The sequence below is a fragment of the Fundulus heteroclitus genome, chromosome 10, assembly GCF_011125445.2.
Source record: "Fundulus heteroclitus isolate FHET01 chromosome 10, MU-UCD_Fhet_4.1, whole genome shotgun sequence".
Classification (NCBI taxonomy): domain Eukaryota; kingdom Metazoa; phylum Chordata; class Actinopteri; order Cyprinodontiformes; family Fundulidae; genus Fundulus; species Fundulus heteroclitus.
The window spans coordinates 19299904-19370879 of record NC_046370.1 but is presented as its reverse complement, the minus strand read 5'-3'; the positions used below and the strand labels follow the sequence as shown (position 1 = coordinate 19370879).

At 37.2% G+C, this 70976-nt stretch overlaps 7 protein-coding genes across 10 annotated transcripts in view; all 7 read left to right on the top strand.

Annotated features, from left to right (window-relative positions):
• Positions 1 to 9167, top strand: part of LOC110366368 (gastrula zinc finger protein XlCGF57.1) — a 28013-nt gene extending 18846 nt beyond the window's left edge. Inside the window, exons 2-3 of one of the 2 annotated variants that reach the window (XM_036142200.1) lie at positions 976 to 1145; positions 5585 to 9167. In XM_036142200.1, coding sequence (XP_035998093.1) covers positions 1031 to 1145; positions 5585 to 7473 — 2004 coding nt within the window. In that variant the 5' untranslated portion in view covers positions 976 to 1030 and the 3' untranslated portion in view covers positions 7474 to 9167. The remainder of the gene's footprint in view (positions 1 to 975; positions 1146 to 5584) is intronic. The other variant, XM_036142201.1, reaches the window with a different exon arrangement.
• A 4191-nt stretch (positions 9168 to 13358) lies between these two features.
• LOC110366397 (gastrula zinc finger protein XlCGF57.1) lies at positions 13359 to 20356 on the top strand. Its single transcript, XM_036142198.1, has 2 exons — positions 13359 to 13539; positions 18165 to 20356. The coding sequence occupies exons 1-2, from the start codon at positions 13428 to 13430 to the stop codon at positions 19910 to 19912; spliced, it is 1860 nt and encodes a 619-aa protein (XP_035998091.1). The 5' UTR covers positions 13359 to 13427; the 3' UTR covers positions 19913 to 20356.
• Positions 20357 to 23256: 2900 nt separating this feature from the next.
• On the top strand, positions 23257 to 27712 carry LOC105939485 (oocyte zinc finger protein XlCOF20). Its single transcript, XM_012881685.3, has 3 exons — positions 23257 to 23690; positions 23778 to 23946; positions 26396 to 27712. Exons 2-3 carry the CDS (start codon positions 23835 to 23837, stop codon positions 27229 to 27231), a joined length of 948 nt encoding a protein of 315 aa, XP_012737139.2. The 5' UTR covers positions 23257 to 23690; positions 23778 to 23834; the 3' UTR covers positions 27232 to 27712.
• A 4343-nt stretch (positions 27713 to 32055) lies between these two features.
• On the top strand, positions 32056 to 36820 carry LOC110366371 (gastrula zinc finger protein XlCGF26.1). Its single transcript, XM_021308187.2, has 3 exons — positions 32056 to 32097; positions 32332 to 32543; positions 34769 to 36820. The coding sequence occupies exons 2-3, from the start codon at positions 32429 to 32431 to the stop codon at positions 36115 to 36117; spliced, it is 1464 nt and encodes a 487-aa protein (XP_021163862.2). The 5' UTR covers positions 32056 to 32097; positions 32332 to 32428; the 3' UTR covers positions 36118 to 36820.
• Positions 36821 to 40965: 4145 nt separating this feature from the next.
• On the top strand, positions 40966 to 47013 carry LOC105939493 (oocyte zinc finger protein XlCOF6.1). The gene is made up of 3 exons (XM_012881702.3): positions 40966 to 41445; positions 41531 to 41738; positions 44267 to 47013. Exons 2-3 carry the CDS (start codon positions 41636 to 41638, stop codon positions 45418 to 45420), a joined length of 1257 nt encoding a protein of 418 aa, XP_012737156.2. The 5' UTR covers positions 40966 to 41445; positions 41531 to 41635; the 3' UTR covers positions 45421 to 47013.
• Positions 47014 to 47590: 577 nt separating this feature from the next.
• LOC105939465 (gastrula zinc finger protein XlCGF57.1) lies at positions 47591 to 53537 on the top strand. Of its 2 annotated transcripts, none has more exons than XM_012881632.3 (3): positions 47591 to 48019; positions 48161 to 48321; positions 51507 to 53537. In XM_012881632.3, exons 2-3 carry the CDS (start codon positions 48207 to 48209, stop codon positions 53171 to 53173), a joined length of 1782 nt encoding a protein of 593 aa, XP_012737086.2. In that variant the 5' UTR covers positions 47591 to 48019; positions 48161 to 48206; the 3' UTR covers positions 53174 to 53537. The 2 variants fall into 2 exon arrangements, with proteins under 2 accessions (XP_012737086.2, XP_012737085.2); XM_012881631.3 differs by having other exon boundaries at positions 48093 to 48321.
• Positions 53538 to 57754: 4217 nt separating this feature from the next.
• LOC110366372 (gastrula zinc finger protein XlCGF57.1) lies at positions 57755 to 65529 on the top strand. 2 transcript variants are annotated; one of them, XM_036142197.1, is made up of 3 exons: positions 57755 to 58234; positions 58425 to 58566; positions 63055 to 65529. In XM_036142197.1, the coding sequence occupies exons 2-3, from the start codon at positions 58452 to 58454 to the stop codon at positions 64212 to 64214; spliced, it is 1275 nt and encodes a 424-aa protein (XP_035998090.1). In that variant the 5' UTR covers positions 57755 to 58234; positions 58425 to 58451; the 3' UTR covers positions 64215 to 65529. The 2 variants fall into 2 exon arrangements, with proteins under 2 accessions (XP_035998090.1, XP_035998089.1); XM_036142196.1 differs by having other exon boundaries at positions 58343 to 58566.
• The last annotated feature ends 5447 nt before the right edge of the window (positions 65530 to 70976 follow it).

The following is a 70976-nucleotide window of genomic DNA, read 5'->3' as shown; positions in this document are numbered from 1 at the left end:
AATTTAAAAGGGCATGAATAAAATCATCCAACACAAGAAGTGTGAAAACTACCCTGGTAAAAGCAAAAAAAAAAAAAAAAAAAAAGTTTTGTTTGAAACATAAATCATTAAGTATAAGTAGTATTGAAAGATATCAGCTCATTAACAATCTCTCCAAAATTAAAATAAGATTGAATCCCCATTAATTGTTAGAGTAATTCAATACCTAATAGTTCTCAAGCTCTGATCAATTATTTTCAAAATGATCAGTTTATTTGAAATTATGTTTTTTTTTTGTTTTTTTTTTTTGTTTTTTTGTAAAATGGTCGTTCCAGGCCACACTCCTTAGCAATTGGTGGCGGTAATGCTCAGCTGCAGTTATTTGCTAACTGGCAAAATAAATAAATAAAATCAAGAAGAAGAAGAAGAAGAAGAAGAAGAAGACGTTCGAGCTTTACTTGTCATTCATTGGACGGTAAGGGGGAAGTAGTCGGATGTCACGATGCTAGGCTAACTAGCTAAATCTCAATAGGAAAGTGTTTTTTTTACATGAGATGTATAATGTATGACTGAGACTTAGGTCGGAAGTGTTTGTTATGATACCGTTTACATATATTTGTTCTGAAATCATGTTGTACATCATATAATTTTCCTTCGTTAGCAAAGTAAATGGACAGTAAGCCACTGTGGAGCTAACGCAGCTAACAGCAGGGAGTTTTGTTTTACGTCGAAGCTTTTTAAGGTTAATGGTTTAGTGCTACAACATGAACGTACGCTCAGAGTAAATAAGACTGCAGCAAAGACCACACCGTCTGTGGACACCTCCTCTAACCTTGTTGTCCAGCTGAGGACCTAGAGACTGGGGACACTTTTAGAGAGGAGACAGAGCTGCTGACCAAGGTATCAAACATTACGTTTTCTGTTAATTCACCTTTTTGGATCAGATGATTTGTTTCTGATTCCAGATAAAGCTGAAACCTTGATCTACCAGAACAGGTGAAGGTTTCAGACCAGGATCGTGAAAAAAAGCAGAATCCCAGGTGTGCAGAGGATGCCTGAGATGATGAAGGTTGAAGCAGAGGAGCCTGGAGGACTCAGTTTGGTTCCTCCCATACCTGCAGCATCCTCATCAGAACTGGAGCAGGATCAAGACGACAAAGATCTCAGTAAGTGACACCTTTGTTGTTGTTGTTGTTTTTTGTATGGAGCAATTTAAGAGTCTGGCAGTTGTGTAAAGGACGCTGGACTGTGGAACTTAAAATAAATTTCAGCCAATATTCCAACAGTTACTGCAACAGAAACATAGTAAAGTACAGGTCAGCAGTCCATCACAGACCCTTTCAAATAATACGGCAACCAAAAGGACTTCTAACCAGTCCTGTTCCAAAACAAAAATTTGGCTCCATTTATGTTTACATTTTATGAGAAGGTAGTTGAAATTTAAAACAAATGAAGAAAAGTCAATATCAGCCGAGCACAAGGCCTAAGTAACTTTTCTTTTTTTAGTATGGATTAATTTAACTAGCTCTGGGAGTTGTGAAAGGGATGCTTGGCTATGGAAGTAAAGATTAAACGAGCAAATATTCCTACAGTTATTGCATCAGAATAAAGGACAGATCAGCAGTCAACAGGCCCTCTCACATAATACAACAACTGAAAGGACTTCTAACCAACTAGTCCAGATCCAAAACACTAATTAATTTCCATTTTGGTTAAATTTTATGAGAAGGTGTTTGGAATTTAGAACAGAACAAAGAAAAGTCATTATCAGCCTAGCACAAGTACTAACAGTATTTGCACAGTATAAAAATGTTTATATATTTAGGGACCAATGAGTGTTAACAGCCTGTTAAATGCAGGCGACCTTCTGTTAGAACATTCTTAGGCTCTGAGTTTTAACAGCTCAGAATGTTTTGACAAGGATGGAATCGGATGATTTTCCTTCTTCATATCTGGAACTGTAAATTAAATAATCTATATGTGAAATAGGATTATACAGTCCAAATGACTAGTCCAAGTGGAATATATTTTTGCAAAGACTGAATAACAGGATGTTTCGCAGTATAAAGTGACATACACACAAAGCCAAATTATGATATGCGCATTTTAGAAAAGCGAGTCCAACGACGACACCGCCTGAAGCCAGCCAAAGCCATAATAGGCATTGTAATACGTAGGCTACACCCGTAGGTGGTGCGGTACCAGCTTATTGCGGGGAAGGGCTGTAGGAAATCAATTTGAACCCTGTTCCACAGATTGATAACCCCAATGCGCTGACTACTCCCAGGTTGGTGCTTGCAGGAGAGCCAAACCAGCTGTTGTAAACTGCTAACACTTGATGATATAGTTGTGTCCTAGGCTGTAGGAGAGCTTTTGCCAAGACAAAAAATATTTTGTCTTGGCAAACCGTACCAAGAAGACAGATATCAGAGGCACAGAAGGTGATTAAGTGATTGAAGCTGGGTGTGTTTCAAATTCAGGGAATTATTTTAGAGCAACAGTTTCAGAGACACAAAAAGATTACCTTAAAAGCTGCATTTACTCTACGAGGCAGCAGCAGCTGTGGTGTGCCTGTGAGGTAGCGCTGAGGGAGTGGTGACACCTTGTTTTGGTCCACAGACAGGGCTCAAGCACCACCTAGTGGCAGTAAAGTTGTTCTAACCAATTTATTTTTTCAACAATTATTTGTACAAAATAAGGAAAACCAACAATACAGTCTGGATCCATTTTAGGAGAAGTTGTGAAGTGAGAGAAACTGGGCTTTTATTTTAACAGAGAGACAAGCATTTGAAAATCAAAGGGGGAAAAATAACCCCTGTTGCGTCTCCATTATTAAGGATATTTATTGGGCTTACCAGTTCACTGCATCTTTTTCACAAACCATTACCAATCTAATCAAGTACGTAGTAAAACTCAGTCGCACCAGTCACCATAATATCACACTAAACACGTTCATTCATCGTGTTAAAATACACATCTGCCTGCACAACAACATAACATAATATCTGGATGCTAGAAGGGACCAGAGTAAGCAAGAGTTATGAAAAAAGTAATAAACTGGGTGGGGACACAAGTGCTGTCATTGTTCAGGAAGGGTTTGTTTACAGTTAGCGCGTGGCGTGACTGCTACCAACCAGATAAACATTAGATTGTTTGACAGTCGGATTTCTCTGCTTTGCCTCCAATCATGAATTAATGGGCCGATGGGAGCTGCTGCGGGTTGGGTTTCAAACCGATGTCCTGTCCTGTGAAAGCGCCAGTATGGGGGGCGCGCATCTTAGGGACTAGACCCTTACATAGAAACCGCACATGCGTGGCTGACACGCCAAGACTGTTTTGGACCAGACCAAGTTTAAGGGCAATTACGGTGGGCGAGTGCCCGTTTTTTTGGTACGGTTTGCACATATTGTAATAGATGAGAATGTGTTTTTATTATTATTTATCTTTTTTACTTTAGTAATAATAAAAAAACTCAAAAGAGCTGGGCGATTTGAAAAAAAAAATCATTTTTAGGCTGCTGAGTTTTATATGCTAATAATGTCTGGACAAGGATGGAATCAGATGATTTTAATTTTTCAAATCTGGAACTGTAACGTATAGGTATATAGCCACATAATATGCTTATAAAACAAGAGCAGAAACCATTTTATACACCAAGCCTCCATCTTGATAGTTTTTCTTTTTGGGCCAAATGAGAATTTGCTCCCGAGCATGATTTAAAAACAATATAAACAGATGTGGTGACATCTTGCGAAAGTGTCGCAGGACTATCATAATGCTGGTTTGCTTAATTTATAAATCTATTTTAAATAATGCCCGACCAAGCTTGACTCTCTGAAATGCCTTGCAATAAAGCTGCAGCTCAGCCTGATTGAAAATCAACCTTTTTTTTTATTAAATACACCAATCTACAGCAACTTTAAGAGCCTTATAGCAGAACATTTACTCATATCAATCAACTCTGCAGTCACATCTGAGCCTCGGCAGCACCATCGTCCGCTTCAGTGAACACCAACGGTCATACTGTATTCCCAGCGACATTCCAGGGGTTTCCCTCTTGCAATCATATTTATTTTGCACTTTGTTTCAGTGGCTCTTGGACCTTTCTTCATTGTTTTGCTGGGATCTGCTCATAGCCGTTAGCCTCCATCCATCCATCGATTGTTTAAGTCTCTTGTTAGCATTTCTAATTTGTATGTCTAAACCATATAATGCCGAATTGTTCATAGCAGCAACAAATAACATTGTTTTGCCGATCGTCTCTGCTTTAAGAAACACACGCGGAGGGGACTGGTGGAGGGGACTGGTGGGAGATCAAGATCGATTCAACTGTATCACCAATGAAAATGAGTCACGCATGAGCAAAGCCTCCACTAGATTACAAATTGGAATGTAAATATATTATAAACATAATCTTTAATGGGTAATGGTAGTTTTTTTTCTGTTGAGACTGCTACACTTAAATAGATCCTCCCCTGTAATTGATTCACACTTAACCTCTGTCATTTATTCACCTCCTCCATTGTGGGTACCTCTGCTATCTTTTGGTTAAAATTGATTATATAAAAACATGTATAAATGTAGTTTGGATTCAGGTAAAATATTATTTAATACTTGAAATGATTTTATAGAGTTATTTTTTGTTTTGTTTTTGAGCATATTTAGAATGTTTTAAATAATTTTTTGTCTTGTCAGTTTAAGTATTCCTCTCTCCTACAACAAATTTTGTATTCAAGTGTTTTAGCCTTTTGTTTATATATAGTTATTTATATAGTGTTGTCATTGCTCTACATAAAATATTTATTTAGTACTTTAGTGTTGTTTGCTTTTGTTTCAAATGTTTAAAAAATAAACCAGTCAGTCATGATTATTTGGTTTTTTTCTTTACAATTTTGTTTGATTAAAATGTATCGATAATGGTACTGATAAAACACCAGATCAATAAGGAGTATAAAATAGTAGTATCAATTAAATCCTTAACAATACCCATCCCTACTCCCTGGAGCTGTATTATTTTTAAGTAAAAAGTCTGTCAAATTGGAGGGAAATGCTTCTCCAATCTACTGCCAGACTTTACAAAAGACTGACATCAGCTCACCCAGAAGTTAACTATGCAGAAACACTTGTTTGTCATTTATCTATAATCCTCAATAAGAAATTCATATTTTATAACCTCCTTTTATTAATTTTGATAATTATGGTGTAAATGTGGAGATTGAAATTTATCTCTATTCATTTACTTTAACATGTGTCACCACTTGTACAACTGGAGCTGCGTAGAAATGTATTTACAAGCTGAATCATCAACTTGCCTTATTAAACTAACTCATTATATAATTAGGATAATAACTATTTCTTGATTGACTTCTGGAATAAAAACAAATAATGAAATGATATGTAAAACAAATAGTGGCTTGTGATATTCTTGAGTGGCTGGTAAAAAAACTTTAATTTCCACCCTTGTTTCCTTTTACGTAGTTTAGCTGAGTGCATGAAATTGGGATGCATTATTGCTACAATGCATTGTAGCAATAATTATAAAAAAAGATTATAAAAAAAAAAACTAAACTTGGTATGCAGTCATGAATGTCCATGTGTGTTTCAGCGTTGCCAGTCAAACATCAAATGTTGGTGATTAAAGAAGAGGTTCCTCATGGATGGAGCTGCAGTTCAGACCAGGGTGATCCAGAGCACACTCACATAAAGAAGGAAGAGGAGGAACAGTGGATCAAGAAGGAGGAAGACCAGTTTATGGTTCAGGGTGAAGAAGAAAAATCTCTAACAAAGCTCCATCAAATCAAAACTGAAGACCATAGTGACACGCTTCCAACCAGCAGCTCAGCTGAACAGAATGCAAGAGAACTGGATGAAGAAGACAGTGAAAAACCAGATTCAGTCATGAACCAAGATTCAGTATACTCTTTTCCACAAAGTGAGGTGACATATCACAAAAAAGATAAAAGTTCAAAACCTTCTTCCCCACTTGGAACTCAGAATGAAACAAACACAGTAGAGAAGCCATTTGGTTGTAATGTTTGTGGGAAAATATTCAAACGTCAGCATTCTGTTAAATCACATATGATAACTCACACTGCCAATATGGTCCCAGAACATATCTGTGATCTTTGTGGTAAAGGCTTTAGAGTAAAGAATCGTCTTCAGACACATATGAGATTACATACTGGGCATAGACAATTTGCCTGTGATGTTTGTTGTAAAAAATTTCATACAAGGCATAATCTTAAAAGGCACATGAGGGTTCATTCAGCAGATAAACCCTTTAATTGTGATATTTGTGGCAGAACATTTAAGGAGATACAAAGTCTTAGAAACCACTTGTTGCTTCACGCTACAGAGAGACCATTTGTTTGTAGTGTTTGTGAAAAAGGGTTTTTACGACAATCAACTCTAAAAAGTCACATGTGTAGTCACACGGGAGAGAGACCCTTCATTTGTGGTGTGTGCAGTAAAGGATTTTCACGGCAAGATGGTCTTAAGAAACACATGCGTGTTCACACTGGAGAGAAACCTTTTACTTGTAATATTTGTGGCAAAGAATTTTCGCAAGCAAGTCATCTGAAAAGTCACATGCTCGTTCACTCTGAGGAGAAGCCATTTACGTGTGGCGTCTGTGGAAAAGAATTTTCACTGCAGAGTAACCTTAAAGTTCATTTGTTTGTTCATTCTGGAGAGAAGTTGTTTACTTGTAGTGTTTGTGGTAAAGGATTTTCACAACTTAGTAGCCTTAGAAGTCATTTATTAGTTCACTCTGGAGAGAAGCCATTTCCTTGTAGTGTTTGTGGTAAAGGATTTTCAAAACAAAGTCATGTCAAGCGTCACATGAATGTCCACACAGGAGAGAAACAATTTATGTGTAGTGTTTGTAGTAAACGGTTTGCTACAAATGGTGAACTAAAGAAACACACATATGTTCACACTGGAGAGAAACCTTATAACTGTAGTGTTTGTAATAAAAGATTTGCCCAAAACATTAGTAGACAGAAACACATGCGTGTTCACACAAGGTCATTTACTTGTGGCGTCTGTGGGAAAGAATTTTCACAGCAGAGTGAACTTAAAATTCATTTTCTTGTTCACTCTGAAGAGAGGCCATTTACTTGTAGTGTTTGCGGTAAAGGATTTTCATACCAAAGTCATGTCAAGCGGCACATGCTTGTCCACACAGGAGAGAAACCATTTATTTGTAGTGTTTGTAGTAAACGGTTTGCAACAAATGGTGATCTAAAGAAGCATACACGTGTTCACACAGGAGAGAAACCTTTTATCTGTAGTGTTTGTAGTAAACGGTTTGCAACAAACGGTGAGCTACAGAAACATACACGTGTTCACACAGGAGAGAAACCCTTTATCTGTAAGATTTGTGGAAAAAGATTTTCACAACAACATCATATAAAGAGGCACATGCGTTTTCACACAGGAGAGAAATCATTCAGTTGTAGTGTTATAAAAGATTTTCAGAAAGACACAAGCTAAAGAGACACGTGCAAGTTCACGCTTAAACATGGTGGTTGTAGTTCTCAAGCTTCCTCTTACAGTTGCTGTGCAGGATAACTGATCAAATGTTAGTTTTTCTTGAGTGAGACACCTTTGAATTATTTCATCATACAGTAAGCAAAGAATACATGTTTTGTGTATGAATTTACAATATAGTCAATGTTAAAATTGAATTTTATTCCCTAGTTTAGTTTTCCCACTAAGTAATAAATTGAGGCCCAGCTAAGATTGCATTTACTCGGCCAAGTCAAGACTGTGGAGGCGGTGTGTGTGTGTGTGTGTATGTTTGTGTGTGTGTGTGTGTGTGTGTGTGTGTGTGGGTGTATGTGTGCACATTATTCCTTACCATTTAGAGGGTGTTTATTCCTTTTTCCAAAACCAAAAAGGAGTCTAGTAAAATGTAAAAGATGGAAATGCGGCCAACTGCGGCCAACTTTATAAGTAGCTAAACTCAACAGTGATCAACAAGGAACTACCGTTAGTTGTCATATGAAGGTAACTCAGTTTTTGTTCATAAAATTGTATGTTTAATGGTTATAAAGGGTAACGGATGATGCTACTTCTGCTGTGTTTTGGATATATGTACATTGCAACTTCTGGTTGCCTACGAAAACTGTTCACCTGTGTACCAAACGTAGAGCCCCCTGTTCGCTTTGTCTCCACTCCTTTAACCAACGCCTTTCTTTTTATGTTTTTTTTCTCTGTTAAAATTAGTCCAAAATTATCGGCATTGTTCTTTCTCGCCGTCCATGTTTATATTCTCTGAACTCATGTTTAATCTTGAGAGGTTTTGCAAGATGTCCTGTCTGAATGATCCCAAGTGAAATCTGTTTGTGTGTGGTGTGTTGTGCTTGCTGTTGACCCGACATCACCCACGGTATAAGCAAACCTGTCATATGTAAGACTGTTTTTTTTTTAATCGTTACTTGTGATGTCTCTCAGGCTTAGAAAATGGGTTGACTATTTTAAAATCTTGCCGAGTGAACCAGCTTTTAGTTTGCTATTTTAACTTAGGCTTTAACAATGATTTTTCCGTGGTTACCTTGAAATAACTTTACTGGTATGATTCAACATTCATTAGGAATTTTTTCCCCTTTTTGCATTAATGTTGGTAGAAAAGGCAAAAATGCCCCTTTTAACACTGTGAGCTTCATTATCACCGTCTGTTGGTCGGGGGTTAGAGCAGCCTGGGGTACAGGGCGGAGCGATCTTGAGTTGGCGTCACGTGAATTGTGCCATGTAGGTTCATTGTTGGAGTTTGACCAGCAATTGGCCAGGCGTTACTGTTATGTGAGGCTAGTAGCCCAGCCCAGCATAGTTAGGATTGTTCTTTTTGTTTTGCACTCATGCTCCTTTAAAGCTATAGTTGGTAATTCTGGTCAGAAACACCTTTGTTATACTGGGTGAAAGGGCCCTTCCATCCTAAAAGTAGTCATACATTATCTATTTAGAAAAGGTAACGAAAAAAAGGGCAAAGGATTGGTCCTGCCTACGCCACCCATCTATTGGTTGTCCCTCATGTCAATCATTGTTGATGCGCTCATGTAATGCCAATGTGTATGCTTGGTCCATGCAAGTTCCTCTTGCTGTCCATGCGCACTTCTAGTGTTTATGTATCCAGTTAGCTTCAGTGTTAGCCCTTCATTGTAGCTCCACTGCACTCTCTGTATACTTTGAAAATGACAGACAGTTGCAAGAAGCAAACTGTCTTATAAGTAGAAGAGGAAGACCTCAGAGGAAAGAAATAAGACCAGAGTATATTTGGGAGATTTTTTTTCATGTGATCCCCCTGAGAACCGGAGAAGCAAGTAATATGATCTTGCACATGCGTAGTTATTCAAAAAGGGACGTTTCTTACTTACATTTCTGGAAAGATTGACTTTACATTTAACTGTTCCACAAGAATTTATTTTTCTTATACTCACAAATTCCTGTTTTCTTAAATTCATCTCCTTTTTGATGATATGATGCCACAAAGTGGTACCCAGAATCTCTATACTCAAGTCTTGTTTATCTCTTGTACACAGCTCCTGCTGTGTATTTAGTATTTCTCCAGATCAGATGTCTCACACTTGTATAGATGTTTCAGATATGTACAGGCATAAAGGAGAGAAGAAAGCATAGTTCTCCTGTGGTGCTCCAGTCCAGACCAACATGTCAGACAGCTTTTAGTCTCACAAACTCTGGACTTGGTCAGGTGGTTATTAATCTAGATAATTGTTTGGGCCTCTGCTTTTGTCTTTTGGAGTTTTTGGCATAGTGAAACGGGTTAAATTGATTTAAATGACCTGGAGAAATCATATTTTCATACTGTGCACCCAGGAGGAGACGTGGGAAAACATTGAACAACCCAGTGCAGCAAGATGCAGGCTGGGATTTCAACCAAGACCTTGGCTTTTTGGCTGAAAGGCAACAGTGTTGTCAACTGCTCCACATGAGTCCCAACTACCCCAAGCTTTGTGGCTGGGATGTAGGAACCTCCACATAGCTGTAAAAAATGTGGTGGATTCTAAATTTCCACTTTTCCAAGGTTATGAAAAACGATTAAGATATAATCTCATTAGCTAAAGTGATAAATTGCTAAAATCAAGTGAGATCCGTTTAAAGTTGAACAGTTTTATCAGAATTGTTGACCTCTGTTATATAAATCCTTATAACCCCACCCCCTGCTGTCTTAAAATAGAAGGGTTAGTTTGTATAAATTCACAATACAATTCCTTGTTTCTTTTGAACATGTTAAAATATTTAACTTTTTTTTTTACTCCTGTTGATTTTATTGATTCCTTTGTGTTCAAATAAACACAGATTCATCCATTACTCTGAAGTGTGTCAAAATTGTTTCATTATTTGATCTTTTTGAGATTTATAAAGCTCTTTTGTCATGTCTGCTTACCTCATCTCCATACAAGGCAACCTTTGAACTTTGTGTTTTAACTTATTTGCTTAAAGTCACCAGCTATGGTGCTACAACTTAGTTTGTGTGCTTGTTCTTTTTTGTTGTCGTTTATTGTTGCTGTTATTGTTCATAATACAGGTGATGGTCATGTAATTGGAATATCATGAAAAAGTCGATTTTTATTTTATTTATTTATTTATTTCCTTTTTAGTAATTCCATTGAAAAAGTGAAACTTGTACATTGCATTACTTCATTACACAGACAGATATATTTAAAGTGTTTATTTCTTTTAGTTTTGATGATTATAACTGATAACTAATGAAAACCCCAAATGCAGTATCTCAGAAAATTAAATATTATTTAGGACCAATACAAAAAAGGATTTCCATAAATGTTGGCCAACTGGAAAGTATCAACATGAAAAGTATGTACAGCACTCAATACTTAGTTGGAGCTCCTTTTCTTTGGATTACTGCAGCAATGCGGCGTGGGATGGCGTCAATCAGTCTGAGGCAATATTCAGGTGTTATGAGAGCCCAGGTTGCTCTAATTATGGTCATCAGCTCTTCTGCATTGTTAGGTCTGGTATATCCCATCTTCCTCTTCCCAATTTGTTATAGACTTTTACGGGGTTAAGGTCATGCGGGTTTGCTGGCCAATTAAGAACAGGGATACCATGATCCTCAAACCAGGTACTGGTAGCTTTGGTGCTGCGTGTCCTTTTTGTCTTTAGCCCAGGCAAGACGCTTCTGTCGCTGTCTCTTATTCAAGAGTGGCTTGACACAAAGAAGGTGACAGCTGAAAACCATGTCTTGCATAAGTCTGTGTGTTGTGGCTCTTGAAGCACTGACTCCAGCTGCAGTCCACTCTTTGTCAATCTCCCCCACATTTTTGAATGGGTTTTGTTTCATAATCCTCTCCAGGGTGCGATCATCCCTGTTGCTTGTACACTTTTTTTCTAGCACATCATAGAAAAGAAGAGGTAGCAGGGAAAGGTATTCCATCCAGATACAGACTTCTATATAGAACCAGTCAAGATACCGCTGTCAGTCTCTTCCCCTTCTGTGTTTGTTTGTGTTGTTTTAGCTCGTTTTAAGTAATACCGGTACAACAGCTTACCAATGACAACAATCTATTATGCCGTTTTTAAACTGTCCATTGTAGCACTGAATTTTTACTTACACAGGGTAGGTATATGATGTTGTATTGTATTCTACTTCTGGTCTGGTTCTCTAACTGGCTTCTATGGTTGCAGGCTCCTGCTCTTTTGGCAAGATAAAATACCAAATACTGCACTCTGTGTTTGGAACCATGGGAACTCTCATATGATTGGCTCAGGAACCAGGAAGTAAACACGGGCTATCTGAACCAAACTCGTTCTGCACTGTAACCCTCCTAGTTTTCTCTTGGAGAGGTCTATGGACAGACACCAGTCATATTTTTAAACTGTGGAACTTGACCACATCTGCCCAGATGGAGGCCTGGGAAAACATCGAACAACTCAATGCAGGAAGAGCAAGGCTGGGATTTGAACCAAGACCTCGTAAGGGCAACTGCACTTTTCACTTTCCCACGAGTCCACAGATCAGTTTTTGAATTTTTTTTTTTAAGATACAATACAGTTAGCTAAAAGTGATACATTGTAGATAAATAGCTAAATTCTAGTGATATCCTTTTAAAAAGTTAAAAAGTTTTATCAGAATTGTTAACCGCTGTTTTATGAAAGCCTTACAAAATCACCTTATTTAAATTTGAATGATAATTTGGTTAAATTCACAATAAAATGACTTGTTTCTCATCTCCATACAGGGCAGCCTTTAAACTTTGTGTTTTAACTCATTTATTTAATGTTACTAGCTATGGCGTTAAAACTTAGTTTGGGCTCTCTCTTTTTAATATGGTATTGTTCATAACAGAGTGCATTTCAAGCTCCTAGTTTTTAACTGGGAGAGGTCTGCATGAACAGACACCAGTCTACATCTCGAAACTATTACACCCCTATTTGAGTCCTGAGGTCCTGTGATCAAGACCTGCTCATTGTCTCTGAAAACTAAAGAGACGGAGCCTTCTCTTCAGTAGCTCTGGAACGCCCCTCCTCTGACTCAGCAGACTCTGTGATTTCCTTTAAAGACCAGCTAACAACTTATCTGTTAAAATCTGTTATTTTGTCTTGTTTATTTTTAACCAGTAGTTTGTTGAAGCACTTTGTCATCTTTCTCTTGACATGTGCTATACAAATAACTTTACACAATTGTTTTGTTGGATACGTGTTGACACAAGTCAACTAAAAGTCTCACACTGATGGTTATTTGGTGTACAAAAATATGTTCCTATATTAGAAATACATAGTTTTAAATAGCTGTCGAATGTATATTCTTCTGAAACGCTAATGTTTAAAACCGGAAGTAGGTGCTCAGAGCCGAGCTTTACTTTTCATTTATTGGACAGTAAGGAGGAAGTAGCCGGAAGTCGCGATGTTAGCTAGGTCACAATGGGGAAAACGTCCTTTTTTAAAATAAAATGTGTAATTTATGGCTGAGACGCTGATCAAAAGTATCTGTAAAGATGTCGCATAAATATGCTTGCACCGAATCGCTGCGATTATTTTTACCCTAGGTTTCTTGTACATCATATAATTTGCCTTCTTTAGCAAAGTAAATGGACAGTTAGCCACTGTGGAGCTAACGCAGCTAAAAAGCGGGGAGCTTTTGACGTTGAAGCCCTTAAACGTTAATGGTTTAGTGCTACAACGTGAACGTGCACTCAGAGTAAATAAGACTCTGCGGCAACGACCACACTTTTTAGACTGTTGTCCAGCTGAGGACCGAGAGACCGGGGACACTTATAGACAGGACACGGAGCCCCTGACCAAGGTATTAAACGTTACGTTTTCTGTCAATTCGCCTCTTTTTTTTAGGATCAGATGATTTGTTTCTGACTCCAGATAAAGGTTATAAAGCTGAAACCTTGATCTACCAGAACAGGTGAGGGTCCCAGACCAGGACTGTGAAAAGGAGAATCCCGGGTGTACAGAGGATGTCTGGGATGAAGGTTGAAGCTGAGGAGCCTGGAGGACTCAGTTTGGTCCTACCCATACTTGCAGCATCCTCATCAGAAATGGAGCAGAAACAAGACAACAAAGATCTCAGTAAGTGACACTTTTTTTTTTTTTTTAAGTATGGAGCAATTTAACTAGGTCTGGGAGTTGTGAAAAGGATGCTGGACTGTGGAAGTAAAAATAGTCAACCAATATCCCTGCAGTTATTGCTGCAGAGGCAGAGTAAAGGACAGATCAGCAGTTCAAACATGGCACTTTAACTGTATCACTAGAATCACGACAGATAAGGTTTGCAAAGGATTGAAAAAGTATTCTCTGAGATACAGGGAGCCAGTGTAAGGACTTTAGAACTGGGGTGATGTAGAGCTGTGTGTCGTCTGCATAGTTATTATTACCTGAGCAACATGGTGGAAAACAAATCAGACAACTTTACCCCATCTTGTCAATCTTGCAAAGCAAAAAAAAAAAAATAAATAACTTTGTATTACAAGACTGTTGAACCAGCAAGCTACACTATGACTGAACTTTGAAAAAGGTCCCAGGTTCATTATGAAATACAGCATGGAGAGATAGGTGTGCTTGCAAGCCCAGTAGTACCTGTTTCAGTTATGCACTACATTGAGTCCTCTGCTGGGATTATGCACTCGGTCACCTGTATGACTGCTGTCATGGCTTGTCACATAATTTGAGGTGAAAACAACAGAAAATATTTTTTATGAATGGGAAGCGTGTGAAAATCAATCAAATGAAATGTGTTAAACAGAAACATAAAGAGATTTATACAAGTTAGGCTCTGAAAACGACCATCTATAGTACCACTTGTTTAAGTCTCTTGGTAGCATTCCTCATAACTTGCGGTCATCAGCATTTTTTTTGTCTAAACCATATAATGCTGAATTGTTCACAGCAGGAACACTTTGCGGAGCTATATTTTTCAAGTAAAAGCCTCTCAGATTGGAGGGAAATGCTTCTACTGCCAGATTTTACAAAAGACATTAGGTCACCCAGAAGTTAGCTACATAGGAACATTTGTTTTTCATTTGTGTAAAATCCTCCATTGGAAATTCACATTATTTTTTTATCCTCTTGTTATTATTTTTATAATAATGGTGTAGATGCACAGATGGAAATTTATCTCTATTCATTTACTTTAACATGTCACCAATTGTACAACTGGAGCTGAGTACAAAATAGTTTTCAAGTTGAATCATCAACCTGCGTTGTTAAACTAACTCTTTACAGAATTAGGAAATAAACTAAATGTCTTGATTGTCTTCTGCAACAAAGACAAATAATGAAAGCATAAATGAGTCAACTCCCTCTAATCATTTAAATGTCCACATTCCAAGATCTACAGGATGAGAAGGAAGAGTAGCAATCACCTTTCAGTCTGATGTATTAATTAGCCCCTGGCCAATTAATAACTACAATTCTTTTGAACACTCAACCCTTAGTTTTCCCCATCCAAACGGCAAAGCCAGAAAACCACTTTTGTTTGTTGTTTTGTATCATCCACCAGGTCCTCACTCAGTCTTTGGATCTTTAGTTCTCAGACTTCTTATCTGATTTTGTGTTAATCACTGACAAGGTTATCATAGTGGGGGATTTTAACATTCATGTTGACGCTGAATGTGATAATCTTTATGTAGCCTTTAAAACTATCTTAGATTTAATTGGTTTTGTTCAAAATGTTCATAAACTGACACATTCCTGCCTTCATACTTTGGACTTTGTGCTGACATATGGCATTGATTAGGAAAAATTAACAGTATTTCCTCACAATCTGACCTCCTATCTGGCCATTTTTTTATGACATTTGAGTTCAATTTTACTGAGTTCTCCACCCCCAAAAGAAGGTTTCATTATAGTAGCTCTTTATCAGATAATGCTGTATCAAACTTTAAAGAGTCTGTCCCCCTTTTAAGTCCCTTAATATCACAGAAACACCCAGCTGATGGCAGCAATGTTATTTCTTCCCATTCACAAATTGATGCTCTTGATGATGGTGTCACTTCCTCATTGTGTGTCACATTAGACAACGTACCCTCCTTGAAAAGAAGGTAATTATTCATAGGAAGCTGGCTCCCTGGTTTAATTTACAGCTGTGTTCTTTGAAGCACAATGTTAGGAAATTGGAGAGAAAATGGTACTCTACACACCATGAGGAATCCTACCTAATCAGGAAAAGTAGTCTACTGTTGTATAAAAAGACACTTTACAGAGTTAGAGCAGCATATTTCTTGAGAAGAATGAAAATAATCTTAGGTTTATCTTTTGTACAGTTGTTAAACTTACACAAAGTCAGAGCTCTATTGATCCATCCATTCCCTCAGCTCTCAGTAGTAATGACTTCATGGGATTCTTCATAAAGAAATTGATTCTATTAAAAAATAAAATCATTGGCTTCCTCTCAAAGATGATTACCTCATCCTTAGTAAGAGAGGCAGCATTGGAGGAATCTTTAAAACCTGGTATTTTGACTGCTTTGTATATGCATATGTGCCACAGGCTTTTAAAGTAGCTGGTATTAAACATTTACTTAAGAAGCCCTCTCTTGATCAAGATGACTCAATGAAAAAAACAGACCTATGTCTAATCTTTTCTTATGTAAAATTGTTGAGAAAGTAGTTGCTAATCAACTATGCAATCATTTACAAAGTAATGACTTATTTGAAGAGTTTCAGTCAGGCTTCAGAGCTCATCATAGCACTGAAACAGCTCTGGTGAAGGTCACTAATGATATTCTCATGGCCTCAGATAATGGACTTGTGTCTGTACTTGTCCTGTTAGATCTCAGTGCTGCATTTGATACAGTTGATCACAATATTCTCCTCGAAAGACTTGAACATGCTGTAGGGATTAAGGGAATAGCATTTTATGTTTATGTCTGAAAGATTCCAGTTTGTTCATGTTAATAAATTTTTTCAAACTTTATGGTCACTTGTGGAGTACCACAGGGCTCAGTTATTGATACTTTTGATTGGTAAAATTATCAGACTGCATGGAATTAATTTCAACTGAAATGCTAATGACACACAGCTGTATTTATTAATAAATACTGATGAATCCAATCAATTACTTCGGCTACAGACATGTCTTGATGACATAAAAACCTAGATGACTTTAAATTTCCTGCTTTTAAATTCTGACAAGACAGAAGCTGTCATTTTTGTACCAGAGTCCTCAAAAAATAAACGTCTTAATCACTTAATATGGATGGCATTAAATTGGCCTCTGGTAATAAAGTAAAAAACCTTGGTGTTATTTTTTTTTACCAAGATGCATTTAAATCCCATATTAAACAGGTTTCTATGGTTTTATTTGTTCAGCTCTGGAATATTGCCAAAATTAGAAATATTTTGCCCAGGAGTGATGCTGAAAAACTAGTTCATGCATTTGTTACTTCAAGGCTGGACTACTGTAATTCTTTACTATCAGGAAATCCACAAAGAGTTCTAATGAAAATTAACAAGAGAGATTATATTTCTCCTATTTTAGTTTCATTGGCTTCCTGTTAACTCAAGAACAGAATTTAAAATTCCCCTTCTAACATATAAAGCCCTTAATAATCAAGCTCCATCATATATCATAGATTTGATTACCCCGTATGTTCCTAACAGAGCACTTTGCTCTCAGACTGCAGGTCTACTGGTGGATCCTAGAGTGTATAAGAGTAGAATGGGAGGCAGATCCTTTAGTTATCAGACTCCTCTCCTTTGGAATTAATTCCCAGTTTTGGGCTGTGAGGCAGACAACCTGTCTACTTTTAAGACTAGGCTTAAAACGTCCTTTTTTGACAAAGCTTATAGTTAGAGTAGCTTAGGTTATCCAGCGCAATCTCTGTAGTTATGCTGCTATAGGCTTAGGCTGCTGGAGGATATCATGGTCTGTTTTTCTAACTCTGGTGAGTTCTCCTGTTGTTATCCAATTTGCATTGTTTGTTGTTATTGTTTGTACAATAACAATAAACAATACAAAAGTATTGTTTGTACTTATTCTAACTTTTTGTTCTGTCTTTTTTATCTTCATAGTAGGTACACCTGGTCTAGCATGCTGTTAGCTGTGATACCATCCTGGGGAGGCAGATCATCTGGCATTACCATATAATAATAGACAGGATTCCTGGATCAAATGTGCTTCTGTGCTTTTTGTGTCTCTGCTCTGCCTTTTGTAACCCCAGTTGGTCGAGGCAGATGACCGTTCACACTAAGGCTGGTTCTGCTGGAGGTTTTCCTTCCTGTTAAAGGGGAGTTTTCATCTCCACTGTTGCTTCAAGTATGCTCAGTATGAGGGATTTCTGCCAAGCCATCAACAATGCAGACGACTCTCCCTGTGGCTCTACGCTCTTTCATGAAGAGTGAATGCTGCTTGTCAAGACTCAATGCGATCTGCCGAGTTTCCTTTGATAGGAAACTGTTTGACCAATCTGTATGGTTTGATTGAATTTGACTTTGTAAAGGGCCATGAGATGACATATGTTGTGAATTGCCGCTATATAAATAAAATTTTATTGAAAAGGATATTTAAAACAAATAGGGGCTTATATTCTTGAGTGGCTGGTGAAAAAAACTTTAATTTCCACTTGTTTCCTTTTATTGTGTAGTTTAGCAGAGTGTCTGAAGTTGTGATGTATTACGGCTACAATGCATCAGATGAAGACTACTTCAAAAAAATGTAACTTTGTATGCAGTCATGAATGTCCTTATGTGTTTCAGTGTTGCCAGTCCACCAAATGTTGATAATAAAAGATCCTCATGGATGGAGATGCAGTTTAGACCAGGGTGATCCAGAGCTCCCCCGCATAAAGAAGGAAGAGGAGGAGCTGTGGATCAGTAAGGAGGAAGACCAGTTTATGGTTCAGAGTGAAGAAGAAAAACCTCTGATATCAGAGCTTCGTCAAATCAAAGCCGAAGACGATAGTGGCGTACTTCCAACCAGCCACACAGCTGAACAGAATGGAACAGAACCTGATGGAGAGGACGGTGGAAAACCACATCTAGTCATGAACGAAGATCCATTATATTCTTTTCAAAAAAGTAAGGTGACAGTTCACAAAAAAGATAAACGTTCAAAACTTTCTTCCACACTTGATACTCAGAATGAAACAAACACAATAGAGAAGCCATTTAGTTGCAATGTTTGTGGGAAAATGTTCAAACGTCAGCATTCTGTTAAATTGCATATGATAACTCACGCAGCCAAGAAAGAACATATTTGTGATCTTTGTGGTAAAGGATTTAAAGTACAGAGTCGTCTTCAGATGCATATGAGACTACATACTGGAAACAGACCATTTGCTTGTGATGTTTGTTGTAAAAAGTTTTATACAAAGCATAATCTTAAAAGTCACATGAGGGTTCATTCAGTAGAGAAACCCTTTAGTTGTGACATTTGTGGCAGAGCATTTAAGGAGATACAAACTCTCAGAAACCACTTGTTGCTGCATACTACAGAGAGACCATTTGTTTGTAGTGTTTGTCAAAAAGGGTTTTTACAACAATCAGCTCTAAAAAGTCACATGTATAGTCACACAGGAGAGAAACCCTTTTTTTGTTGTGTCTGCAGTAAAGGGTTTTCACGGCATGGTAGCCTAAAGAAACACATGCATGTTCACACTGGAGAGAAACCTTTTAATTGTAATATTTGTTGCAAAGAATTTTCACAAGCAAATCATCTGAAAAGTCACATGTTTGTTCACTCTGAGGAGAAGCCATTTACCTGTGGTGTCTGTGGTAAAGGATTTTCACTGCAGAGTAACCTTAAAGTTCATTTGTTTGTTCATACTGGAGAGAAGTTGTTTACTTGTAGTGTTTGTGGTAAAGGATTTTCAAAACAGAGTAGCCTTAAAATTCATTCGGTTGTTCACTCTGGAGAGAAACCATTTACTTGTAGTGTTTGTGGTAAAGGATTTTCAAAACAAAGTCATGTCAAGCGTCACATGAACGTCCATACAGGAGTGAAACAATTTATTTGTAGTGTTTGTAGTAAACAGTTTGCTACAAATGGTGATCTAAAGAGACATACACATGTTCACACAGGAGAGAAACCTTATACCTGTAGTGTTTGCAATAAAAGATTTTCCCAAAACATTAGTCGAAAGAATCACATGCGTGTTCACACAAGGCCATTTACTTGTGGTGTGTGTGGGAAAGAATTTTCACAGCAGAGTAACCTTAAAATTCATTTGGTTATTCACACTAAAGAGAGGCCATTTACTTGTAGTGTTTGTGATAAAAGATTTTCAAAACAAAGTCATGTCAAGCGACACATGCTTGTCCATACTGGAGAGAAACCATTTATTTGTAGTGTTTGTAGTAAACGGTTTGCAACAAACGGTGATCTAAAGAGACATACACATGTTCATACAGGAGAGAAACCTTATATCTGTGGTGTTTGTAATAAAAGATTTTCCCAAAACATTAGTCGACAGAAACACATGCGTGTTCACACTGAAGAGAAATAATGCTCTGGATGTTTATACTTCACATGGACATTTATGCAGTTATCTTTGAAAACATGGGGGTTAGCACTTAACATAATTACTTGTAATGTGGTAAACAAGAGAAGAAACGTTTGATATTGCACACCCATAATGGCAGGGCACTGTGGTGGCCTGAACTTTTTTTGTTCTTGAAAGGGAGGTGTAATGGAAAACTTTTTTGTCCCATAGGGATGATCTTTTTAATGAAACTTAGAAAAAAAATACACTTTGCTTTACTAAATACAACCTGATGGCTTTACATACTGTAGGTTGATGTTTTACACTTGATTCATGGTGCGCATGATAGAAACAGAAGTCAAAGTCCTTGTTGGTACCCACCAACTTGGCCAATAAACTCACCCCTGAAAGTATGCCATTATATGTATGCTGTTTTCAGTCACAGAATAAACAGCAACAAAACATTTACCAAAGTTGCGCTGCCTGAAACTTCTGTAACATTTGGTTTTCACTGCGATCCCTTATAGATTGATTTTATAGTGGTTGATACAGGCGAACATACTCAGTTGTTCCCAAATTTTGATTCAAACTTGCACACGCGTTTCGTGGCAAATTACAAAAATTCAGAGGTGGACGATCTTGATCTGGCCAGTTTTTCCACAGTGTGAGCCAATTGGGAGACAGTGGTAAAGACTAAAGCTTTAGCCATTTTTCTCAATGTCAACAAGAGCTGGTGTAACCACTGATATTTATGTAATGTTTAATATGCTGTTGGCATTAGACCATTTTAGATGGCACTGGACTTCTCATGTCATTGTTCATAACCTTTGATCATATTCTTCACCGTTTTGATGAAGAGGTTGCTGTGTCAAGTTTCTGCATGTCTGGGTTGAACTGTCGCGAGAGCAGTGGCTGTGCATGCTATTTAGTTAGATTTTTAATTTTGTTCCATAATTTCTCTTAGGATAAAAAAAAAGTATTTATCTGTCCGTCCATGCTTTATGTATCGGTGAAAATTAACAAAGACAACAGATTTTATGAGGGATTAAAAAGAATAAAGAAATAAAGTAGAATGAATAAATATATTAAATACAAAGTACAAATAATGAAATGCAATAAAGAACTCACCCTATACAAGGTGCCGTTAGAATAAGAATATTTTGTGCTGTTTTCATATGTTGTATTTGCTTGATTCAAATATCTAAAAACATGATAAAGGTCTGACTTTAGAGGAAACTGACTCATATAATCATGAGTTTTCCCATTTGATCATAAGTTGGGCTTTCCTGAGGAACATTCATTAGGAGGAGCTTATCAAAACCAAAAATCCTGAAGGTATACAGAACATCTACATATAACTTTAGATTAACAGGAATAAACATACTCATACTGTCCTGTTTTCCTAAATTCACCTCCTTTTTGATGATACGATGCCACAAAGCGTTACCCTGAGCATTACTCGGTCTCTTGTCCATCTCTACTACACATAGGACCTGCATAGTAATTTTATTATTTCTCCAGATCAGATGTCTCACACTGGTATTAGGTGTTTGAGATATGCAAGCTTAGGAGGAGGGGAAAAAGCACATTCCCCTGGCCATCAGTCCAGGTGATTGGTTGGGCCTCCGCTTGTCTTAACATAGTGAAAAAGGTTGAATTGGAGAAGTCATATTTTTAAACTGTGGAACTGGACCTCATCTACCCAGAGGGAGACGTGGGAGAACATTGAACAACTCAATGCAAGAAGAGCCGGGCTGGGATTTGAAACCAAAACCTTGTATATGAAGGGCAACTGTGCTATCCACTTTTCCACAGATGTAAAAATAAATCAAATGTGGTCGATAAAGAGGTTCCACCTTTCCAAGGTTTTTTTAAAAACTTTTTTAAGGTACTATTCAGTTACCTAAAAGTGATACATTGTAGATAAATAGCTAAAATTAACTGATATCTTTTTAAAAAGTTAAACAGTTTTTTTTAGAATTGTAAACCTCTGTTTTATAAACCCTTACAAAATCACCCTCTTTAAATTTGAATGATTAGTTGGTTAAATTCACAATAAAATTACTTGTTTTTGACTATTCTTATACTGCTGGTGATTTTATTGATTTTTGTGTGTTCAAATAAATTCATTCATTACTCAAGTGTCTAAATTATTTAATTATTCTGAGATCTGTGGTTATTTTTTAATGTTTAAAATATTTTTTTTTCATGTGTGCTTTTCTCATCTCTACAGGCTCTACTTTGTCTTTAACTCATTTGTTTAAAGTTACTAGCTATGGTGCTACAACTTTTTTCAGTTTTTTTTTTATTTTCATTGATGATGTTATTGTCAATAATAGAGTGCATTTCAATCACCTAGTTTTTCACTTGGAGAGCACTGCATAGATAGTATACAGTCTACATTTATGAACCCCAATTTGGGTCCTGTAATCAAGACCTGCTGATTGTTCCCTATACAAAAATTTAAAATGAACGAGCTTTTTACGTTTTATTCTGTTTCAATTTCCTTACATTTTATCCCAACAGTTTTAGTTCACTTTTTTTATTCTGTTTTTATTTTCCTATGTTTTAAACATGTAAAGCATTTTAGCATTGTCCTTGTACTGAAATGTGTTACACAAATCAATTTGCCTTGTCTTGCCTTCTCTTCTGTGGCTTCAAGACTGGAACTCAGCAGACTAACAGGATATCTTTTAAAATCTAATTTTGTGTAATTTTATCTTGTGTGTTTGTTTGTTTGTTTGTTTGTTGAAGAACTTTGTGATTTTTGTTTCTTGAAGGGTGCTATATAAATAGAGTTTTGTTGGAGAAATGTTAACAGAAGTCAACCAAAGCTTCATACTGGTGAATATTTGTTGTACAAATATATGTTTTGTAATAAAAGGACAATTTTTAAATTTGAGACCAATATGTTAAAACCTCTACAGTAAATATATCTAAAAGTTTATTTGGACTGAATTTCACTTTATTTGAAGTGTTATAAACTGGACCTATTTTGACTACAGAGTAGATTAAGATTACATTTTTATATGTATTAAATCAGAATCAAGTTTATTCGCCAAGTAGGTTTGCACTTACAAAGAATTTGACTTGGTATTGATGGTGCAGACAAAAAATAAGAATAGAGTAAAATAAGAAGTAAAAGGATATATACACAGAAGCTGTATTCAGCAGACTGTAAGTCAATGTAACGCAGAAAGCTCTGCAAGTTAAACACAAAATAAAATAAAAGCAAAAAAACTATTCTTACATTACAAATACATATATTTAAAAAAAAATCTGTTGAAATAGTTAATTTAGATAAATTTTCCTTTCTTTTGAAATGCTAACATTTAAAATAGGAAGTAGGATCTTATAGCCGTTCTTTACTTATCATTCATTGGATAGTAAGGAGGAAGTAGCCGGATGTTGCGATGTTAGCTTGATTAGCTAAATCTCAGTAGAAATCTTTTAAAAATAAATACGTAATTTATGTCATAGACTGTTCTCCAACGTTTTCTGATGATATGGGTTCTATATGTTTTTGTACCACGGATTATTTCTCCCCGGAAATTCTTGTCCATCAGGTAATTAGTCATTAGCAAAGTAAACGGACTGTTAGCCACGGTGGAGCTAATGTGGCTAACAGCAGGGAGTTGGTGTTTTTGACGTTTAAGCTCTTAAAAGTTAATGGTTTAGTGCTACAAGATGAGCGTACAGTCGCGTTTGTGAGACTCTGTGGTGAAGACCTCATCTAATGCTTGTTCATCTGAGGACCGAGAGACTGAGGAGTTTTAGAGAGGACACGGAGCTTCTGGCCAAGGTATCAGTCATTACATTTCTGTCAATACACCTTTTTGGATCAGATGCAGAAGATACAGGTTATATAACTGAAACCTTGATCTACCAGAAAATGTGAAGGTTTCCAACCAGGATTGTGAGAAGGAGAATCCTAGGTGTACAGAGGATGTCTGAGATGATGAAGGTTGAAGCAGAGGAGCCTGGACTCAGTTTCCTGTCCCCAATATCTGCAGCATCCACATCAGAACCAGAGCAGAATCAAGACAGCAAAGATCTCAGTAAGTGATGCATCTGTTTTTTTTCTGGCTGGAAGTAATAAAGGGACTGCTGGACTGTAGGGAGGGGGGGAAATCTGTGAACAATCAGTAAATGATAAATAGCATAGAAGCCACCATAGCAGAGGTTTAGTATCTGAATTTCTAAGTTGTAATATTACTAACATTGTCTGACATAAGTCCTGAGGCACATATAAGATAAAATAAAAATCTATTCAACAAATCTTAAATGACATATCAGCAAAACCTCGTATGAAGGATTGATTTATTGAACAAAAATCATATAACCAATTATGTTCGAATCTTAATTCCACACACATCCACCTGACCTATTCTGAATCTTGACCAGAGGTTTAAAATGCACAGCATTGGTGAATCTCTGCAGGTCTAGACCCCTCAACACCAGCACAACACTTCTCACATAATAACGTGACAGTTCTTCTCAATTTATTTAATATTTATTTGGATCCCCGCTCTGCCTGGGGTCAGTGGAATATATATATATATATATATATATATATATATATATATATATATATATATATATATATATATATATATATATAGGATGTCATAAATTATTACTTTTGTAATGATTATTCTGACGAGTAATCGGGTAACACTTTGACAATCTGCAGATTTTTCACATGATTGCTAAAGCTTATTTTATGAGTAATAGAAATAACCCCCCATCCAACCCCATTATTATTGTGCAATTTTAAAATACAAGTGAATGTTCATTCTGCATGTTCAGTCAGAGCAGAAGGTTAGCAAAAATTACTTTCCAATTTTAGAAAATACTTTTGTCTTTAACTGGAGCGCTGAACCACCTGTGACCTTTTTATAAACCTTTTATAAACTTTAAATTACCTTATAACGGTATATGTGGGTGTATTGAACCTTTTCGGTGAGCCATTTTCGGTTTGTTCCACATGCGTACTGTTCCGGTTATTTTTTTTACTCGTTCCTAACTGTCGCATCCTGGAAACAAATAAGCTAGAGCTCGAAGACCCTCCCATGTCATTATGGCCTCCTGTTTGGGAACATTATGGCTTTCTTGTTAATGTTAATGATGGGGAAAGACAAGTGTACAAACCCAAATCTATGTCTCAGGCATTGTTTCAGGTATATTGGATATGCAGCAGGCAACCCATCTACCTGGTTAACTTACTTAAAAACGACTTCCTCCGAATTTGAATGTCTCTTCTACAAGGAAGAAACCAGCTTGGTGCAAGGACCGATAACAGCTTCACGGGCAACAGAGAGCTATTTAACTCTAACTGTACACTTTGTTACACCACTGGGAGATGGCAAGTCTCGTTTTGCAAACTGTTTATGAGCAGCACACTAGCACCAATCTTGCGGAGCAGCTGAAGGAGGCAGTTCTGACTGCTTTATTATTATTGTGAGTATAGTTTATTTATAGTAAAGAGTGCTGTTTACTTGAAATATCACCCAAATGGGTCGCTTTTATTTATTTGTATGCAAACATTGTATTGTTGATTTGGCATCTTTTCAAAAGAAAAAGTCTGAAAGCCTTTTTTGGCTTTCTTTTGTACCAAAAATTAACCGAACCGCGCCCTCCTTCAAACTAACCTGGACCAAAATGGGATTTTAGCGTACCGTTACACCCCTAATTACAACTGAAGAAATAAAGCTAACAGTGCATTATAACTGGAGGTTTGCTGCCAGATTGATGTCAGTCCTTACAGAAAGGGACAAGAATTTAGTAAGTATAGTTTGGAAAAGTTTTAATAAACTAATGAATCTTTACAGAGCTGTACTAAAATCTGAACAGTTTTGTTTGGTTAAAAATCATTTGGTATTATTTATTGTTGTGACAATTTCTTATTTTTAATCATTTATTCTGTAAATTATTATTTAGATTTTAATGTATTTTAGAATTTATTCACAGTTTAATGTTTTTCCACAGGGATCATTGAAGACCACTATATTGTTGATTTTATTTATTTTTTACATGAAGTCCTTAATTTGCTACATCCAGCTATTTTAAGGAAAATTTGATAACAATTTAATTGTTTTTCATAACCAAATAAATAACTTAAAATATTTATTATTAGAAGAAGCTAACTCTGGTCCAACTAAAGCGGTCCAAAAATCTCTGGTGTGAAAGAGCTCAATATGTAAGCTGAATAAGTTTTTCCGAGTATCCAATGAAAAATCTAACACGATGGACAATTTCCTCTGACCAGGAGTTACATGTGTTTGTCTCATTTACTGTATTTTGGTGCCAAATTATGTGAATTTTTCCACGCTAAATAAAATTTAGCTGAGTATCTAATATGTTTATTTTTATTACTACATCTTGCAATAATGCATTTTATTTCTTAAGCTTTGATAAAAGCAATCTTAACTTATTCAAACTATAAGTCATTGTCTTATATTGTTTGACACCAATCATTAATGTCCATGTGTGCTTCACTGTTTCCAGACCTTCACATTGTGGTGGTTAAAGAGGAACATTGTGGTCTATGGAGCTCCATCTCAAGCCAGCAGGAGCCAGAAACCCCCCACATAAAGGAGGAAGAGGAGGAACTGTGGATCGGTCAGGAGGAAGAGCAGCTTAATGTGAAGAGTGAAGATGAAGTGAACCCTCAGTTATCAGAGCTTCATCAGATCAAAACTGAAGACAACAGAGATACAGAGGCTCCAACCAGCAGCTCAGCTGACCAGAAGGAAACTCATGTAGAGGATTGCAGAGGACCAGAACTAGATGGGACCCCAGAACCAGAGTGTTCTCCTCAACAAAGTAAGATGACGGTTCACAAAAGTGGTAAAAGATCTAAACCGAGTTCCAAGCATAAGAATCAGGCTGGAGTCCATGCAGGAGAAAGGCCATTTGGTTGCAGTGTTTGTGACAAAAGATTCAAATGTAGGATTCATGTCGATTTTCACATGAAGACTCACACTGCAAAGAGAGAGCACAACTGTGATTTCTGTGGTAAAGGATTTCAAGATGACCATTCGCTACAGACACACGTGAGAGTCCACACTGGAGAGAAGCCGTTTGCCTGTGATGACTGTGGTAAAAGGTTTCATGCAAAGAATATTCTTAATAGTCACATGCAAGTCCATTCAGAAGAAACATTTCCCTGTGATGTTTGTGGCACAACGTTTAAAAGAAAAGAGAGTCTGAAAAAGCACATGTGGACCCACACGTCACAGAGACCCTTTGTCTGTAGTGTTTGCAGTAAAGGGTTTTTAAAACAAGATCATCTAAAGGGCCATATGCGTGTTCACACAGGGAGAGAAATCATTCATCTGTAGTTTCTGTAGCAAAGGATTTTCACTGCAGCACAACCTAAAAAGGCACATGCTTGTTCACACAGGAGAAAAACCATTGGTTTGTACTGTTTGCAGTAAAGGGTTTTCACAACATTTAGATCTGAAGCGACACATGCGTGTTCACACGGGGGAGAAACCCTTTATATGTAGTGTTTGCGGTAAAGAATTTTCAAACCCTGGAGGTCTGAAAAAGCATATGAACTTTCACACTGCACCGTTTAGCTGTAGCGACTGTAGTAAACATTTTGTGGACGAAATGCAGCTTGAGCGACATGCGAGAGTTCACATAGAGGAGAGGCCATTTGCTTGTAATGTCTGTAAAAGCAGATTTAACCATAAATGTCATCTTAAAAAGCACATGAGAGTCCATTCTGGGGAGAAACCGTTTACTTGTGATGTTTGCAGTAAGGGATTTACGTTGCAAGAGAATCTGAAGAGACACATGCGCATTCACACAAAGGAGAAACCGTTTATGTGTAGCATTTGCAGTAAAGCATTTTCACAGCACGGAAATCTGAAGAGACACATGGGCGTTCACGAGGCCTGCAAATTATGATTATTTCGTTGGTCGACTAATCTCAGTACTCTTCCGACTGGCTTCATTTTACAGATAGGGATTGCCTTTACTGCGGGGGGGGGGGGGCTACAATCCTGCAGTTTTGTAATGGTGGTGACGGTGAAGCTTACAGCATTAACAGAGACATTTATTTCCTTCTCTACCAACATTAAGGCAAAGAAGATGGAGAAAAAAAAGTTAAAACGAGTTGTACACCAAGTCGAATAAGTTATTTCAAGGTAAGTTATTTCAAAATTGTTGAAATAACTGCAGTAGATGTTTTCATGCTGTCATCGAGCTTTCTATGGTAAGAATTTACAGTGAAGTTCTGTATAAAGAGTTAAAATTTTACTTTACACTACCTATTAAAAGCTTTGTGCAATATAACAGTCCTGTTAACTGACCATAGCTGACAGACTCAACTTAGGCAACCAGAAGTTGCAACATACATCTATCCACAACACATAAAACACAGCAGAACTAGGATTGAGCGTTACCCTTTAATTTAACCACTAAGCAATTTGGTTATGAACAAAAATGTAACATTTGAAGTTACCTTCGTACAGACGAACATGCTGTAGTTCCCGTCGATCACTGTTGTGTTCAGCTGCTCAAGTCGGCCGCATGTCACTGTCCATCTTTTACATTTTTCTAGACTCCTTTTAGGTTTTGGGAAAGGAATAAACTGTATTTCACCCTCTAAATGTTTGGGATAATGTCTGATTACACTTTCCCCCGTTTAAGAAATTTTACCGATCTTTTTTTAACAAAATCCCTCTGACCAAAGTGTGTTCGGAATGTCAAATCCTGTCAATGTTGGAGGTAAAGGATCTGCAGCTCACACAGGTATTGGATGTTTTAATTTGGGACAAATCACGTTTGCCGATTGGTCAGTTACTGATGAACCTGCAGGATTGATTAACAGGCCCCGTCACCTCAGTTGGGCACCTTTGGTTAAAAAATATTTTGATATTTTATTCTTTTTAAGAAGACATATATAAATAAGCTGTTATGACTCAAATTAACGAGGTGATAAATTACAAATTAAATCCAAGACTGATTCAAATATCCAAGCATACATCCACTTATTAAAAAACTCCCGTGCACAAAAAGTTACTAGACAAACTTTTAGACCAGGGATCTTCAATTCTGGTCCTCGAGGTCCAGCGTTCTTTTAGATGTGTCTCCACTTCAACACACCTGAGTCAAAAAATTTGGTCATTAGCAGGACTTTGGAGAACCTGGCTCAATCCTACTACCCTTAATACTAATTTCTAGCTCCTGCTCCTATTTCCTGTTCTTTGAACGTTCACGGGGTCAACAGTCAAAACGCTATTGTGGGGAGGAAAGGAGCTTCGGGCTGTTGTGGTGAATTCGGACAGCCTTTAACTCCGACGTCGTTACGTGACGTAAACGCACATGGATGATGCGAGTCAAATCCGGGCCTACAGCCTTCTGAAAATCAACTCCAAAGTCTTTGGACATTTTTGTTGTTTTCCATGAGGGGGGTTGTACATCATGTCACGCAACGGATTGTGGGATACCTTAAGGGTTCTTGGCACCAGTAAGGGAAGTTGTAATGTCCCTATGCAAAACTAGCCGTGGGAGGGAGCATTCAGGCTAATTTTCCTACCTCCTTCCTTACTGACTGCACTATTCGGACAGCACTTATCATGATGACCGCAGACGCACTTCCACTTTGGCTAAAGAGTCCTTGTTCTATAAAGGTATTGGGATTGAGCCCTTGACTGCATGCTGAGGAGCTAATTCAGCCATTTGATTCAGTTGTGTTGGACCAGGGAAACATCTAAAAGATGCAGGACATCAGACCTCGAGGACCAGAATTGAGCACCACTGGTTTAGACTAATATTTGCTAAAAGTTACCCGAGTCTAAACTGCAGACAGAGGGCAGGTTTTTAACTAATACAGCATGCTACACAAAACTGTTTTACCATAATCACTAAACAGGAGTGAAACAAACTAAACCCTTTGGGCATTTCCAAAACTGGCAGAAATGTAGTCTGTTGAAAACTACAACTGGTGAGCTGTTCTGAATTAATATCTGCTGAGGCCAGGAAGTCAGAATCACCTTTTTTTTAGACATGATTAGTTGCACAACGGAGAGATCCTCCATTATGTGCTGTGGAGCTCTGCAACTCCTTCAGGGTTAACTATGGTCTCTGTGCTGCCTCTCTGATTAATGCTCTCCTGGCCCGGTCTGTGAGTTTTGGTGGGTGGTCCTCTCTGGGCAGGTTTGTTGTGGTACCATGTGCTTTCCATTTGAAGAAGACGGATCTGATGGTGCTCTGGGGGAACATCAAAGATTTGGATATTTTTATAACTCCACCCTCCACTTGTACTTCTCAACAACCTTGTCCCTGACTTGTTTGGAGAGCTCCTTGGTCTTCATGGTGTGATGTCTCTTGCTTAGTGGTGCTGCAGCTTCTGGGGCCTTTCAGAGAAGTTGTGTTTATACTGATAGATCATGTTATCCTGAGATTGCACACAGGAGTACTTTATTTCACTAACTATGGGAGTTTTGGTGGCCTCTGAAAGGTTCTGGTATCACCAGAAACTAGCAGCGATGCCTTGTAACTTTCTATCAACATAGTTTATTTACATGATTTCGGGACAATGGGATTTTATTAGTCACCTCTGAAAAAAGGTCCAGTCATTAAGTTGCTCAATAGAACATGGGTCCCAATAGTTTCACTTTAACATGAACTAAAATGGTCTCAGACACTTCTGCAAAGGAAAGAGTGATTACTGGATACTGATGGTACCTATATAACACTTTCTGCAAGCAGTTACTCCCTTTTTCGCTTTCCTCCCTCTTAAATATTACCTTTTTACTGTTACCTTGTACAAATGTATGTTTTGTACTAAAGAGATTATATATTGAATGCTGTTGCTAAATATGTTAAACTGTGTGTAATAAAAATGTTTAAAAGCTGTTTTGACTGAAATCAGTTTTTGCTGTAAAATGTCTTGAGATAACTTATTTTGCTGAATTGGCTTACTAATAAACCTAATTGCATCATTGTGTTTGGAAGGAGGGATGCGAAGACAACAAAAGTACAGATATGTTTAATAAATTAGAATATGCGTGCCGATCAGGCTCATATTGTCAAATAAAAAGTACCTTTTGAAAATAACTTTTAAGCAGGTATTAAAACCTACTTTTCATTAAGCCAACATTTCTGTGTAAATGTTTATTGGTCTGAATTATTTCTCTTTAAAGGGAACCATTTATAAAGACAATGTATCACTTGTAAAAGTGTAAAATATATCACCCAGAAATGTTTCAAAGGCAGCAGGGTAAAGAGCTGTCAGAAAATTGTCTGAACTGAAACACAAAACCTAATAACTATCAGAGAGATATTTACCAAGATTGCTGCAAGGTGGGTAAGGTAAGAATTAGAATTTGTACATTTTATATTAAATCACAGTAGACAGGATTCTGTCAAGGTTTCACATGAAACAGCTGCATTTAGAGCAACTGCTTCAGTGTACGAATGGTGAACCAAATAATGGATCTGGACTTTTTACTGTTCCCATGAACGGACTTAACTCTAGGTTAGCAAACCCGGGACTGATACGACCAATTATCTGATTTCTATTTGATTTTCGCTACTAATGGCAAGTTAACTTTGAGATTATGGGAAAAATAGGTTTGGTGAACCTCCTTTCTGAAATACACCCGGATCACCTGTTTTCAAAGTCTCCAAAGGGCTTCTTTCTCTCCCTCCTGTGCTTCTTTTAAGAAACTATTGTGAGGTGAGATACTAAAGAGTTTCCACTTAATGCCATAATAATGAATTTTCAGACAGCATTCTACTTAAAAAGCAGTTTATATTTCTTTCTAGTTACCTTTTTTACTTTTTGAAAAGTTTAAACTTGCTGACAAACTGAAGTGCATTTGTTTTTATTTATTAGTCATTGTGGGTTAGGGTTCAAAACCTAATTTATTACCTGATGTCAAAATTAACATCATTTTGGGAGAAAAGAAATCCAGAAGTAGAAGAAAGATGAAACAGAGTATATGTTTTTATTTGTCTTGTATTTTACAGAAGCTATATGTGTACTAAAAAAGAAAAAAAAAAAGAAAAGAAAAAGAAAAACATTAGAGCCTTAGACATGGGTCACGTGTTTCCGCCTACCGGTGGAGCTCCGCCAATCAGCCTAGGGCCGTTCCTTCATTGGTCAGTGACAAGGAAGTAGCCGGATGTAGCAATGTTAGCTGTCTATGAGCTTAACTGGTACAGTCTCGACAGAAAAACGTATGAAACAGGTACGGAACTGATGTCTATGACTTTCTTCTAGAAAGTATCCATAAAGCTATTGCTGATACATGTTTGTTTCTAACTGACGTGACTGGTTTGCAATAATGTAATTAGCTTTCATTAGCAAAGTGAATGGACATTCAGCTAAAGTAGCTAACAGCAGAGACTTGATAGTATCAGACACTGTATTGATTCTCTCAGTTTGATCAGACGGTGATCACTGTGTATGATTCCCGTTCCAGGCAGCAGGAGAACAGAAGATGCAGGTTATACATCTGAGACCTTGACCTACTAGAGCATGTTGAAAACCAAGATAGTGTACAGCTGAATGGTTCGAGGATGTCTGAAAGGATGAAGGTTGAAGCAGACGAGCTCAAATGTCTCAGCTTGGTGTCCCCCATACTTGCTGCATCCACGTCAGAACTGGACCAGAAACAAGACAGCAAAGATCTCAGTAAGTGAAGTGACACACATAGGTTTGTCTATAAAAGGTGCTGCTGATCTTCAGAAAGAATCATAGTGTAAATGTCTTGACAGTAATTGCAGCACAGACAGCGTAAGGGACAGATTAAAATAACAGCCACAACTTTCTGTTAACGAGCGAAATAGCCAAAAATTTATATGGGCCCACACTACAAGTCCCCACCCCCTCTGTAATGTGACACTGGCTCACCGCCTGTTTCAGACCAATGTTCAGTGGCCATTGATTAGAGCAGCAGCCTATTAAATGCAGGCAACAGTTTTATATGTACTAATAAAACATCTTTGGCCGTTTTAGAGATGTCCATATTGTAATTTTCATGCTCTTTTTAGGATTCATCAGTGATGAATTTATTTAATTCCTAATTTATTGATCAGGTACAAGACATAAAATAATGTACCATTTTAAAGGAAACTGTTGTCCAGCCCAGAGCCGCTTTGTCCAAAGGTTGATTTGCAAGTTAACTGTTAAAAAACACTTATAAAAACAAACCTCACTGGAACTTACTATAAAATAAGAGTGGGAAATAAGTATAGAATGCATGAGAAAATCACACCAGGTTTCATATTGTTTACATATTGTTAAGTTGGTCAGTGCATGTTTGATACAAGCCGTGTTTTCATCCAATTTTGAGCAAACTTTTAAAATATCACACAAAAGAAAATTCAAATGAGACTGGTTTCCATCCACTGGTTTGTAGGGGTAGATCAGGTGACGCAAAGCGTAATGTAATCATATGTTACGCTACATTAAACTGGAAATGGAGTTTGCAAACTAGCATGGACCACAGATCAGTAATGCAGCAAAGTTTTAATAAATGTGTTGCTAATGTTTTGTTACGACTGAGACTATAAAATGGTCGAGTCTATTCTTTGGTCCACACGTACCTGTTGTTGCTTCCACCCCTTTTTTCGAGCGTTATGGGAACATTCAGGAAGATGTCGGCAGCCAAAAGAGCTGGTCAGTCATGTGAGGTAAATGTTCGCTACATCAGAAGTTATTCGATAAATGTGTTTTCTTCGCCCTTTGGAGCTGCAACAGATTCAGCTCCCTCAGGATGGAGTGTGTTTATGGAAAGTTTTTTTCACCATTCTTCCAGAAGCATTTTTTTGAGTCAGGCACTGAAGTTGGAAGAGAAGGCTTAGCTCCAATTCTTTGGTCTAATTCACCACAGAAGTGTTTTTTATTAGGTCGATTTCAGGACTCTGTGCAGACCAGTAAACTTCGTCTGCACCAAACTCTCTCATCCATGTCTTTTAAGGACTTTGCTTCATGCACTGGTGCACAGTCATCATGTTGAAACCTAAGTTGCAATCCGCGAACTGTTCCCACAGTCAGGAGCAATTGAGTTACTTCTTTCCTCAATCGCTTCAACTTTGTTGTAGTACAGCTGACTGTGAACTATATGGTGCTGTGGAAATTCCATGAGGAAACTTGATGTACAGTTAGGATCCTGGCACATGACCAGATTGAATTTCACTAAGCTCCTGAGACCAACTCATTCTTTGACAAATGTTGGTGGAAGCAGTCTGCTTGTTTTAAATACACTTAAATTCTATGAATAGTTATTCAGTGTTCAATGTTATTCTCAATACATTTTTAACTGTTTAATATTTATATGCCAGCTTATTGAATCAATTCTTTTAAATTGTCAAGAAATATTTTCACAAAGAATTTTGCAAACAAACATAATTTGGAAGAAATAAAACAGATTTCTTTGGGTTACAAATATCTAATGTGAAGGAAAACCTTTCGGACAATTATGTACCTTTCAAAACACTTTATTTACAATATTGTTTGAACATTTTACGCAGGAGAAAAGACACAGGAGAAAAGGATCCCTCCGTCACATTCCCTGATGTCACGATGCATTTGTTGCAGTTTCACTCATTCCGTATAACAAAAAGTATTCAGTAACATTTGACACACCATAAGCAAAAACAAAGTTGGTACTTTAGGTGACTGTTACTGAAAAAGTATCGTCTGTCAACCAAGTTGTTGAAAGCTAGTGCACTACAAATGGTTTATACCACTGGGAGGACTCCGAGGGGTTAGATATTTTTTTATGCATTATCTGTCTCATATTTTACTGTCAGAACATAGTGACAGTTTTAACAATAAACAATGCATTTATACAAAAGTTATCTACTGCAGCTTCAAGCACTCACTAATATCCATGTGTTTTTCAATGTATTCAGTCCATCAGATGTTGGTGGTTAAAGAGGTTCCCTGTGATTGGAGCTCCAGTTTGAACCACCCAAAGCCCCATCTCGTAAAGAAAGAAGAGGAGGAACTGTGGATCAGTCAGGAGGAAGAGCAGCTTACTGTGAACAATGATGATGAAGAGAAATATCAAATCAAAACTGAAGACACCAGAGAGACAGAAGGTCCCACTGGCAGATCAACTGAACAAACGGAAACAGAACCCGATAAAAAGGACAGAGGAGGACCAGAATCAAACAGAAACACAGATACGCACTGTTCTCCCCAACAAAGTAAGATGATATCTATGCTGTGTTCAAAACTTACGGCTCAGAATGGAGAAAAGCCATTTGGTTGCAATCTTTGTGCCAAAAGTTTCAAACGTAAGACCTCTGCTAAATTGCACATAATGACTCACATTGGAATAAGAGAGCATAGCTGTGACCTTTGTGGTAAGAGCTTTAAAGAGAAGAGTTCTCTTCAAACCCACATGAATGTCCACACTGGAGAGAGACCCTTTGCCTGTGAGGTTTGTTGTAAAAAGTTTCATACAAAGAAACATCTTAAAGCTCACATGAAGCTCCATTCAGAAGAAAAACCTTTCGCATGTGATGTTTGTGATACAAGATTTAAGGTAAAGGAAAGTCTTAAAAAACACATGAGGAGCCACACCTCAGAGAAACCTTTTGTTTGTAGTAGCTGTAGTAAAGCATTTTCTCAACAAGATCATCTAAAGAGACACATGGGTGTTCACACAGGAGAGAAACCATTTATCTGCAGTGTTTGCAGTAAAGGATTTTCACAACAAGTAAATCTAAAAAGTCACATGTGTGTTCACACAACAGAAAAACCGTTTGTTTGTACAGTTTGCTGTAAAGGATTCTCACAGAAAGACAGTCTAAAAAGTCACATGCATGGTCATACAGGACAGAAGCCGTTTATTTGTAGTATTTGCGGAAAAGGATTTTCACGACAACGAAATCTAAAGAGTCACCTGCGTGTTCACACTGGAGAGAGACCGTTTGTTTGTAGTGTTTGTAATAAAGAATTTTCAATTCAAAAGAATGTAGAAAGACACATGCGCGTTCACACAGGAGAGAAGCCATTTGTCTGTAATGTTTGCGGTAAAGAATTTTCATTACAAGGAAATCTAAAGAGACACATGCAAGTTCACACGGGAGAAAAACCGTTTATTTGTTGCGTTTGCTGTAAAGGATTCCCACAAAAAGACACTCTAAAGAGTCACATGCGCGTTCACACTGGAGAGAAACCGTTTATTTGTAGTGTTTGTGGTAAAGGATTTTCTTTAAGGAAGAACTTGGTGAGACACATGTCTGTTCACTGAGGAGAGAAACCATTTGTAACGTTTGTAGTACAGGGTTTTTGCTGCAAATTCCTCTAAAAAGTCACATGAAAGTTAATGTAAAACATAAAAACAGTTTTGATGTGCCGAGAAAAGCGCCAGCAGGCAATTTAGGTGAAGTGTCTCGCCCAAGGACACAACAACAGAGACGAGTGAAGCGGGGATCAAACCCCCAACCCGACAATTGCAAGATGAACTCCCTAACTCCTGCTCCACTGCAGCTCCCACTTTTGGAGTCATTCCAGACACAAGATAAACTTCTACTAGATACGTGCAACTTCTTGCAGCTTTGTCTTTATGCAGAAACTTTTCTGTACAGATACAGTATTTGGCTCTGTGTGGATGTAGCCATAGTTTTTTTTTTTTTTATGATTACAGAACAATGGGATCCTTGGCTCTGCAACAAGGACAAGTCATTAAGAAGCTCAATAGAACACAGTTTCCAATAGTTTAACTTTGATATGAACTAAAATGATCTGAATCAAACATTTCTACAAAGGTTGGTTACAAGATACTGGTGTATCTTTGATACTTCCTGCCAGTATTTATTTACTTCAGCTGTATTTTTCATTCACACATTTATTAAGAAAATATATGTTCATGTATTCTGGTAAAAATCTTTTGCATTAAAAACTCATTGTCAAACATGTTAAATCTCTTATTTAATAAAAGTGCTTTAAAGCCATGTTTGTACTGTTTTGGATTCTGGTTTGTTGTGAATTGGACTTGAATGTCCTGTAAAGTTCCTTGAGTTGATATTTTGTGAGAATTTGGGTTAAGTTTAACGGCTGTGCAAATAATATCAAAGTTAATTTTGTATATAGCTTGTTTAATTAAAAAAATAATAAACGGCATACAACAATTTTCATGTAAAACGTGAGGTATTCTTAGTATAACACGTTGATGCATTAATTATTGACACATGCTGCATAATAACCTAACATCCCCAAAACCTTTGCAATAGCAGACTACAAGCAATCCACGGGCACGGCCCTTATTGACTGAACCCGAAGCCCGGAAGTGACACATGAACTGCACTAAGGAGAGTGTAAACACACCTTCATACTGCAAGCTGTCAGTCAGTCAGCATAAGTTTAACAAAGTGAGTAAATTCTGTTTGCAAATTGGCAGAAATGTCTTCAAATGATATCCAATCTAAAGGCTCCCAAATACTCGGGCACACTGTGAGCCACATGGGCTGACTCATGTCAGAGCAAGTATGTGAGAGCCTTCAGAGTTTGAAAACAGGGACTATTGTCTTGGATTTATTGCATGTTCATGTTCCAGGGCCTGGTGGTGTTTGTACGTCACAATTACGAATATTCTCTCATGTTTTGAGTGACAGCGTGTTATTTGAGTCGCCCGCTGTTATGAATTGTACTGGTGAACCCGATAATCAGCCTGACAGAGTTTAGTTCTAAAACGTTTATTGTAGAGATGAATAGTGGGAGATGAGGACAGACCAGGAGTGAGAAACCACAGGCTAACCAGAACAGGCGATGCAGATCGAGGGACCACCAGAAACGGTTAGAGCAGGCGACTGGAACTCACGGGGAAAATAAGGCAGACTGGTGCAGCACGCAGACACGGGCATCATACAGCAGTGTGGGCTGAACACAACAGGGCAGAAGAATGCAGCTGGCTGAGCATACAAAAAGTGGTAGTTTTACGATGGCAGTACACAAGATGAGGCGGTCTGGTAGTGAGTAGGGGAATGAGGCAGGTCTAAATAGGAAGGGGAACAGGTGAGCAGAGTATTTTTTTATTATTATTTTAAATCAAAACATGCCTCTCTTGAAAATGAAATCTTGGATCTCAATGAAAATACCTGTACAAATAAAGGTTAAATAAAATAAACAGTCAAGGTGTGTCTCCCAGAAATAAATTTTGTCAGTCGAATAGTATAGAATAGCTTTATTGTCATTAAAAGACACATCATTCTGACTGTAATGAAATCACAAATGCATCACTATGCCAAAGATAAATGTTATAACAGAAAAAGTTAAAAAAATGAAGATTGAGAAGATGTGAATAAGAGTCAAAATAACTATGAAAGCAAAAGTAAATTATTTCGCTGTTACTGTTACAGTTTCATTATTTTATCAATTTTATCAATTATCAATTTCCTTAAAACTTTTTTTTTATGAAATATTCGTCTTTTTTAGAATAAGGGGAAAACATTCCTCAAATAGCATAACAGAGTCATTCATGATTTTCCAAGAAACACAATCCCACTTTTCACATGCAGTTTTTTGTTTTACTGTTCTGTCTTTCGTTTTTTTGCATAGGAGAGGATGCTCATAACCGGACCCTCGCCAGATGGATTTTGTCCCGCAGAACTCCACACATCCGGGATTGCAGGATTGATGTGTAGAGCTCGGTGGAACTACGTCCATCTGGCAAATGCTCGTGCCACTTTGTTATTTTGCCTAGATATTTTCAAAAATTCTAAAGGTTTTGAGTAGATATGGTATGATGGGTCGCTGTCGCAACGGTGTTTTCACAGGACTTCCTAAAAAGTGGATCAGACAGTTGCAGCTGATCCAGAACGCTGCTGCCCGCGTCCTCACTAAGACTAAGAAAGTACAGAACATAACCCCAGTTCTAAAGTCCTTACACTGGCTCCCTGTATCTCAGAGAATAGACTTTAAAATAGTCTATAGTCTATAAATCTATAAGTCTATAGTCTATAAATCCCTAAATGGCTTAGCACCTAAATACATCACAGACTTGTTATCAGTGTATCAACCCTCCAGACCACTCAGGTCTTCTGGCTCCAGCCTTCTCTGCATACCTAGAACCAGAACTAAACAAGGAGAAGCAGCATTTAGTCCCCATGCTCCGCTTATCTGGAACAAACTTCCAGAAAACTGTAAAAGTGCGGAAAGCCTGAGTTCTTTTAAATCAAGATTAAAAACACATCTGTTTAAAATTGCCTTTGACTGTTCTAGTTAAACAGTTTTACTGTTTTTAATGTTCTTTTTTGTTACTACATTCTATCCCTACTTGCTTTTATTCTATTTTCTATCTACATTTTATTATTTTGCTATATCTTAATCATGTAAAGCACTTTGTATTGTCTTGTACTGAATTGTGCTATATAAATAAATTTGCCTTGCCTTGCCTTGCCTTGCCTTGTCGCAATGAGCGTTGTTTTAAAGATACGGCAGAAAAAGTAAACCAATTTACATTCATGACAATCATCCTATTGAAGTAAAACAATGTAGTCTTTAAAATTAAAGTTGTATTTGCTACAGATATATCTAATCTTGATGCAAGGAGAAAGGTATCTGGTGACCACAGCTCTGCTGGAATATTCCCATTTCTATATTTTCAGGATTTTCAGTCAAGTTTGTTAATAGTGTTGTTCACTAACCTCATTTTGTTTAGATTGCTTCAGACAGCACATCTGAATCTGCTTATATCCAAAATGCAAAGCAGTAGAGTTCTGCAGCCTAAAACCTATTTCAGTTCATACTTCCTTTCCTCTTGATATGTTTGGGATCTGGGTCAAACTGCAGCATATCGTTTACAAACTACTGATATCTGTTGAGACTTGTGCAGCTAACGGTATAAAAGCATGTAGTTACAGGTAACCCTGTCAAACCAGTAAAATTTATATTTCAAATTCATCTATTAATATTTTAATAAAAACAGTAAATGTTTCGTTTATGAGTCAGAAAAATATGAAACACAGAAGTTAACTTTAAAGAACCTGTGTCCAGATTTGATTAAAAAAAAATCTTAACATACACTATATTACCAAAAGTATTTGCTCACTCATTCAAAATATTGACTTCAGTTTTTCGGGCCAATCAGTTATCCACAGTCAATAAATAGAGATCAGTGGTTAGGAAAAACACATTTTCTTCTCTTACAAACACTGCCGACGGCTGCTTGAGACAGCGTCAGGCCAGAAGTGGAATACATAAATATAAATCTATAGAAGACTGAAATAAAATATGAATATTATAAATATATAAATATTAATAATTAATATATGATTAGAGTGAGACGCAGAATTAGGGTATCTCTCTCTCTCTCTCTCTCCTGATACACAGACTGTCTTCCTTGTTTTTAACCCCTCATTTCTTACTCATAACTAAATTACTTTATCTGTAGTCCAGTTTTCTCACATACAACTTTTTTTTACAACTCTCCATACCACATACATTGTAGAGTCTTCAATGCTCCTAAACTGTTTTGTTATTGTTTTATCTGTGGCTCATTTTACTTTATGTTTTTTTACTCGGTCCGGGAACCAGTGCAATTTCGTCGCAATAAAGACAACAGTCTGGAATGACAAATAATCTTATCGGATCTGCTTTGTACTCCTCCTGTATGTACAAATGTATGCACGTATGTATATATGCACATATATACGTGTAGGTACGTATGTATGTAGGCGTATAGGTATATGTATATATATAAGTATGTATATATGTTTATATATATGTTTATATATATATATATATATATATATATATATATATATATATATATATATATATATATATATATCACTATGAATGTAAATAAGACATCATATGCCCATTTCTATTTCTTTTTGCATTTTTTTTTTTTTGTATTCTTTATGATCCATTGTATATATAAAGATTCACTGTATTTAACTGATTGCATCTTTCCTACTCTGCACCTTCTTGTATGAGCCGATGTGGCAAGTGAATTTCTCCATTGTGAGATCAATAAAGCCTATCTTATCTTATCGTATCCTTGGAACTTGATTCCAAAGTTGCCCTTGGACGTTACTTTATTCTGAAAATCCAGAAGTTTAAGAGGAAGTTGTTTTTTTTTTACACCTGAGCGATGTTGTCAGTGATTGGTCAGTGAAGAGGGAGAAACCGGATGTAGTAGTTTTAGCTCTTAGCTAAGTGCCGCCAGAAAGAAAACGTCTTAAAGTTTACATTAAACAAGTGTAAAATTTATGCCCCTCACTCTCCACTCTACAGTCTTGGTGTTTATATCGCTGCTAAACGTTTGTTTTGAGCCGCTGGGATTATTTCTTGTCGGAGTTTGCTGTGTAGACTGTAATTAGCCTCCGTTAGCATCCTGAATGGACTGTTAGCGTCAGGAGCCAAAGCAGCTAACAGCAGGGAGTTAATCTGTGTTTTTGACAGTTAAGGTTTTAAAAGTCCGTGGTTTAGGGCTTCAAGAAGAGTCCACGCTCCGAGTTTGTGAGATGTACGAGGAGACCACCACCCTCCGTGGACACCACCTTTAAGGCTTGTTGTCCGGCTCAGGACCGAGAGACCGAGGTCAGTCGCAGAGAGGACACAACTTCACACCGAGGTATCAGACTCACAGCTCTGCTACAGGTCACATTTTCTGCTTGTGGCCTTTATTTGCTCTGACGCCAATTTGTGCCCGATTCCAGTTTCAGCAGAACAAAAGAAGGCAGTAGTCCCGTGGATGAAACCTGCCAGTGTAACATGCGGAGGGTTCAAGGATTGTGAGAAGGAGAATCCCAAGTGGAGCGAGAATGTCTGAGGTGACGAAAGTTAAGGCAGAGGCTTCTGGAGGGCCTCCCACACCTGCAGCATCCACATCAGAACAGGAGCAAACACAAGATAACAAAGATATCAGTAAGTCACACAAATGTTGTTGTTTGTTTGTTTTTTGTCTGGACTGGAGCAAATGAACTTTGGCTGAAAGTTATAAAACAGATTCTGGATTGTGGAAAGAATCAGCGTGTTAAATGTGTGTGTAAATAACCCAGCAGTCATTGCAGCAGAGGTAGAGTACGGATAAGTCAGCAGTCCATCATTGCACCTTTCATGAAATCCAACAGCAGAAATAACTCCTGATATTAAGTAAAAGCAGAAAAAAAAAAAAAACAGCCAAGCATTAAAGAAAAGATAAAAGACAATGGTTGACACAGTCTGAGACCACTGTTCAGTGGCCATTGATTTTGAACAGCAGTTTAATAAATGCATGTCATATTTTGCAGTCATTATAAATCTATAATGACTGCTTTGAAAACAGTCATTATAGATTTAAAAATAAAACATTTTAGAATTAACGGATCCCGTCCCACTCGGATCAGCGCCTTAAACTCCACCTGTGAATGAAAATACATGTACAAACTGCGGTATATTTTGAAACAGAGCTGATCTGAGTTTATCTAGATGTCAATGTGATGGATGGATATGCATAACAATTGGTAACTTTAGAAATTGGTAAGTACCTAATTGTAGTTGTGTATCAAAAATAATAGTTTTGTATTTTTAAGATGTGGACAAAAATGGAAAAATAGTGGTTTTATTATGTGATTTGGTGTACAGAGTTGTGTAGTGAAAAAGTTAAGCACTGTGACATACTCTCCGGATGCACTGTATTTCCTCGGAATCAACTTGAGCTTCTGCTCCATGTTCCACCAGATCTCTCACTCCATCATTCTGTTTCTGTTAGTCTCTAGCCAAGTTTTAAGTAAACTTTTAAAATGTTGCAAAAAAGAATCCAAATTAGACATGTTTCCTCTGGTTTAGAACAAATCTACAAGGGGGATTAGCTACAACCTGTTTACAACATTGGTTCAAAACAAGCAATCATAAAATACTGGTTATATACACATATATAGTATAGTATGATTACCTATTTTTTCCTCCCTTTGAAATTCCTTTTGGTGTCACAGATCAATATTCCCTGATGCCACTCGGTAGAAATACTTTTTGCTACTCAGTTAAATGTGAGTACTTGTGTCATTTTTGAGACCCAAATTGAATAGCTGATTGTAGAAATGAAGTTACTTCATTATTTGAAGCCCTGTACCACTGACAGCAATAACCCAATATATGGTAGCAAATGCGTTGATGTACTAGAAGACATGGGACTAAACCTTGAGTAATGTTTGTCTGTGTAACCACAGAACTTTAGTTATAGCATGTCAATCTATCTGACATGTACCGTTTGCACTTATTGCCATATACCGTTTGTTGTTTTTCCTCCCATTAAATAAAGTAGGCCACATTTTGTAGAAATTAAGATTGTCATAAATTATTACTTTTATAATGATTATTCTGACGAGTAATCTGGTAACAGTTTGACAATCTGCAGATTTTTCACATGATTGGTAAAGCTTATAATAGAAATAAATGAAAAATGCATATTAGCAAATAATGCAATTCCTTTTGTTTAATAACAAGGATAAATCTACAGCTAAAAGGTTCTATAGTCAAAATGCTAAAGGCTCATCTCTTTCTGGTTGACTTAACATCAATACAGTGCAGCTGTCTCTGTAGTGAAAATGGTCACAAAGAAAAATGCATAAAGTTTCACTTGCATATTACATTCTGGATTTTTTAGATTACGAAGCATAATTCTATTCATATAAAACAGAACCATTCTAGTGTACTTCAGGGCTAAGTTTAACTCTTAGTTTTTTTAGTCCACATGTAGACAATAAAATAATTGCACATTCATCAAAAAGGTAAACTGCTAATTTATATTCAGGCATAATAAATACTGCCTTTTTTCAAACTGTTGTTACCCTTGTTTAATAGAATAGAAATACCTTTACTGTTGAATAGTAGCAAAATATGCAGGTGACAGTGGCAAAAAGAGGTATGCCTAGACACCAGACTTGCACACAAGATTATTTAATATGAAAAAAGATGAATTTCAATGTAAGCTACCTCTGCAGGTTTTTAGTGGAACCTGCTCTTGAAGTTATTTTTATTCTGCAGTGAAGGAGCTCTGCTCTGTTGTCCCCAACATCTTTAATCTGCAACCAGACGCTGTTTTCACCTGTCCCCATAGTTAATTTTACAGGACAATCTAACAAACTCATCCTCTACTAACAGGTGCATTCGCTGCACCCCTCTGTTTTTCACATAATGGTGTGGCCCTTACGTTATTGGCCGCATTGCCACCATGTTGATCAATCAAAACGAGTAGAAGTGCTAATCTTCGGCAGCTAGAAACTCACTTGATACCAGCTTGATAGCAGCTCGCTACAGTTTTCTTTTCTGGTAAATTTAAAGTGTCCCTACACCTTTAAAACTTTAGGGCCCTTTCTCTACGCTGCTTTTTGTCCATTGTTTTCCATGTGTTAGCAGGCTAGGCTGTTGATGTAAGCCATGATTAATGTCCATAAGCTTTTCTGTGTTCTCAGTTCAACAGATTGTTGTGGTTAAAGAAGAGGTTCCCCATGACTGGATCCCCAGTTTGGACCAACAGGACCCAGAGTCCCCCCACATGAAGGAGGAAGAGAGCAAACTGTGGATCCGTGATGATGGAGAGCTGCAGAGTGACGATACTGAAGAACCTCAGTTATCAGATCCCAATCAAATCAAAGCCAAAGACAACAGAGAGACAGAAGCTCCAAGCAGCAGCTCAGCTAAACAGACAAAAACAGAATCGAATGGAGAGGGCAATGGAGGAGCAGAACCTGAAACCAACCCAGATCCAACAAGTTCTCCTGGACAAAGTAAGAAGTCGGTTCCTAAAAGGGGTAAAACGTCTAAACTGAATTCAACACTTATGGCTCAGATTGGAGTCCACCCAGGAGAGAAGCCATTTGGTTGCAAAGTTTGTGGCAAAAGATTAAAACATTTGACTTCAATTAAATTACACCTGATGACACACAATGGAAACATAGAACATATCTGTGATTTTTGTGGGAAAGGGTTTAAAGAAAAGAGCTCCCTTCGGATACATATAAGGCTCCACACTGGAGAGAAACCATTTGCCTGTGATGAATGTGGTCGGAGGTTTCACGAAAAAGCAAAACTTAAAACCCACCTGAAGGTCCATTCGGTAGAAAAGCCGTTTTCTTGCGATGTGTGCGGCACCCGGTTTAAACGAAAGGAGAACATAAAGAAGCACATGAGGATCCACACCGCAGAGCAACCGTTCGTGTGTAGCGTTTGTAGGAAAAGGTTTTCCCGACAAGAGACTCTAAAGAGACACATGCACGTTCACACAGGAGAGAAGAGGTTTACTTGTAACGTTTGTAGCAAAGGGTTTGCACTGAAACACCATCTGAAAAACCACATGGAGGTTCACACTGCACCATTCAGCTGCAGTGACTGTAGCAAATGTTTTGCAAACGAAATGCAGCTGGAGCGACACGTGAAAGTCCACTCGGAGGAAAGACCGTTTGGCTGTGATGTCTGCAAGACCAGATTTTATCAAAAGTGCCAGCTTACCAACCACATGACAGTCCATTCAGGACTGAAGCCCTTCGTGTGCACCGTTTGCAGTAAAGCGTTTTCCCGACTCGGAAATCTAAAGAAACACATGGAGGTTCACAGGGACTGCAAGTAGTGATTATTTTGAACGTAAGCTAAACTGTCAGTATTTTTTCCATTTGGTCAATAGTTAATGTAATCCATCTCTGCGTTCTGTGCTTTGTATATCTGTTTTAGGTTTATGTGTGCCAGGGTTTGGCTTTCCACTGAAGTGGAAGGCTTTCTCAGCATTTCCCCTGTAAATACCAAAACAGACAGTATAAGTGACTATAACTTTTCAGCATTTCAATATATTATTGTTTTAAATGCTATAAACACTAAAACTCAAATAAGTGAGAACTTAGCCATTAGAATTGCATGAAAGTAGCCACCGTTTTATTCCTCAGGCAGGTGTGCACAGACAAAAATAATCCCAGGAAGTTTACACACGTTTTTGATATTCTAGGAGCCGTTTAAGGGAAAAGTTGTGAGAAAATTGGACTACAGATAAAGTAATTTAGTTATGAGTAAGAAATGAGGGGTTAAAAGGGAAAGGGATTACAGGGTTGTTTAAGCATGGTGGTGACTCATTTATGCTGGATTGATTATTGGGCTTCTTTTACAAGGTTTTGATTTCCCAATGGGTTGTAAATAATGTAAATAACTTTACATTTATTTTACTTGTTGTCCCCAAGAACAGTGTTTTCCAGTTAACTCATTTCTCTTTAAACAGTTTGTTTCAGATATTGTCAGAAATTTGAGCTTTATTCTGTTTTAAATGTATGAATAACGGGCAAAAAACTATTAAAAAAAATATTGACAATTGGAAGCTTCTATTCTACCTTTGTTTTATTTAAAGATATTGGAAAAAAACCCGATATGATGAAAGTTATAATCAAGGGAGTTCTTTAGCTGAATAAAATTGGATGAATATTGTCAACTTAATACACCGTTACAATACTGCCTCTTGTATTTTTCTCTATGGATAAATCAAGTATGTCTTTGTGTACGTAAATTAGGTAGATTAGTTAAAATTTCTTGGTTGTAACTTTAAAGTCTGCCTGATTTATTTTTATTATTATTAATATTTGATCATTAAAATAATTGTCTCTTCTCTTTACAACTTCTTTATGTCTAGTAAACAATTTTTCATAAAAATTATAATTTTTTTGTAAAAACTAGCGGTTCTGGTTCTGCTGGTAGAATAATTGAACTTCCATTTAATAATGTTTTGATATAAAATCCTTTTTTTGGTGCCATTTACTTTTCTTTCTATCCTAAATTATGTCTTTAGTCACAATTTTCACCATTATCTCTAATTTATTGTCATAGTGAGTGAGGTAAAAAGGAATTGATCTTTGCAGCTTTTTATTAAAAATGTTTTATTAAAAATGTTTTTCAATATTACAGAACATTTGTCATTAAAATGCTGCAATGACATGATTCCAAATAGTAAAGCTAAAGTCATCTCAACCAGTTACTACTTCAAAGGAAAGGAAAGCGTGTTTAGCAGGTACTGATCTAACTTTTGATACTTTGGTAAAATTATTCAGTTCAACATTTCCCCACTCACCTTTTTGTTGGTATTTATAAAAAAAAATTGTTTTACCAAACAGTGTACACAGATTACTATTGTCAAATATCCCAAAACCTATGTAATAAACGTTTTAAACACTTTGTTGCAAATTAATTGGATTTTTTTATATGATTGGTAATTGTTCGTAATTTTTGTAATTTTTTTCATTACAACTGTACACTCCAATGTGACCCATCCCTTGGGAAGCAGTGTGCACCCTCTGTCAGGGGCCCAGGAAGAGTACTGGGGGAGCGGCAGTTTAGGATTCGAACCAGGGAACTTGCAGTCTTCCCCGAATACAAGCGTCACCCCTTCTCCATTTAGAGGGTCATTTAAAGTGTCTTCAGATCATATTTTCCAATAAACTAATTTGAATGTCTGGAAGAATATATAACCAGAATCTGTTATTGTTATGGTGAAATTGTTTTGAGACACACTAGCTCAGGATGCACACAATCAATATATATACGGGTGGACACAACAGACATAGAAATCATTTATTCATTGTTTTGGGGGGTATGATTAAAAATAGATTTGGTAATCAATTGAAATAAAAAAATAAGAAACAGGATGTAATCCATACCCGATTTACATCGTTTCTGTGCACGTTCTTTTATCCTGGAAAGCTAAACGCTAAGAGGAAGTTGTTTATCGAATCAAAGCTTGACTCCTCGTTGATTGGTCAGCGAGGAGGAAGTTACCGGATGTAGCAGTGCTAGCTTGACTGGCTAAGTCCTGGAACAAAAACGTTTTAAAGTTTGTGTTTTTGCTGTCTCAGGCTCTCAAATCGAAAGCCTTCATGGCGGTATTACTCCTACCTCTCTGGTTTGAACCGCTGGGATTATTTCTAGCTGAACTTGACTCATAATGTAATTAACCTGCGGTGGCAAAGTGAAAGGACTTAGCAGCCGAGGAGCTAAAGCAGCTAACGGCAGAGACTTGACGTTTCCTGCGTTGAAGCTTTTGAGCTTCCGATGTGTAAGATTTTAAACTGGTCGAGTGTTACAAGACTAATTCACTTAAGTCTGAGACTGCTTTGAAGACGACGTTGTCTGGATACCTCCTTTAAAGGCTTGAAGTTAGGGACAGCTATAAAGTGGACACAGAACTTCTGACCAAGGTATTAGTTTTTGGTTTGAATTTCCCTTTAATACTCTTTGTCTGATCAGATGCTAATATTGCTCTGATTCTAGTTTTAGGCAGCAGACAAACAAGATATGGGTTATACGGCTGAAACCCTGACCTACTTAAACATGTGAAGGTTGCAGACCAGGATTGTGAAAAGGAGAATCCCAGGTGGATCTAGGATGTCTGAGATGATGAAGGTTGAAGGAGAGGAGCCTGGAGGACTATGTCTGGTTTCCTCCATACCTGCAGCATCCTCATCAGAACTGGAGCAGAAACAAGACGACAAAGATCTCAGTAAGTGACACATTGGTTTGTCTGGAGTTGAGCTTTTGATTGGAAGTTATGAATGGGCTGCTGGACTAAAAAAATGATAACTGCGATAAAAGTGTGACTGTCCCAGCTGACTTCTATCCATTTCAGTTCTTATTGTACAATCTAGCCATAAGTTTAGAATGTAAAACATATTTCAAATCGGTAACAAAAAACAAAACAAAAACTGATCAGACTCTAGTGACAGCAGATAAGCAAACATTGATTTACAGCCAAGCATAAAAAAACAACTAAATGACAATAATGGATTCAGTATGACTCTATATAAGTCTATATATGAGCCGAGCACACAGGTACTGGAGATTACTGATCCAAATTTGGCTTTTATTGTGCAAAATGTTGTAGACTAATTTCTGGACTAGCTGTCCTTTTCAGAGTCACTTTGAACACAGGATAAAGTAATTATCAATAAACTGAAATGAGTGTACCAGAGACATTTTAGACAGGCCTGAGTCACATTATAAGCCTCTTGTTCAGACCACTTCATGTGTTTATTGTCCACCCCCCCCCCCCAGCGAGTCTAAGATATCAAAATAAAAGACCACACTTTACCAGAAGCATATCATTGTTTATACCAATGACAAAAAAAAAAAACATATGTAAATGATACAAAAACATCAATAAAAACAGTCTTACTAAATCAGCAATAAAAATGTAATCTTGCTTCCAGACCTTTGGCATCAACACAGTAAAGAAAACAAAATGGAACAGCATAGTGGTGTCAAACTGCAGTCCTTGAGGGTCAGTGTCTTGCAGCGTTTTAATGTCATCTTGGTACAGAACATGTGAATCAAAATGACTGAATTGCCTCCTCATCATATGTAACTGACCCAGTTGCTTGATTCAGATTCTGAATTAAAGAAATATCTAAAATATTAGATATTTAGTTAGTTCAAAGCTGATTGGCTTGCGTCGGAGGCGGATGAGTCCCTGATTGATGGAGTGTTTCAGGACACTCGCTTCCAATAACTGGAGTTTAAGACCCTTGGATGAAGTACTTGATCAAATGTATTAAAAGCACATTTTCCCTTTTGTTGTCATCAACTCCTATATATCTTATGGATTTAGTGCTAGAGCTAATGTAGATCTTAAGTGTCCAGTGGTCTTATTTAAAACATTGCGTAGAATCTCTACTAAAAGTGTATGTACACCAAAATGGCGTGTGGCAAAAAAATATCTAATTTATTGAAACTTGCGCATGGCATGCACACCAGCACGCAACTGTCCTGTATAGATCACAGCGCTAAACGTTGGTGCACCAGGTTCCGCCTCATGTTCTGCCCTCTACACACCCAGATTCAACCATAAAGAGTCAATGCAAAGCACTACACGACTATTAACGTGTATTTAAATGAGTTAGCTAATTGTTTTGTTTTTTTCCCATGGTGAAATGGCAACCACGGTGAAAAACCATAGAAAGTGTGGAAGAAAATTCACAGACAGGACTGTATTAAAATGTGTAAATTAGAGGTAACAGCACAGGTTATGTCAGAATTAAAATAGCTTTAAAAAGTACAAAGGAAACTTGAGAACAGTGACAAATGTTGGATGACGGGCTCCGGGGTTCAAATTCCTCTAAGGCTGTGTGTTCAGTTTGACATCTTGAGGAGGAATGAGAAATATAAATAATTTATGCTTATCCTTACCCAGCAGTTCAGGTAGGAGTTGATTTGCAAGGCAAGTTTATTTATGTAGCACATTTCAGTAACGATGATTCAAAGTGGTGTAGCCCATTTTATGGTCCCCGATATCCTTAATTCTGTGTTTTTGACTTCCTAGTTTCTAATTATAACAAGGGGCTTCATACCAGTTGTTTTGCGGGGTGTGGAAAATCTGTTATAAATGTGGACGGGTTGGTGGTGAACTGTTGGCAAGGTCCTCTTTCAAACTATTGGTCTGCGCTCCCGCTTCTGTGGGCTCCTTTCAGTTCCCTGTCAACCAGGGTTTTTAACTACCTCACTGCATTAAGTTGAATTAAGTTTGCTAAGTTGCTCCTCCCAATCACATCCTTCTAGTTACCACAACTGTTCTGCATATGGATGTTCACAGGGGCATAGCCACATTATTTGACTTTATTTATTTATTTATTTATTTATTTATTTATATTTATTCAGATCAGACGGACACTGAAGGCTCATGTTATACCTCTTTTTTGTGCACGTCCGCAGACTCGCGTTGCATTTATTTCATGCTATGTCACCCTCCATTAGAAGTCCCATGTGAACCCTGCTGTTCATAGTAGTCGCGTTTCCGTCAGCGTTTTTAAATGTGCATTTTGAAGTATTGCATTAGAAAGGGTTAATGGAAACGGCAAAATTCGAATTAATTCAGTAAATTTCGCAAAAAAGTTTTTACCCTCCGTTGAGGTGGTTTTTTACTTTTTTGAAAAACAGTAAATGCACTAAAGCGGAGATGGAAATGCATTTGTTGAATCAGTTCTGACGTAGCAAACATTTATCTCAGGTGACTGGTCGGCTGTTTCTGCTGCCGGCTTCTTCCTGGATATTCCCATAATGCTTGAAAACAGGTCTTGAAGCAACAAGAGGTACTTGTGGACGGACGAATAGACGTGAGCATTTCTAAGTCTCATCCATGAAAAAAAAGTAAAAATAATAATAAAAATAAAAAATCAGCACATTCATTAAAGCCTCACTCCATTACTGATCTGTGGTCCCTGGTAGTTAGCAACATCTATTTCCTGTTTATTACAGCCAACGTCAACGGATGATGACAATATGCTGTGCGTCTTCTGGTTAATTCGCTACAAACAAGTAAAACGAAATACGTCTGATGCGCGTTTTCTTTTTTGCGATTTTTTTTTTAAAGTTTGCATGATAATTAGATGGAAACACAGCTAATAATGGCACGTTTGACTTCTTCCTCAGATGAGACCATAGTCATTTACAGGGCCCTAAAGGGGTCTATGTCTACATTGCTGAAAAGACGTACTTTCCTACTTTCATTCAGTTTCTGCTTAGTTACCACACAATTTAAAGAAATACAATTCTCAATGTATTTCTTTGTGTGCCTTTATTGCAACTTATTAGTTAAGTTTTTTAAAATAAATGCAAACCTATGTGATATGTGCATGATTTAATTTTATTATTATTGTCTCGAAATAATTAATGTCCACGTGTTTCATTGTCCAGACTATGAGACGTTGGTGATAAAAGAAGAGGTCCCACATGACTGGAGCTCTAGTTTGGAACAGCAGGAGCCAGAGCCACCCCACATAAAGAAGGAGGAGGAGGAACTGTGGATCAGTCAGGAAGAAGAGCAGCTTACTTTGAAGAGTGAAGATGAAGAGAAACCTCAGTTATCAGAGCTTCATCAGATCAAAACTGAAGATGGCAGAGAGACTGAAGCTTCAACAAGCAGCATAGCTGTACAGATAGAAAAAGACCCTCAAGGAGAGGACTGTAAAGGACCAGAATCAGACATGAACTCAGATTCATTGTGTCCTTCCAAACAAAGTAAGATGACTGTTCACAAAAAAGGTAAAAGATCTAAACTGTGTTCCAAACTTACTGCTCAGATTAGAGTTTATGCAGGAGAAAGGCCATTTGGTTGCAGTGTTTGTGGCAAAAGATTCAAAACTAAGACTCATGTTAAATTACACATGATGATTCACACTGGAAGGAGAGACCATAGCTGTGATCTTTGTGGTAAAGGATTTAAAGAAAAGCATTGCCTTCAGACACATATGAGACTCCACACTGGAGAGAGACCATTTGCATGTGATGATTGTGGTAGAAGGTTCCATGCAAAGACAAATCTTAAAACTCATTTAAAAGTCCATTCAGAAGAAAAACCTTTCTCCTGTGATGTTTGTAGTACAAGATTTAAACGAAAGGAGACGCTCAAGAAGCACACAATGATCCACACCGCAGAGAAAACATTTGTTTGTGGTGTTTGTGGGAAAGGATTTTCACTACAGAAGAGTCTAAAGACCCACATGTGTCTTCACACAGGAGAGAAACCATTCGTTTGTAGCGTTTGCAGTAAAGGATTTGCATTGCAAGAAAATCTAAAGAGACACATGTGTTCTCACACTGGAGAGAAACCATTTATTTGTGGTGTTTGCAGTAAAGGGTTTTCATTACGACAAAATCTAAAGAGTCACATGCATGTTCACACAGGAGAGAAACCATTCATTTGTAGTTTTTGTAGTAAAGGATTTTATAGACATGGAGATCTGAGGAGACACATGAGTGTTCATACAGGAGAGAAAGCGTTTATATGTAGTGTTTGCAGTAAAGGATTTTCACAGCAAATTCATCTGAAGAATCATATGCGTGTTCACACAGGAGAGACACCATTTGTTTGTAGTGTTTGCAGTAAGGGATTTTCACTACAAGAAAATCTAAAGAGACACATGCATGTTCACACAGGCGAGAGACAGTTTGTTTGTGATATCTGTAGTAAAGGGTTCTCACAACAGGGGACCTTAAAGAGACACATGAGTGTCCACACTGGGGAAAAACAGTTTATTTGTAGTGTTTGTGGCAAAGGTTTTTCAAAGCAAAATTATCTTAAAAGCCACATGGAGGTTCACACAGCACCATTTAGCTGCCCCGATTGTAGCAAACGTTTTGTTAATGAAATCCAGTTAGAGCGACATGCAAGAGTTCACACAGAGGAGAGGCCGTTCGGCTGTGACGTCTGTAAAAGCAGATTTAACCAAAAGTGTCAACTTCAAAATCACATGAGAGTTCATTCAGGAGAGAAACCGTTTGTGTGTAGTGTTTGTGGTAAAGGATTTTCACAACACGGGAATCTGAAGAGACACATGGGTGTTCATGAGGGCTGCAAGTAATGATTATTTGGATTTTTTTTTAATTAGTAAGTTATATAATTTAATATGTAGCGTAACTGCTTTGTGTGCACACCTGTTACCAGAACATTATGCCTCTACATCAACCAATAAATTCCCACAGTAAATGTAAAGTTTTTTTTTAAACGGATTTCTTCTACTTGGATCAGCTGTAGTTACAAAATCCAGATTAATAAAAACAGTCATAATGGGGGAGAATTAGTTTTTAGATGCACTGGGATGTTGATTATCTTGATGTTACACGTTAAACAAATTTTGTGGAACCTAAAACTGTGAATCTCTGAATTTTGCAGCACCAGGACATTTTATATCGAAACCATAACAGGGTGATGAGGCGATTAAACAAGAAATGCAACACAAATCCTCTAAATTAATAGAAAAAATTAATTTGGACAAGAGCCATCCTATGTGCAGGCTGTTCTGAGCTAAAATGAAACATTGTTAAATGATAATAACATGAACCATATTAGGCATTTCCTCTCGGAAGCAGAAGAAAAATAGCTGATCTTATGTTCAGTAGTCAGACAGAGAATAACAGAGTGAGCAGATTCAATTTCCCCTATAACTTGAAAACGATGAAGTGAATTACAATCTCAACTTTTACTGCAGGGTTTCTGGTTGTATTCAGTCTTTTGTTACCAATAAGGGACTCTTCTTTGCTTTTAACACCAACTATCAGATATTTTCTGACTCAAAAATTCCCACATTCTATTATGAGACGAAAAAGAGTAATGGGATCGCTGGCAAAATAAGCTATGCTTGATCTGGAAACTTGATCAGCTCTAACCCTAAAGGTCTGCCCCTAACAGACAAATTAAACCTGAACTGGATTATTTGTCACTTAAGTTAAAAAGACTGTTCAAAGCTGGACTTGATTATTTCACATTGAACAAACACTTTGTTACTAACAATTTTGTAAAAGATCCATTGATTACTTTTTAAATTCATACTCTTAAAAACAAACCTTTCTCCAAGAAAGCTGTTTTATTTCAGACTTTAAAAAAATTGTGCTGGTTACTTTTGGCATTCAGTAAACAACAATTTTCACAAATGTGCATCTAAAGATTTGCATAAACACTTATCAGGGGAAACAAAAGTTGACAACAGTAGCTGTTTCTTTGCCACCCAGGAATATTTGAAATGGGTTGGTTCTATTAGTCATCAATGCTTATGTTGTATTGAATTAGCGTTCTTGTCTAAGCATATTTCCTCACCGCCTGCGCATCTACACAGATTTTTACATCAGTTTTGACTACTTGGTACATTCAAGTCCAATCATGCACTAGATCAGAGGTGTCAAACTAATTTTTATATGGGGCCACTTTGGCATCATGAAGTCATTAAAAGGGCCGCTTGCATGTGTAGAGACGATACTTTTAATTTCATAATTTCATTCCAGTTCACACAGTAGTATACAAAATGGACAATAACATAAAAGTAGCACTCTTAGGCCCAGTTTATACAGTTTATCTGCAAAAAAAGTTGATATTGGGGTGAGTTACACTTACAAGAGGCACAGTTTTAGCCACTTTATACACTATAAAAGGATAAAGGCTTTTTTTTTGGCTCTCGAGGGCCGGATAATTTACCTTGAAGGGCCATATTTGGCCCACGGGCCTTGAGTTAGACACCTGTGCACTAGATGATCTATACTGAAATAACGTAAAAACATTTCATCATCAAATGTCTCCACAGATTTACTCAGCACTTCCTAAAATGATCTCCTTAACTCTTGTCAAACAACTGCCAGATAATATTTACTTTATCAAATGCAAAATCAGACAAAAAAATCTGTTATTTGTAGGGGTGTCCCGATACCACGTACCAGAGTACAAGTACTTCAGTTTAGATACTGGCTGATTCCAAGTACCGATACTGAGCACTTAATAAATGAGTACTTATAGATCACAAATAACTTGACAATATCATGGACCACTGAAAACGACTGACCATCAAGGGTTAACTCGGTTAGAGCTTCGGTTATCTTATCTCCTTGTTTTTCTTTTGAAGGGTCAGCAAACAACCTCTTGGTGTATTGCACCACCACCTGGTATAGAGTGGTATCTAGCCTTTGAGTTGCAGCGTAGCCCAGCCCAAGAGGAAAATTGGTATCGGGTTACTTTTACAAGTACGAGTGTGAGTACTTGACGCTGGTATCGGGCCCGATTCCAGTACCCGTATCGGGACACCACTAGTTATTTCTATGTTGGACACGTTTAAGATGTTGTGATGGAATGTGTGTAATTATCAGAAAATGTCATCACAGTCTCTAAATCTCCCTGAAAGCAACATATAAAACCAGAGATGGCTACTTAGGGGCAACTATTACCCCAATTAAGATAGTTTGTTTTTTATTTTGTCTCTCGGTTGGTATTCCTAGTAAAGTGTTATAGTGTCTCTCTTCTGATTTGCCACTGACATGGATAAGGGACTTAAGAGTAACCGAATAAGACCGAACATTTGTTGTACTGATTTTCTTAAACACATTATATTTTCTTAGTAACTGGGGTTTCAAAATTTGTCGAAATGATAACAAAGAATAAGGGCCTGATCTTCAAGATTCTAAATAAGTAGTGCTAAATTGCGTTGGCAGAACAAAATTAAGGGTACAATAAGTAGGTGTGTTGCGGGTGATCTTCAAAGATAAATAATTAACTTCAAAAGTTGCTCTATACAGTTTTAATGAATGGAGAACTTCTGCTATTTCAACCTTTTCTTTTATCAAAATCAATATAAATTATTATAACATGTATAACGATTTTCCTCCATGGATTTGCTTCCCAGACTTTTTTTTCCCCCTTAGGGAAACAATCCTTTCTGTATATCCTGAAAAAGACATATTGGTCATTTGACTGATTTCTGACTCCTCCAACCAAGTTTCTCTTTTGGTCTGTCACACCGACAATCTGTATTAGCGTGGCCCAGATCTGGCCGTTCCTAATGTTAGTAACATAAAGACCATTTACACTTGTTTGTAAAAGCTGCTAATGTTTCTTTAACGTCACAGATATTTTGAGTCCTTTGAAACGTGATATTGAGATGGCCACGTGGCTGAGATTCAGTTTAGTCACATTTTTGTGACGTTATTTTGTCCAAAAATCTCCTTATAAGCTCACCTATGTGGTTTTAATAGATGCAGTGTAGAAGAGAAACGGAGGATAAATAATGTGAGACTGAAGCTCGGCATCGGCACTCAGATTTTAACTCTTAAAGCAGCTCCACTGTGACACAGCTGACATTCCATTTGAACACGTTTTTTATTTATTTTAAGCCCATACCCTTGTGTAGATAGGATTTTACTCTTTTAAAGCAAGTATTTTATAATGTTGTGACAACTGTGGCTTCAATAACCACCAAAATCATTTAAATAAATGACATATTGGAGAGAAATTCACTCACACATCTAACGCCCTGATATCAGCTTATCTGTTAGACTAGACCGGTGAGAGCTTTTTTGTTTTCATTGATGAAACATGAACAAAATCCTTTCTTTACAGTAATTCAGTGACGTCACATCAGTGAATGGTCCTCCAATGTGTGTCAGGGTGGATTGTGTCAAGACTGATGAACTAATTCTGAAACAAGCGTGCATTCAGAGCGCACACATCCTGTGTGTATTGTTGTCTGAACATAGTCAGATCACTAAGGCTGAATGTTATTGCCTACAGGGTCTTTGAGCTAGACGGCAATTAGAATAAACTGGACACATTCCCTGCAAGTGGAAAGGTGTCAAAAATAAAATATAACAAACTCCAAATGTGAATGAGGGTCTCATTAGTTGTGTTAAAATGCCCTGAATGTTAATTTATTTTAGCAGATTTTCTTTTCATTCATAAGAAATATGGTGAAGTTATTGTTTGTCTATATATTTTTTGTCCTATTGTTTTCGATGCATTAAGAGTAGATTTTGATATCTCTTAATAATAAACTGAAAGATTGATTCCATTATTTGCTTCCATTTTTTTTTCACAATCTCTGGCTAATGTCATAATTTCTAGTTGATCGATAATAAACTACATTCATGAGAAATGTAAAAAAAAAAAAAAAAAATCTGTTTCAATTTGTATTCTCAATCATTAAATGTGTAGAATTTATGCCTTCAGTAATTTGGAAATTTAATTGGGTAATTTGCATATTATAAATTACTCCATTCTACACAACCATTTTTCATTTGGTCTTGTTTAAACCCAAACTTGTCAACCAGGGGTATTTTCAGAAATAAGCAGCTGGTTTTGGAGCTATGAATTTAGTTACTTTGTTTCCATGAATTACTAAGCAATGGGATTTCCACTGAAAACTAATGTTGAGCCTTACTCAATTCTGTTTGCTCTGTTTATGATTTGGGTCTGTCTGTCCTGCAAAGTGTTGTAATAATAATAATAATAATAATAATAATAATAATAATAATAATAATAATAATAATAATAATAATAATAATAATAATGTGGGATAACTAGAAATATCTAGTTAAAAAAATTGGCTTATTAGCGTCGTTGTTGTCTTATTCTGAAATCCTAATGGTTACAAGAGGAAGTGTTTCTTTCAGATTAGAGCTTTACTTGTCATTCATTGGCCAAAGATGAGGAAGTGACCGGATGTAGCAATGTTAGCTTGGCTGGCTATGTCCTCGCAGAAAAACGTCCCAAAGTTTGTGATTAACAAGTGTTTAAATTATGTGTCAGGCTCTCTCCTCCACAGTTCTGGTGACTGTGTCGCTGCTACGTGTTTATTTGGAAGCGCTGTGATGATTAGTAGCGGAGGTTTGTAGCACAGGATGTAGCTAGCCTTCATTAGCAAAGTAAATGGACTGTTAGCCTCCGTGGAGCTAACGCTGCGAGCAGCAGAGACATAATCAGCGTTTCCGACTTTTAAACTGTTGAAGGGTCATGGTTTAGGGTTAAAAAAAGAAAGCAGAATTGGCATTTGTGGTACTGAGCGGGGACAGACGCCATCCTCTGTGGACTCCTCCTCTAACCGTGTTGTCCAGCTGAGGACCGAGAGACTGGGGACAGTTCCAGAGAGGACACAGAGCTGCTGACCAAGGTACCAGACTCTCTGCTCTGCAGCATCACTTCAGCTCTGCTGCTGTTTACATGCCTTGTTAATACTCTTGATTTGATAGATCAGATGCTGATTTGTGTCTGATTCCAGTTTCAGGAGGCAGGGAAACTGAAGTTACATGTTATATGACTGAACCCTTGATCTACTGGAACATGTGAATGTTGCAAACCAGGATTGTGAAATCCCAGCTGGATCCAGGATGTCTGAGATGATGAAGGTTGAAGCAGAGGACCCTGGAGGACTCAGTTCAGTGTCCTCCATACCTGCAGGATCTGCATCAGAACTGGAGCAGAAACACGACAACAAAGATCTCAGTAAGTGACATCAGTTAATTTAGGGCTGGTGGCCAGTGGAACCTTTATTCTAATTTCTATTAACAAATGTATTTTCAATAGGAAGAAGATTTATTATGAAGAGCTTTGGTGAAACCAGATTTGCTGTTTTTATTATTCAGAAATGCTCTAATTAGATTATTTAATAAAATTGTAAATAGTAATAGTAATAGTAGTAATATCGTCTTTATTGTCATTGAAACATACATTACAACGAAATTTGTTCTCTGCTTTTAACCCTTCACCCTTGGGGAGCAGTGGGCCGCCATGTGCGGCGCCCGGGAAGCAATCTGGGGCTAAGGGTCTTGCTCAGGGACCCAGAGTGCAGGCGCTGGGGATCTAACCGGGTACTTGCATCCTTCTCTGAGTGCAAGCGCACTGCTCTAACCATTAGGCCAGGGGCTTGCAACCTTTACCATCTAAAGAGCCATTTTGCCTATAGTCCACTTGAATTAAAGCCGCAAATGTTGCCTTGTCTTTTGACAAAAGACAAGTTATAATTTTTGATAAAGATCTACTGTAGGAAAATGTTATCATTAAAGAAACGCCCTTTTATGTCTATGTTGGTTTAAAAAAAAGAGGATGGATGGGATGTTGATATTTGTGAATAATGATGTAAAAAAAAAAAAAATCAAACTTTTGATTTAAAATTAAATATTACTGGCACTTTTAGCATCATTGTGTTGTGAAAATTAAAAGCAATTAGAAAAAACTGCTGAAACCTGCATTTATTATCATTCTTATATTTAAATACCATAATAAATATTTTATTTGTAGCCAAAGTTATTAAGAGCCACTGTGGAAGGTCCAAAGAGCCACTTGCGGCTACAGAGCCACAGGTTGCAGACCCCTGCACTAGGCCAACACTCGCCAAATGTGTCATTTGAAACATTTTCATCTTCTTAGATAGAAATGCAGGCGCCAGCCTTCCTGCTAGTTCTGTTTATGAAAGGCTCTAAATTAGTTCAGCTGTAAACATCTTCATAGCTGCTGTTACTGAACCTTTAAAGAAGCCTCGTTCATGAAAAGGTTGTGGTAAAAGTGAGTGTTTTGAGTAGCTGATATTTTGCCAGCTGTTTGCTCAGTCCATGTCTCAATACTCCCTGAAAGTTTGTTCAGAGGATTTTTATTGTCATATTTGCGAACATTTAAAATGGAGATGCACCGATCCGATACCTGGAACTGATATTGACTAGTTAGCTGGATCGGATATAGGATGAATGAAGCCGATCCAGCATCCCAATTCATTGGCCTCCAGTAATAATGTAAAGAAATTTGGTCTAATTTGACAAGATGGGCAATCAAGCTATGTGGGATAAATCAGACTGAGTTTAAAGCCACATGCAACCTGAGTCTTTTACAGGCCTTCAGGATACTGCCTCTCACAGCAGGGGGGCTCACTGTATAAAAACGTGCTGCAACAAATACAATTGCTCTCTTTTGCCCGCTGCTAAGTTGGAGCAGCATCGGGCAGGACACTCCCATCTTCCTCTGTGGAGCAGAGGATCCGACTGGAGATGAGAGAACCGCACGCTGGATGTAAGCTAAGTCTGCAGCCTATCTTCTGCGTAACCAGACTCAGAGTAAAGGATCCATCTGTACCAAAACCAGCCTTGTGATTTTTCTCAGCTGTTGCAGGAAAGCTGAGTATGCCGCAGCCTCTATAGAGAACAAACACAGCCACATTAGGGAAGGCTGTGTAGAGGTTCCCGACACTGGTAAAGTCGTGCAGAAAGCCCATGCTGCGACACCAAACGTCCTCGATCTGTTCAAACAACCCTGTTCCGATGTGTAAAAATTCAGTTTTAACTCACTAACTGAACGATAACGTAACAACCTTCTTCTTTTACTCTGCTAACGAAAATAAGAAATCTGTATTTGCACGTGTGGATGGTTGGAAATGAGACGGAGCGGACTGGATTCACTCTCCCTGCTGCATGCATTCTGCCAACATGGGGGATACAGATTCTGGGGGGGATAAAGGCTGCTTCACACGGCAGGATTTTAGCCCGATTTTCTCCCAATCTCCCCGTTCCAAGAGGCACTGATTATCGACGTGTCTTTTGAAATAATCTTAAGAGAATATCCTGCCGTGTGTGGTCTAAACAGGGAAAGTTTAGAATGGTTTACCTAATGTGTTTTCACTGTGTTTTTAAAGCTCAACCGAGTTATAGGATAGCTTCTACTAGTGTTCTTGAAACTAAGCTTTGCTGATGTGGTTCGATTGTGTTTTTATGGTTATAACAAACTTTATTCCCATAAGGGTTCTATACATTGATAGGATACTAATGTTTGTTTTCCGGTCCGCTCATTACGACCTAATAGAACTTAAGGTCTTTTTAAATTAGCGCCGAATGTCCGCTAGCATAGTGCTATTAGCTTCCCGGATAACATTAATGCTACCACTCATTTTAAACATAATCCAGGATTGATTTCCTTTCACCCCGCCATTGTTCTACAGTGCTAGGAGTGTTATTACAGCATTAATATGGAAAGTTAATGTCGATTTAATGATACTTGTGTAACGTTAGGATTAAATTCAAGCTAATGTCAACATTGCCCACAGGATGTGACCCGACACGTCACTTCTGGTTGATGTTATTATTTTGGTTTTTTAACCCTAAATGATCAATTTGAGCCTTAATTATTTCCCGGATAAATAATTGCATTAATAAAATCAAGTATCCTAAAGGAACTGATTTTACTTAGCAAATCATTGTTTAAAATGTTATTTCCTCAAATAATGTTTTATGTGACTCAGATTTGCCTTGTGAATAGGTTGAAACACATACCAAATATTGTTCTAAATTAGTTAAGATAATTTGATCTTATTCCACATCCTTTAAGATGAACTTTAGTTTTCTAACTTAGATCTGCAGTGAACCAGAATTCACTGAATCGCTCTGATGGTTTTCAACCATTTTATTTGTCTTTTGTTTCTTTTGTGTGTACATAGTTCCTTAGCTTCTTTTTATCTTAAGCGTCACTAGCTTAGTGGAGAGGATTTGTTGATTGAAATATATGTTTAATTCAGATAAACAGCATTCTTTAGTGATGTTCATTTTATTTCTGTTAATAAATTCCTTGAACTTGAAGAGAAGTTGCCACTAATTTCTTCCATATGTGTGCAGAGTATGCTATTAAAAGAATGGCAGTGCTCGAATCATTCCTTTCAACTATTATCCTGATATCAGCTGTTTGGACTGATATTCACTGTACAATACCTAACAGACTGAGAGTTATTTATTACACATTAAATAACTTAAAACAGTAATAATAGCACAACAATATCTTAATCAGATTTATATGGCACCCTTCCCTCACCTGTGTCTTGTTGCCAAACTAGAAGTATGGTGTCCCAGGTTGATGTTGAAAATGTGGTCCATAAATTTCTTTGCTTCAAGACTGGATTGTTTAAATTATTTCATTAAGAAGCCTAAAACATATTGTAGAAAGTCTTCAACTTATCCAAAAACATTACACATTGGGTTCTGATGAGAATTCAAAGCAGATATTATATTTCTCAAACTGTACCATATTCATTGACTACCTGTTCCAATCAAAATATAGTTAGAAATTCCCCTTTTTTGTCTTTGTCTTGGTTCTCTTGGAGTTTGTAGCGGCCTTTCGGCTGTTGAGGGACTGCTTTTCTTTACTCTGCTACTTTCACCTACTACTCTCCTTTTCTGCATTATTTGCTGTTTTTACTGCCATTCATTTTATGTTCATGCTGCATTTCACCCTCTTTTGAAGCTCTACCCACCCTGGCATATTTTTTCTGGCTGTGTCCTCTTCCCTATTCATGAAAAGCCTTCCTTTTCTTCGTTTAGTCCTGTCTCTCCTTGAAAAAGCCATTGAAGGAGCTTCTGTTGTCACCGTATCTACTAATTTTCATCCGATAGATTGTCCTGCAACTACAGTACCTGTATTTGTATCTGCTTCTCTGCTAGACAAAGTCACTAATACATCTACTGCTTCTGTTAACTATGTGATTTAAAGTAGATACTAACAGTATCTCTAGTATTATTATTATTAGTAGTATTATATCCCTGTCCTCTCAGATGCATTCTGAGGTAGGTTCTCCTTGATCTTTGTTCCCGTTAAAACAAACAAACCTCCCACTGTCTCAACATGCCTATTGAAGAGGAGAGATTGCTGCTAAATCAGTGACTTTTTGCCACAAGATTTTTTTATTTTTTTTTATTAACTGAGAGTGAATCCATTGGATAATGACTAGGATTAAAATCAAAATCCATGTAGTTTAATGACTTTTTATATGATTGGATTGTAATAGATTGATTTCATTATATAACTGTATATGAAGTGGACTCTTTTAAATTATTGTTGTAAATCAAGACATATGTCGTAAATTATTACTATGGAAATAAATTAGAAAAGAGATTTCTTTGTGTGTGTAAATTATCTTTTGAGAAGCATTTATTAATGTCCATGTGTTTTTTTTGTTTCTAGTCCATCAGATGTTTGTGATGAAAGAAGAGGCCCACATAAAGGAGGAAGAGGAAGAACTATGGATCAATATGGAGGAAGAGCAGGTTACTCTGAAGACTGAAGAGGAAGAGAAAGTTCAGTTATTAGAGCTTCATCAAATCAAATTTGAAGACAAAACGAAAACAGAACATGGAGGGGAGGACTGTGGAGGACCAGAATCAGGCAGAAAAGCAGATCTGCGAGGTTCTTCACAACAAAGGAAGGTGATAGGGAACAAAAGAGCTAAAATATCTAAACTGTGTTCCAAACGCACCTCTCAAGTTAGTGTCCACACTGGACAGAAACCATATGGTTGCAATATTTGTGGCAAAAGATTCAGACATAAGACTTATGTTAAAATACACATGATGATTCACACGGGGATAAGAGAACATAGCTGCGGGTTTTGTGGTAAAGGCTTTAAAGAAAAACGTTGTCTTCAGACACATATAAGACTCCACACTGGAGAGAAACCATTTGCCTGTGATGATTGTGGGAGAAGGTTTCATGCGAAGACAAGTCTGAAAAGTCACCTGGAGGTCCATTCAGGAGAAAATCCCTTTTCCTGTGATATTTGTGGTACAAGATTTAAAAGGAATGAGAATCTTAAAAAGCACATGAGGATCCACACTGCAGAAAGGCCTTTTGTTTGTAGTCTTTGTAGTAAAGGATTTTCGCAACAAATTCATCTAAAGAGTCACATGAGTGTTCACACAGGAGAGAAACCATTCATGTGTAGGATTTGCAATAAAGAATTCTCCCGACAAGGAAATCTAAAGAGGCACATGTGTGTTCACACAGGAGAGAAACAGTTTATTTGTGGTTTTTGCAATAAAGGGTTTTCAAAGCAACTTTATCTCAAAAATCACATGGAGGTTCACACTGCACCATTTAGCTGCAGTGTTTGCGGTAAATGTTTTGTGGAGGAAATGCAGTTAAAACAACACATGAGACTCCACACAGAGGAGCGGCCGTTTGGTTGTGATATCTGTAAAATCAGATTTAACAAAAAATACAATCTTAATAGTCACATGAGACTCCATTTAGGAGAGAAACCATTTGTATGTAGGGTGTGCAGTAAAGCATTTTCACGACATGGAGATCTGAAGAAACATATGTGTGTTCATGAGAGCTACAGCTAAAGGTCTTTTTCTGAGTCTGTGATTATTATACAGGTCTTGCTTCATTTCTATGGGTGTTTTCACACCTGCCATGTTTAGTCCACCTTAAAGAGTTTTCCCCCCCTTGGTCCGGACCTTTTGTGCAGGTGTGAATATACTCAATCACCCTGGTCCAGACTGGCAACCAGTTTTTGAGGTAGTCTCGGTCCACCAAAAAAACCGGTGCGGTTCACTTCTGCTGTAATTATGAAACGGCCTCGATGTGACAAATAGAAATCATGTGCCTCTTTGAAAATAACAGGTCACCATAGCAGTGAACATAGTATCTGTTGCTTAGCAACACTGCTGCAAGCCAGCTGTGTACTTAATTCGGCTTGCAGGACTTCCAGAATATTGTTCTGAACTGTGTCCTTTAGTTTTCTGAAAAGTTTTTTAAATAATAATAGTTTGTTTCCATTTCCGGCTCTGTACTATGTCCCACCCTAGTTTCTGTCCAGTAGGAGCAACAATCGCCACACATGGCTTTATTACAAGTTATAACTCACTTGTAAAACGTACCATGTGAAAGCAAACAGCAACAAATGAAAAAAATAAAAAGTCTGTTTTTGGTCCGGATCAAACAAGCAGATCAAAGAATCAAAAGGTGTGAATACACCCTAAGCTGTCTTACCTCCTTTTCTCAATTTTGTACAACTGTGAATTTCTCTCTGATAAAGCTACATTATCATATAAATTCCTGCACTAAACTAAATTTGATTACACTTTCTATTTTAAATGTATAAACTCGGATCACGCTGCCGTGATTGAATCACATGACATACCGCAAAAAAAGTGGATCACTGGTGCGCTCAATTATATTAAAAGGCAGCAATTATGCCCTTTGTAAATTTTGCTGCATTTCTCCTGTTTGTCTCCATCCTAATGACTCTTCTCTGAAAAATACATTATTAGAAGACATGTTCCAACGTAGAAGGATTAAAAAGCACTGTGGTCTCAGTTGTTGTGTACACAGGAAAAACAGAAGCTGTCTCTATGGGGAACCTCTGGCACATGCCTAGTAGAAATTAATGCCCACAGCATGTTGGATGCCGACCAGTTTAAAAACCACAGAAGTGGTTTTATCGCGCAAAGTCATCTAAAGCAACAGTTAAACCTCGTAGTCTATCCTTAAAAACACTTCAGTCTCCGCCATTCTGGCTGTATTTAGTGTTGGCGCCTTTTTAAGGGGAATGTTGGTGCGCATGTTGTTGAGTTTCAAAGAGCATACCGCCCACTAGTGGCTTGGCGAGGAAATAAAAAAAATGTTTTTAGGGTTTCTACTTCTGTGCTGTGCAGTGAGATTGTAACTAAAATGTTGTGATGTAGATTTATTAACAGAAACAGGAGAACAATCAATTTTTTTATGGGTCATTGTCATGTGCACCAGGCCTTAGAATCTCTGTTTCTGATGTTGCGTACCCCATTAAACCAGAGACATGATTTAAAAGTTAAATAAGATGAGATAGACTGGTTTTGTTTAGTGTTGCACCGATGCCATTTTTTGGCCCTGATACCTGGCTGTGCAGTATTGGCCGATACCGATACCATCTGTTTAAAATTGATGTGTGTGTATATATATATATATATAAAGAACTGCATACTACTTAGGGTAGTAGAACTTTTTATTGCCTACCTGGAATGGGTGACAACAGTTGAATAAACTTTTGGCTCTCAAAGGCCAAAATAGTGCAACATTCGTGAAATTATACCATGTATAATAGTAGCGCAACAGTAAGACAGTAAAATTACATTAATCATTGAATAATCTCTTTTAAACCCTGAGTTTTGGCTCTCGAATGCCAAAATAGTGCAACTTTCATGAACTTATATAACATGTATAATACTAGTCGAGAGAGAGAACGCTGCATTCAAGTGACATACAAACATCAAAATGGTATCAGTGCCCTATTTGTTGGTACTCGCCGATACCGATACCACCATTTTAGTGCTGGATCGGGGCCCCGTCCGATACTGGTATCGGTGCAACACTAGTTTTGTTGTTGGTTTTTTTCCCCCCTAATTTTTGTTCCCCCTAAAATATCCGTTAGCCATGTCGGGTTTTACTACTTTGTGTGTTGAATATACACAGATGAAAGACTTTCATAGTAATTTCAAAGAGATTGATACTTTTTGTTTTGTAAATGTTATGTTAGTTTGTATTTAAGAACAAAAAATTTAAATAAAAACTGCTGCAAATATACAGGTTTTTGTGGGAAATATTTTTATATATTTATGTTTTACTGTATTTTACCTTTTCATTTTTGTATTTGCAGTGTATGTGCACCTTTTCACATGTCAAAAGAGTTTATTAGGCTTGTTTGATGTTTTTGTTATAATAAATATTGTTTTTTACAGTTCACCTTTGATGATTTTGTGGTCGTTTTTTTTAAGCCCAAATTGCTAAAGAAAGTAGATTAAAGCAGGTAAAAAAAATGTTCAGATTATACAGGTGAAGTTGTTTTGAAGATAAAATACCAAACATCGATATGGTACATAATTTTTTTGATGTTGCATATAGAGACAAAAATCAACAGTAATGGGGGGAGGAACATGACCCAAATAGGCTCAAATCATTATTGGTAAATGAGCTTTACTTTATAATCTCAAGTCAAATCAATCCTGATGTGGATCATTGTTAGCTCAATGTATTTTCTGAGGAATAGTTTGTGACTTTAAATAATTTCATTCTTTTTCTGAAAACACAAAGAGGATGAGTTTAGATGCTTTTCACCAATGTACTGGATATATTGAGATGAGCATGAAAGCTGTGAAAAGCCTGGTCAGAACTAAACTGGATTTCCAAATAATTCAGTCCAAGTTTGATCTGTTTAGGTAATTAAAATGTTAAACCGGAGCTGTTCCTTAAAAGAAATGCAGTAATCCTTTACCTTATTGCCCAATGAGATCCCTTGAACCCGATACCAACAAGGTATCGTAGGTAAGAAAACTAACATAATCTACTTCATAAAAATTCATTTAGACCTTGCATTATATACATTAAGTATGAAGTTAACAGACTGATCTCAGTCTAACGGTAAGAGAACTCTGCGGTCCGTTTGGACATAATTGACTTTGACACGTCCACACTAATGGTACAATAGATGCACATCTGTTAAAGAACATCTGCTTTCTCACCTTTAACTCGATGTACTGACTTTATTCATTTATTTTATTTATTTTTGGGTTTTTTTTCTACATGGTGAATTAAGGTCAAATAACTGCTGCATACCAGACCAGGAGGACAAAAACTAGCTATAGTGATTGTGATCAGTTTAGTTTTTCAGGAGGAGATGCTGTTAAAAGTACCGTATTTTTCGGACCATAAGGCGCACCAGATTATAAGGCTCACTGTGAATGAACAAGTCTGTGTGTCTTTGTCCACACATAAGGTGCACAGGATTATAAGGCGCTTTAAACATTCTTCCCTAGTCTGTAATATCACTCCGCACTGCAAAAAGGGTACTAAAAGTAGGTATTTTCCTAGTATATTTTTCCTTGATTAGAGCAGGTAACTCATACTGTTTGCCAATGGAGTAAGATTTTTGCACTTAACAATTCATGTCCATTTTATTTCAAGTGCAGGAGATCTAATTATCTTATTCGGTGGTAAAGTTCTCATTCCACTGGCAAATAGTCTTAATCTGAACATATTTTTGAGCGCATTGTACTACAGGTACCTTCACATACCTTGAATCATCTGTGGCCTTTGGCCTTATTCTAGTTTCTAACCTTGCATAACCTTGAGTTCTGTCCTTTCTTTATGACGATTAAAGAAATTCTGATCCATTCACTCATAGATGTTTTTTGACAACTTTCTTTTCACCCTGTGACCACTGAGAAGTAAAAAAAAAAAAAAAGGTGTGGTATGAAGATATTAGGTGATGTACTCCAAATCATATCTGACTTCTGAGCACAAACTGAATGTGTAAATATGCTGTTACACTTGGTCACTTCCAGGTGTTGTATGGAGAACGTCAAAAAGCTACCTTCAAAATAAAAGCCCAGATATTTCAAAGACAAAGCTGAATCAAAGGTATTAATTTCATTGACTGTTTCATGAAGGATCAAAATATTTATGTTGACGGGTTGGTGATTTGTCATGACTGATGGCAACGGAGCATCTCACCGCTTATTCTCTGTCATCACATAGTTTATCTTTACATTTACTTAAACATGAGTACATTTTCCAAATTAAATTCCGTTTGTTTTAAAATACACAGATTATTTTCTACAAACTCACTAGTTTATATATTTCATGTTTTATTGTCTCTAAAAGCATATTAAATTCTCCCCAGAGCACAAAAAGTCCAATAAAAATAATGCCATTACACGGACACCTGGTAGTCCCCAGAGAAAATATTAAGACATTTATCAAATCTTCAGACTGTTTTTACGAAAGGGGACATATCATTCTTTTCTGTTCTTTTCACCTTTTATTCACATTCACAGTTTTATCCATTCAGCTGTGGTCGGTATAAAATAAAACTGCAATGCTTTGGTCTGAATACATGTAGCTGCAGCAGGCCTCTTCATTGTCTGGTTTTCAAATCCCTTCTCTTCTTCCTGGCTTTTGACAACTTATTATATTACCTTTTTATTTATTTATTACTTTTTTTCTGTCTCTACTGAACCTTTTTCTAACTGATTGTATCATTGTTTTACAGTGTCAGTTTTGTGTGGGTATATAAAGTATTCTATAAATAAAGCTGGTATGGGAAGTCTGGATATTCTTATTTGTGTACCTGGCAAAAGTCCTATACTTTAAATTTTACTTCACTATTTTAAGGCTTTATGAATTCCCTGTAAAGGAATTCATAAGTATGGGGAAGTATGGGGATATTTAGGCATCAATATTCTCATTTATGGTTCCAGAACCATCCTGTTTAATATATTAATAATGACAAACTTAAGACATGTAATTACATACAAAAGCCTCTCAAAAATCTATCATAAATTATTCTGACTTCTTTCTATACAGAATCACAAGATTCAATGACTGTGGGAAAAATTAGAAGACACTGCCCACTGCTGGACAAACTCTGTCATTGTAAGAACAGTTTCTCCTTAACGGATCATGTAGGAAATTCTATTTATTTATTTTTTTAAATTAAAGGCACGTTTGATAGGCTATATAAAAAACAAATAGGTCCAATCCTGTTACCCTGTCCAGTTTAATTCCAGTTATCATATAATGTATTGCTGTCATAGCCTCTAATACATTAAGATGTGTTTCAACAAGGCAACTCTGAACATTTTTACCCAGAACTTCAGCTCTCACAGTTTTTATTTTCCTTGGAGTTCCCCCATCCCCCTTTCCCCCTGTGGAGGTGAAATCCTGCTGTCTGTGTCATTTCTGTCAGATGATGCTGAGAAGATCACTCCTCCTGCAAGAGAGTTTTTTTTTTATTTCTGTGATCCGGGAAAAGTAATTGCTGTACACAACAGCATAGTCCAGAATGTCATTAACCAACAGTGAAATCAGACCGATACACCTTTATGTTTCATGGTAGTACTTTTTAAAAGTCAAGTTACTCCAAACCATGTTGAAATGTGTAACACCAACCTCAACATCTGTATAAAATAAATACATATGTACCATGCCAAAAAAGACCTCTAGCGGTATTTAAGGTGCTAGGATGAGTGTGGAAAAGAGTAGAATAATCGTGTCCTAGCAGGGTGGAAGAAGTGGAGAAAAGTGTCAGGTGTGTTGTGAGACAGGAGTAGCAAACAAAAAAGAAAAGATGGTGGGGAGACCAGTGATGATGTATAGTTTAAAGACAGCGGGACCGAGGAAGAGACAGGAGGCAGAAATGGAGATGTTGAGCTTCTGTTTGGGAGTGACAAGGATGGATAGGTTGATGAGTGCATCAGAGGGAGAGCTCTGGTTAGATGTATTGGACATAGACCCAGAGAGGCCAGACTGAGATGGCTTGGACATGTCCAGAGGAAGGATGGTGAGAACATCAGGGGAGCTCCAGCCTCCATGAGCTTTCCAAGAGGAAGACAGAAAAGGAGAAGGTGCACTCTGCTTAGTAATTGGGTCATTCAGTTGCCAATGGGTTGTATTTGGGGGATATCAGAGTACAGAGGGATGAGTACAAATTCAAACAACACTTCTCAGATTATTGTTAACATATACAATATTAGACACTATCTATCTATCTATCTATCTATCTATCTATCTATCTATCTATCTATCTATCTATCTATCTATCTATCTATCTATCTATCTATCTATCTATCTATCTATCTATCTATCTATCTATCTATCTATCTATCTATCTATATGTATATATATCTATATCTATATCTATATATATCTATATCTATCTATCTATATATATATATATATATATATATATATATATATATATATATATATATATATATATATATATATATATATATATATATATATATATATATATATATAGGGTAGCGCTGTTGCCTTGCAGCAAGAAGGTCCTGGGTGTCAAGTCCTACCCTTGCCCTGGGTCTTTCTGCATGGAGTTTGCATGTTCTCCCTGTACATGCGTGGTTTCTCTCTGGGTACTCCGGCTTCCTCCCACAGTCCAAAAACATGACGGTTAGGTTAATTGGCCTCTCTAAATTCTCCCTAGATGTAAGTGTGTGTGGGTGAATAGTTGTTTGTCCTGTTTGTCCCTGTGTTGCCCTGTGACAGACTGGTGACCTGTCCAGGGTGTAGCCCGCCTCTCGCCCAATGAACGCTGGAGATAGGCACTA

Excerpts from the sequence above, each read along its gene's own strand:
- LOC110366372 (XM_036142197.1), top strand. The coding sequence starts at position 58,452 with ATGTCTGAGATGATGAAGGTTGAAGCAGAGGACCCTGGAGGACTCAGT. Across the intron at positions 58,567-63,054 it reads ACACGACAACAAAGATCTCA|TCCATCAGATGTTTGTGATG; the intron begins GTAAGTGACATC and ends TTTTGTTTCTAG.
- LOC110366371 (XM_021308187.2), top strand. The coding sequence starts at position 32,429 with ATGTCTGAAAGGATGAAGGTTGAAGCAGACGAGCTCAAATGTCTCAGC. Across the intron at positions 32,544-34,768 it reads ACAAGACAGCAAAGATCTCA|TCCATCAGATGTTGGTGGTT; the intron begins GTAAGTGAAGTG and ends CAATGTATTCAG.
- LOC110366397 (XM_036142198.1), top strand. The coding sequence starts at position 13,428 with ATGTCTGGGATGAAGGTTGAAGCTGAGGAGCCTGGAGGACTCAGTTTG. Across the intron at positions 13,540-18,164 it reads ACAAGACAACAAAGATCTCA|TGTTGCCAGTCCACCAAATG; the intron begins GTAAGTGACACT and ends TATGTGTTTCAG.
- LOC105939485 (XM_012881685.3), top strand. The coding sequence starts at position 23,835 with ATGTCTGAGATGATGAAGGTTGAAGCAGAGGAGCCTGGACTCAGTTTC. Across the intron at positions 23,947-26,395 it reads TCAAGACAGCAAAGATCTCA|ACCTTCACATTGTGGTGGTT; the intron begins GTAAGTGATGCA and ends CACTGTTTCCAG.
- LOC105939493 (XM_012881702.3), top strand. The coding sequence starts at position 41,636 with ATGTCTGAGGTGACGAAAGTTAAGGCAGAGGCTTCTGGAGGGCCTCCC. Across the intron at positions 41,739-44,266 it reads ACAAGATAACAAAGATATCA|TTCAACAGATTGTTGTGGTT; the intron begins GTAAGTCACACA and ends CTGTGTTCTCAG.
- LOC105939465 (XM_012881632.3), top strand. The coding sequence starts at position 48,207 with ATGTCTGAGATGATGAAGGTTGAAGGAGAGGAGCCTGGAGGACTATGT. Across the intron at positions 48,322-51,506 it reads ACAAGACGACAAAGATCTCA|ACTATGAGACGTTGGTGATA; the intron begins GTAAGTGACACA and ends TTCATTGTCCAG.